This window comes from Manihot esculenta, chromosome 4 (genome assembly GCF_001659605.2).
Source record: "Manihot esculenta cultivar AM560-2 chromosome 4, M.esculenta_v8, whole genome shotgun sequence".
NCBI lineage: Eukaryota > Viridiplantae > Streptophyta > Magnoliopsida > Malpighiales > Euphorbiaceae > Manihot > Manihot esculenta.
This window is the reverse complement of record NC_035164.2, coordinates 10840298-10912386: the sequence shown is the minus strand read 5'-3', so window position 1 is coordinate 10912386 and position 72089 is coordinate 10840298. Positions and strand designations below refer to the sequence as shown.

Sequence of the window (72089 nt, the reverse complement as noted above, 5' to 3'; positions counted from 1 at the left end):
TGCTATGTAATGATGTTTATGGATGCTAGAAGTGTGCTTGACCATAGATTGTTGTTATCCCTTTTAATACATGATCTCTGATGTTTTATGATGTATATGTGAACCAACTCAACGCATGTTATGTAGCCCATTGGGGGCATTGATGAGATCCCACAGAGGGGTCAATGCTTATAGTTATGTTTATGTTCAGCGCATGCACAGGTTGAGTTTGGTATATGAGAGAACGTATGAAAGAAAAGTTTTAATTTTTATGTATGTTGTTGATCATGTATGGGATTAAACAAGTTTTCAGGTTATATGTTAGGCTTGCTACGGGTCCCGGCGGCCTTAAGTCGACCTGGATCCTAGCGCCAGTAGCGGTCCGATTTTCGGGTCGTTACAACAAGAACTACCTTCAAGATTAGACAACACATAAGTCGAATCATTAGTGAACAAGCTCTTATAAAACTGAACAACCAGATTTTCTAACGAAGCCTCATCAATCACCCACTACCCATTAGAGTCTTGAAGCGCCGAAATTAATTTTCTCTTCTTTTTAATTTTAGCAGCCAGATGGTAGAATTTAGTGTTTCGCTCACCATAGACAATCCATTCTTCCTTTGATCGTTGGAACCAATAGAGCTCTTCCTATTTTAAAACCTCCTCCATCTTCTGACATAAAAGAAAGTCCAACTTGATTAAATTAGAAGAGTACCCGTTCAAAGCAAGAGCACGCTGTACCCCTTCAATTCTCCTCAAAAGCTGACGTTTCTTAGCAAAAATATTTTCAAATTCCTCTCTATTCCATTTCATTAATCCTTGCTGTAGATTCTCAATATTGCTCCACAACTCATTAGAATGATTCCAAATAGTACGAACAGAATCAACAAAATCAGGATGAGCAAACCAAGCCGTTTGGCAATGGAAGAAATTACCATTTGGCTAAGGTTGCTCTCCCAAAGATAAAATAATAGGGGAATGATCCGAATGGAATTTAGGAGGATGAACAATCCTAGCCTCAGCAAACCTCCTCCGCCAAGCCGTTGTGCATACTCCTCTATCCAATCTAGCCATCTTAATACCATCTCCCCCATCACTCCTACTCCAAGTAAAAGACACCCCTTCATACCCCATTTCTACCAAAGCAGTATCAAAAAGCCAATCCTGAAACTCCCTAGAACCACGGCATTATAAGTACGATACCCATATTGTTCCTCCATAGAGACCACAGCATTAAAATCTCCCAATACCACCCACTCCTCATCCATATTCAAACAAGAAAGTCTAAGATCCTCCCATAACAAGCGTCTAAGGCCAGTGTTGGGACTCCCATATACAAAGCTAATCCAAGGAGAACCCTAAGTAGGCTTGACTCTGCAATTAATAAATTGAGAATGAGTGTTTAGCACTTCCAACTCAAATCCATTGTTGTTCCAACAAACCCAAATGCCTCCACTAAAACCAAAAGCCTCAACTCTGAGCCAATGTTCAAACCCCAAGTCTTTACAAATTTTATCAGCTTGGGATCCAGAAACACGAGTCTCCAATAAGGCTATCACATCAACTTTATAAAGCCTTCTATATTCATTAACAGCCTTTCTAAAATTTGGCGAAACCGCCCCTTGACAATTCCAAGAAGAAATAATCATTAAAAAAATAATAATAATAAAGGAAAAGGGTAAAAAGCACCATATACCCAAGAGATGTCTTAGTTTCAAAAGGAGAAAAACTAAGAGAAATCAAATACTCATAGGGTCATCCACAGGACCCTCCACATCTCCATTCCTTTTTGCCTGATCAATACCCATATTAACTGAGGTCGATGCTCTTAATAATGCAGTATCCATCTCCACAGTATTATGCTCTATTATACCAACATTATCCGGGGCAGAAGGATGAGGGAATTGAGGGTCTTTATGATTATCCACATACACGACAGGGTTCTCTAAATTTACAAGACCTACTCTACCATCCTTATGAGCAACCACCCATTTATGAACCTCATTCGACCATCTACTATCCCTGACCACTACATGTTCTTTCTCAGTAGCTGCCTGTCTCGACACAGTAGGCCTCACACTAGAAGACCCAGGTGTTGTCCCTGAAGCACAAGGGATCGCTTCCTTACCACTAATACTCACTGGTTTCGCTCCTGGAACAGGAGGGCTAGTTCCATTACCACTATGAGTTTTAAGCTTAGTAGTAGGAATATTCTTAGGCCCATAATTTCTTTCAACTTGTACCCCTTTCCCTTTCGACCTAGCAGTAGAAATGCGTTGTTCTGTAGTCCCATGCACTTGATCAGACCCTTTTTCATTAACCACCACATCTTCCTCTACAACCTCATTCAAAGTCTGAAACTGATTCCCATCCTTATCCGACATATCTTTATTCCTGGAATCTCGTTGTTTGCCATTATCTTGATTATTTTGTTGCCTTCTTTGCCCCCTAGGATTACGCTTTCTTTCCTTCTGGACCATCATCCATTCGCCAAAATCTTTCAAAATTTCCGGATTAACATCCTTGAATCTCGCGTCAACACCCTCATCGTCAACCACAGTCCCCATCGCTGGCACGTCAGGGTTGCTACTATGAGTCTTTGCCGGACAATGATCAGCAACATGACCAAATCTCCCACATTCAAAACAAATCATGTGCAAACCCTCATACTTAATCTTTCTAATACGTTTTTGCAGTTTGAATTTCGAAAGAAGAGGTTTAGAAAGATCAACTTCAACACACATTCTAGCGAACCGGCCTCTAGAAACCAAACTCGTCCTTGTATCCACCCTTATTGGTTTATCCACCTTAGCTCCCACTCTTATAAGGAAGTTCTAATCATAATATTCTATCAGGAGCTAAGGAAATTGAATCCATACTGTAAGCTTCTCAAAAGTTGCTTGAAAAGGATCAAATTTCGGGCACCATTTGCGAATAGTCAAATAATGGTCTGCGATAACCCAAGGTTCCTCTAGGAGTGCATGTTCATAATCATCAGCACCGTTGAATTTCACCAAGTAAAACCCATTCTCAATAGAGATAATATTTATTGGGGAAGTAGGTTTCCACAGCTCCTTGATCCTCCGCACCAAATAGGTATAACCTATTGTTTTCCCATTAACTTGATCAATAAGGAACGAGACTATGGCTTATACAACCTCTCTTTCTCTTCCCTAGACAACCGAATCTCAAGGCACAACTCATCTTTCTCCTCATCATCCTCCTTATCCGAGAGAATATCAGTTGCATTATCAGTATTATGAATATCAATATTCTCAGGAATCCTAGTGTCTCCGCCTCCATTAACCACCATATCACGGAAAGACGACGCTCCATCAGTTCTCCCCTTAGTACTGTCCTCCATATCCTCCTCAGTATCTTCCAACTTTGGCACACCATCCAATTCTTTCCTCCGTTTACGTGTGCTCCGGTGCATAGGACCATCCTCTTCCATCATGTTTTGATCTCTAATCAATCTGATTAAAACACTTCATTGATAAAAGAGAATATAGAATTTGAATTTCAAATTCAACACATTATTCTCGAAAGGACAATATAATCAAAACACATTTGAAAATTACTTAATTAATCCTATTGACCCGCATTAACGAGGATTAACTTAATCCCTCAATCAAGATCCAAAAAGTATTTCTTAATATGTATGAAAAAATAAAGTAAACAAAAATTACGGAAGGGAGAGTAATATAAATATATACATTAATAAATATGAAAGACTAAGTTAATATGAAATATATTAAATGCTCTCGTATTAATTGTTTGTTAGATGGTGATTAAATGAGAATGACAATAAAATTTAAATTTTAAAAAGTAAATGGTTTAAATGATTCATAACCCTTATAAAATGGTTTAAATGGCTCACAAGTCATTTAAATTTATTTAAATAATAGATAAAATTAATTTTTGCTAAAAATTTGACATGTGACCGTTTAATATTTTGATATGTGGAATATTTTAATTATAATTTATTTTTTATGCTTAATTTATTAGTTTTAATTAATGATAATTTAATTTCATCTAAGTAGTGGTAAATTCAATTATTAGTATTAATATTTATTTTTTAGATGATTAATAGAAAAAATAAAATTAAAATTATTATATTTTTATAATTACATTTGATAACATAAAAAATTCAATAAAAAGTACAAAAATATATAAATTATAATTTTATAACTATTTCTAATAGATAATTTTATAAACAATAGTTTATAAGATATTAATTATTTTCTTTTCTAAAAAATTAGAAAGAGAGAATAATTTCTAAAAGGCCTAATGTAAGGAAAAAAAATCAATAATTTACATCAATTTTCAATTATGTCTAGTGTTTTTTTTTTTTTAATTATAACCTAGATCATATGAAGATTGATGTCCAAACCTGACATTGTATTTGGGCAAACAAAAAAAAATAATTATGGATTCTACCGATTAAAACATGAACCTATCACGGTTAGAAAATTCCTCTTTGACTTTTTATATCCTCTTTATTAGGGGTAGTTTTAGTTTTAGTTTTAGGGTCTAACATTCATATACACAAAAGGTTGACCCATATTTTTTATAAAATTAAACTATTTAAATGTTTTATCAAAACATATGTTTCAACTCCGCAAAACTTGCTTAAATCCATAAATGGACCTTTCTAATTTGTATACCTTATTAGGTAATTTATTGGATTCAAAACCTTTAAGTTGTGTCATATACACATCCTCAAGAATATTATCATTTGAAATGTTGTTTTGACATCTATTTGCCAAATTTCATAATCATGGTATGCTGCTATCGCAAGTAAAATCGTTATGAATTTTTAAGTATAGCTACTGGTCAAAAGGTTTCTTCAAAGTCAACACCTTATCTTTGTCAGTAACCTTTAGCAACTAGCCTAGTTTTGTATATTTATACATTGTTGTCTATGTTAGTTTTTCTCTTAAAACACCAATTGCACCCGATGAGTTTTATCCCTTCAAGTGCATCACCCAATGAGTTTTTTTTCATAATGGACTTCAAGTGCATCAAAATCTGCAAAACTCATCATGGACCGTGCCATATCTAAAAAAGTATAATTTCTCCTTTTTGAAACTTCATTGTGTTGTGGTGTTCCAAATGGAGTCCATTGTGATAGAATCTCATTTTTAGTTAGATAATCACAAAACTCTTGACTCAATTATTCACCACCTCAATCGAATCTAAGTGATTTAATATTTTTACCAGTTTATTCTTTAACTTCAATTTTGAATTTTTGAATTTTTCAAAATTTTTCATATTTGTATTTCATTAAATATATATAACCATATCTATTATACTCATAAGTGAATGTAATGAAATTTGAGTATCCTCCTACGGCTTGGATAGTTATTGGTCCACATACATTTGTATGTATAAGGTCCAATAATTCTTATGACTTTTCACCTTTCCTTTGAAATATTTTTTTGCCATTTTTCCCTTTACCAACCTTCACAAGTTTCATATGATTCATAATAAAAAAGGATCAAGATATCATTTTTTATGTAATTTAGTGATTCTTGTCTCATTTATATGACCAAGTCTACAATACTAAAGATAAGATAAAAGTTGATTATCTAATTTAAGTCTCTTGTTATTTATATTGAGAATAGGTCTTTTAAAAGAAATATTATATAGACCATCTATATAAATTCTAGTTCCATAATAAGCTCCTTTATTATAAAAATGATAAGTTTCATTCTCAATAATAAATTTGAATCCATTATTTAAGGCTTAAATGAAACTGAAATATTGTTTCTGAAAAGTGTTAGAATATAATAACAATTATTCAATTCTAATACTAAGCTGAAAGGTAAAGGCAGATAATAAGTCTGTATAGCTAATGCAGCAACTCTTACTGTACTTGCCAATCGTAGGACCATCTCTCCTTTTCTCAATTATAAATAAATCTGAAGCAGAATCTTCTTCCTTCTTAAGGATTTTTTAGTAGCTACAAACATATTCACTAACTTAGGTAAGGTAGCATCCAGCTTGTTCATGTTAAAATTCATAATAAACTGAACAAAGCTAGATGGCAAGGACTGCAAGACCAAGTCAACACTTAACTCATGGTGTAATACCCGGCTAGACTCCGGTATCGGAATTCCTACCGTCCGGTGGAATCTCGGGTGTCGGAGACCTCTAGAAGGGTAAAATCATGTTTTCATAAAATGTTTTAATGTATTTTGTGTTTTTAATCAAGAAAGAAAAATGAGTTTTTGCATGAAAATGATCTTGGAGGAAGACCCAGGTTCGGCCGCCGAACCTCAAGTTCGGCCGCCGAACATGCATGCGCTTCGGGAGTGCTTTAGGCCTCCGAAAGCATAAGTGAGGGAAGTCCAGGTTCGGCCGCCGAACATGGCATGCATGCGGAGGCACGTTCGGCCCCCGAATGTGGCCTGGCCAGCCACCTATAAAAGGGTCCCTTAGCCGAAACGCGTGAGCTTTTCTCCCCATTTTCGGCCAAGGTGAGCTCTCCGCCGTCCCTCACCGATCCTGAGTTTCTTCCTTCCATTCTTCATGATTTTTATGAGTTTGCAACTTTGTTTTGAAGATTTTCAAGTATAAAGAAAGTTTTAAGGCTTTGAGGTTCAAGAAACCCAATCTCTCCCATCTCCGAGCTAGGGTCGTGTTCCTCTCGATCTACAAGAGGTAAGGGCCGATCTTGAGCTCACTATATGTTTTAAACAAGTTTCATGAAGATCTATGGGTAGAAATGCATGTTAGGTTTTTGTTATGTTTATGAGCTTAATGTGTGTTTTTGAGCAATGTGGGTTGCTTGATATGTTGTAGTTGGGGTTTAAGATAGTTTGAAGCCCCTAGGAGCTTATGTATGTGTCTATGCATGTTTTGGTTGAGTTATATGCATGATTGAAGATTTTGGGAGGCATATGTGCATGAGGAACCGAGTTTCTGCCCTTTTGGCAGAAACCAGGTTCGGCAGCCGAAGGACTTTCAGCCGCCGAACCTACCTGGGAGGCTAGCCTTTCGGCTGCCGAAGCCTGCCCCCGAAAGAAGACTTTCATCTCTGGAGGGCACTTTCGGCCGCCGAAAGTGCCGCCGAACATGCATGAGTTTCGTCTCTGTCTGGGAGTTTCGGCCGCCGAAGGTGCCGCCGAACCTGCTTGACTTTCGGCTCTGGAGGGACTTTCGGCCGCCGAACCTGCCGCCGAAAGTGCCCTGTTCAGCCTTCCTTTGCATGTTTTGCATGATTTTTTTAAGGTGTTTTAGGGGGTTTTTGGGGGATGTTTTTAGAGTTATGTTCTAGTTGTTTGGTCCCTCATTCGAGTCCACCTGTGTAGGTTCGGACCCGAGGAACCGAGGACCCCAGCAGTGAGTCAGCTGCTTCAGTCATTGTCAGAGCTAGCCAGAGGTGAGTAGAATTAAACTAAATCTTTATTTTATGAAATCAATTGCCTAAAGCATGCTCATGCATCATGATGATATGTATTAGGTTGATTGCACTAGTTCCACGAATATGACGCATTCCATAATATGATGACTATGATGATGTGGATGGACCTAGGCGACCCCAATAGTCCTAGAGCTGTTGTGAGACCCGGCTGGGCCGGGCATACAGATGATGTAAGACCTGGCCGGGCCAGGCATCCAGAGGTTGTAAGACCTGGCCGGCCCAGGCATACGAAGGTTGTAGGACCTGGCCGGGCCAGGCATACTGACTCTGGAGGAAATTTTGGTGGTCATGTCCATCCTTGATGTGAAATGTTTGTGTTGTGTTGCATTCCATGATAACATGTATTTTAAATGTTTTACTATTCTGCTCACTGGGCTCTAGTAGCTCACCCCTTTCCCTAATCCCCCAGGGTTGCAGGTACGGGCTAGACAGAGAAGACAAGAAGAGTAAAGTCATGCTTATGTAATAGATAGAAGTGTGGACATGATAAAATTGTGATGTAAAAGTATTGTAAAGTTATGAATAGTTATGTTATGTAAAATGATATTGAGGATTAGAGGTTGTGCTTGACCCTATGTGTATGGTATCCCTTTTAATACATGATCACTATCTTATTTGATGAGATGAGTAATCAGGCTTAATGTATGTTATTGTTACCCCATTGGAGCATTTGATGAGGGCTCCAGTGAGAGGTTTATGGTTATGTTAATGTGCATGCACAGGTTAAGCTTGATTTATGAAAAAAAAAAAGTTTATATGTTTATGTATGTTGTTGATTATATATGGGATTAATCAGGTTTACAGGATGCATGTCGGGCTTGCTTCGGATCCCGGCGGCCTTATGCCGATCTGGATCCTAGCGCCGGTAGCGGTCCGATTTTCGGGTCGTTACATAATGGTATCAGAGCCCTAGGTTCATATGGTCGGACCTAGAGTGTCGGGCTCATAGATGTTATAGAAGGTCAAGCACAATAGGAAAGATCATGTCCACTAGGATAGGATGTGGAGTCCTGTCTTGTATGATGATGTGAAATGCCATGATTATATACATGTGCATTAATGCTATGATATGAATGATATGTATGTGATGCGGGTTCATGTGTGCCCACATGAACCATATGATGCTAATGTTTATGTGATGTGTGCTGTTTTTTAGAAAACAGGATGAGAGGAACTCGTCAATCTGCATGGTTGACTGGAGTACCACCTGAGGATGAGGGCACGAGCGCCCGTCCTCCAGCATTGCCTAAGGAAATGTCTAGTAGGTCCAGCAGAGAAAGAGCAGTAAGAGACCCTAGAAGGTCTTTGGATCTGGGTAGAAGCGGATCAGTGAGGGGAACAGTTCAGGGAGGAATGTCAGAGGATATGGGGGATGAGATGGATGTAGAGCAGAGGAGGGATGGCAGCCTGGGAGTTAGCATGTCAGAAGAAGGAATGGGAGAGTCCCAAAGAGGCACTCAGGCCTCGGGATTTGTTCAGCCACCTTACTACCCACCCTTCTCACAAAACCCTGGGTATTCGATGGGAGGCACATCGGATTACCATAGCTTTAACCCTTATCCCACACAGATGCCATACCCACCTTACTATCCACCATACCAACAGTACCAAATGTATCCACCTCCATCCTACTATCCAAATCCAGCAAACCCTACCCCAGGGGATGCTGCACCTCCTCCTCCACCAGCAGAAACCACAGTTCCAGAAAACCCAGTACCTAAGCCTAGCTCATCTGGTGGGAGCAAGGTCAAGATGACCGACTACATGAAGTTGGATGCTCCTCAATATGAAAAAGGGGATGACCCGTTTGTGTATCTTGAAAGGGTCAAGGTGATCACAGATGAGATTGGGGCGGATGACAGTAGAGCCATTCAGATGGCTGGGTTCACACTCAAATGCAAGAAGGCCCGTGAGTGGTTTAAGAATTATGTGAACCCGAGGGTGGATAGTATGTCTTGGGAAGAGTTTGCAAACGAGTTTGCAGGATGGGCTTTCCCTTATAGCTCAAGGGAATTGAAGATGATAGAGTTTGAACAGTTGAGGCAGACTGATGATATGAGTGTGGATGAATTCACAGACAGATTCTTGGAGCTGTTGCCATTTGCAGGGCAAAATCTTGACTCAGACCAGAAAAAGTCAAGGAGGTATATCATGAAACTCCACTCCAGATATTCCTCCTTGATCCAGTCAGCAGATAGGGAGAGCTTCCATGCCATAGTGGATATGGCTCGGAAGATGGAGGCCAGTGCCATCATTCAAGGGACAGTTAAGCAGACAGTGGCACAACCTTCTGGTTCTAAGACCCCAGGCTCTTCTTCTCTGAGTGCAGCAGCTTCAGGTAGCAAAAAGTGGGGTAATCCCACTAAGAAGCCCAAGAAGAACAAGTTCTGGAACAAGATCAAGTCCAGTCTGGGACTAGGGAGTGGCTCAAGCTCTGGTGCGGATAATGCAATTTGTGCAAGGTGTGGTAAGCCACACAAGGGAGTTTGCCGGGCTGGGACAGCAGCCTGCTTCAAATGCGGGCAAGAGGGACACATGGCTCGGGAGTGTCCTAGGACAGTACCTATGGTTCAGTCCCCGCAGACAGCTTCAGGTAGTGTAGCGCAGCCAGCAGCTCCAGCCATGACTCAGGCCAGTGGCAGAGGCAGAGGGAGAGGGTCAGCCTCTTCTTCTGCGGGGTTCAGAGGTGAAGGTCCATCAGCTCCAGCACGGATCTTCACGATGACTCAGCAGGAGGCAGATGCATCTAACACTGTGGTGGCAGGTAACTTAGTCATTGGTTGTTCAGATGTGTATGCCTTGATGGACCCAGGTGCATCTCATTCTTTTGTTGCTCCGAGAGCCGTAGAGAGGTTGGGGTTGATGATCTCTGGGTTAGAGTGTCCTCTCTGGGTCAGTGGACCCAAGTGTGATCCATCAGTGGCAGAGTCAGTCTGCCAGTGCAGTCCAGTTTTTGTTGAGGGGAGATGCCTTTCCGCCGACCTTGTGGTTCTAGACTTGACAGATTTTGACGTCATTCTAGGGATGGACTGGTTATCTACCCATGGTGCTACCTTGGACTGCAGAGACAAGGTAGTCAGGTTCAGAGGTCAAGATGGGTCAGAGGTTGTCTTCAGGGGAGACAGGAGGGGTACACCTAGAGGTCTGATATCAGCTCTTCAGGCTCGTAGGTTGCTTAGGAAGGGATGTCAGGGGTATTTGGCTCATGTGAGAGAGCTTAGCAGTCAGGTTAGAGAGCCCGCCTCAGTACCAGTGGTCAGAGAGTTCTTAGATGTCTTCCCAGACGAGCTCCCAGGTTTACCACCTGCTAGGGAGATAGAGTTCGAGATAGAATTGATGCCTGGAACCTGACCGATCTCTATCCCTCCCTACAGGATGGCTCCAGCTGAGTTGAAGGAATTGAAAGAACAGTTGCAAGAGCTGGTAGAAAAAGACTTCATCCGATCGAGTACCTCACCTTGGGGCGCTCCAGTCTTGTTTGTGAGAAAGAAGGATGGATCCCTTAGACTTTGTATCGACTACAGGCAGTTGAACAAAGTCACTACCAAGAATAGGTACCCTCTGCCAAGGATCGATGATCTATTCGACCAGCTAGCAGGAGCGGGTTGTTTCTCCAAAATAGATCTGAGGTCCGGGTACCATCAGCTGAGGATCAGAAAAAAGGATGTGCCAAAGACGGCTTTCAGGACCAGATATGGGCATTTTGAGTTCCTTGTAATGCCGTTCGGGTTAACCAACGCCCCTGCAGCATTCATGGATCTCATGAACAGAGTGTTTAGCCAATACCTGGATCACTTTGTTATTGTCTTCATAGATGATATCTTAGTGTATTCCAGGAATGCAGAGGAGCATGCCCATCATCTGAGGTTGGTTTTGCAGACCTTGAGGGAACATGGCTTGTATGCCAAGTTCTCCAAATGTGAGTTCTGGCTGAGGAGCATTTCATTCTTGGGGCATGTGGTGTCAGAAAATGGAATAGAGGTGGACCCCAAGAAGGTAGAAGCTGTGGCTAACTGGCCTAGACCCACTTCAGTGACAGAAATCAGGAGTTTCTTGGGTTTGGCAGGTTACTACAGGAGGTTCGTTCAGGACTTCTCAAAGATTGCAGCTTCTCTGACCAGATTGACCAGGAAGAACCAGAGGTTTGTGTGGACCGACCAGTGCGAAGAGAGCTTTGAAGAGCTCAAGAAGAGGTTGACTTCAGCACCCGTGTTAGCTCTGCCATCTAGTAATGAAGACTTCTCAGTCTATTGTGATGCATCCCGGGTGGGACTGGGTTGTGTACTAATGCAGAATGAAAGGGTGATTGCTTATGCTTCTAGGCAGCTGAAGAAGCACAAGTTAAATTACCCTACACATGACCTTGAGATGGCAGCAGTAATCTTTGCACTCAAGATGTGGAGGCACTACCTTTATGGGGTTAAATGTGAGATCTTTACAGATCATAAGAGCCTGTAGTACATCCTGAGTCAAAGAGATTTGAACTTGAGGCAGAGAAGATGGGTAGAGCTGCTGAGTGATTATGATTGCAAGATTCAGTACCATCCGGGTAAGGCGAATGTTGTGGCGGACGCCTTAAGCCGGAAATCACTTGGCAGTTTGTCCCACATATCGGCAGAGAGGAGACCAGTGGTGAAGGAGGTTTACAAGCTCGTTGATGAAGGTCTTCAGTTGGAGTTGTCTGGTACAGGTGCTTTAGTTGCCCAGATGAGAGTGGCACCCGTATTTCTGGAGCAGGTGGCTCAGAAACAGCATGAGGACCCAGAGTTAGTGAAGATTGCCAGGACTGTTCAGTCAGGCAAGGATAGTGAGTTCAGATTTGACAGCAAGGGGATCTTCCGCTATGGGAGCAGACTTTGTGTACCAGATAACATAGGGCTCAAAGGAGACATTATGAGAGAGGCTCATAATGCAAGGTACAGCGTTCACCCCGGAGCCACCAAGATGTATCAAGATCTGAAGAAGGTTTATTGGTGGCCAGCTATGAAGAGAGAAGTGGCACAGTTTGTGTCAGCCTGTGAAGTGTGTTAGAGGGTGAAGCTGGAACATCAGAAGCTAACTGGGATGCTTAACCCGCTACCTATTCCAGAGTGGAAATGGGAGAATATAGCTATGGATTTCGTAGTGGGGTTACCGGCGGCGTCCAACAGATTGGACTCCATATGGGTGATTGTGGACAGACTCACCAAATCTGCTCACTTCATCCCTGTCAGGAGTGGCTATTCTGTGGACAAGTTGGCGCAGGTATATGTTGATGAGATCGTCAGGCTGCATGGGGTTCCTGTTTCAATAGTGTCCAATAGAGGACCCCCAGTTCACCTCCAGGTTTTGGCGGAGTCTGCAGAATGCCATGGGTACCAGGTTGGAGTTTAGCACTGCTTTCCATCCACAGACGGACGGACAATCAGAAAGGACCATCCAGACAATAGAGGATATGCTTAGAATGTGTGTGCTGGACTTTGGCGGTTCTTGGAGGCAGCATCTACCTTTGGTGGAGTTTGCCTACAATAACAGCCATCATGCTAGCATCGGGATGGCTCCATATGAAGCTTTGTATGGGAGGAAGTGCAGATCACCTGTTTGCTGGGAAGAGGTTGGAGAAAAGGCCTTGGCAGGGCCTGAGCTTGTAGAGATCACCAGCAGGGTGGTACCCATAATCAGAGAAAGAATCAAGACTGCTGCAAGCAGACAAAAGAGTTATGCAGACATCCGCAGAAGGCAAGTAGAGTTTCAGGAGGGGGATCTGGTATTGCTTAAGGTGTCTCCTATGAAAGGAGTGGTTCGCTTTGGAAAGAAAGGTAAATTAGCCCCACGATACATCGGACCCTTTGAAATCTTGCAAAAGATTGGGAATGTGTCGTACAAGCTGGATTTGCCTACTTCAATGGAGAGAATCCATCTGGTTTTCCATGTTTCCATGCTGAGAAAGTTTGTGTCAGATCCGGGCAAGGTTCTTAGTGAGCCTGATGTGGAGATCCAAGAAGATCTCACCTATGTTGAACAACCAGTACGGATCATAGACACCCAGATCAGGAAGTTGAGGAACAAGGAAATCCCGATGGTGAAAGTCCTTTGGAACCACCACAATTTGGAAGAATGCACTTGGGAGACACGGGAGTCCATGCTCCAGCAATACCCCTATCTTTTCTAAGGTTAGTTCCTTGTGAGTTCATGTGTTTTATGTGTATGTTAGGTTGTATGCTTTGCATGTGCTAGTTGAGGAACATTCGGGGACGAATGTTCTTAAGGGGGGGAGAATGTAATACCCGGCTAGACTCCGGTATCGGAATTCCTACCGTCCGGTGGAATCTCGGGTGTCGGAGACCTCTAGAAGGGTAAAATCATGTTTTCATAAAATGTTTTAATGTATTTTGTGTTTTTAATCAAGAAAGAAAAATGAGTTTTTGCATGAAAATGATCTTGGAGGAAGACCCAGGTTCGGCCGCCGAACCTCAAGTTCGGCCGCCGAACATGCATGCGCTTCGGGAGAGCTTTAGGCCCCCGAAAGCATAAGTGAGGGAAGTCCAGGTTCGGCCGGCGAACATGGCATGCATGCGGAGACACGTTCGGCCCCCGAATGTGGCCTGACCAGCCACCTATAAAAGGGTCCCTTAGCCGAAACGGGTGAGCTTTTCTCCCCATTTTCGGCCAAGGTGACCTCTCCGCTGTCCCTCACCGATCTTGAGTTTCTTCCTTCCATTCTTCATGATTTTTATGAGTTTGCAACTTTGTTTTGAAGATTTTCAAGTATAAAGCAAGTTTTGAGGCTTTGAGGTTCAAGAAACCCAATCTCTCCCATCTCCGAGCTAGGGTCGTGTTCCTCTCGATCTACAAGAGGTAAGGGTCGATCTTGAGCTCACTATATGTTTTAAACAAGTTTCATGAAGATCTATGGGGTAGAAATGCATGTTAGGTTTTTGTTATGTTTATGAGCTTAATGTGTGTTTTTGAGCAATGTGGGTTGCTTGATATGTTGTAGTTGGGGTTTAAGATAGTTTGAAGCCCCTAGGAGCTTATGTATGTGTCTATGCATGTTTTGGTTGAGTTATATGCATGATTGAAGGTTTTGGGAGGCATATGTGCATGAGGAACCGAGTTTCTGCCCTTTTGGCAGAAACCAGGTTCGATAGCCGAAGGACTTTCGGCCGCCGAAGGACTTTCGGCCGCCGAACTTGCCTAGGAGGCCAGCCTTTCGGCTGCCGAAGCTTGCCCCCGAAAGGAGACTTTCGTCTCTGGAGGGCACTTTCGGCCGCCGAACATGCATGAGTTTCGTCTCTATCTGGGAGTTTCGGCCGCCGAAGGTGCCGCCGAACCTGCCTGACTTTCGGCTCTGGAGGGACTTTCGGCCGCCAAACCTGCCGCCGAAAGTGCCCTGTTCAGCCTTCCTTTGCATGTTTTGCATGATTGTTTTGAGGTGTTTTAGGGGATTTTTGGGGGATATTTTTAGAGTTATGTTCTAGTTGTTTAGTCCCTCATTCGAGTCCACCTGTGTAGGTTCGGACCCGAGGAACCGAGGACCCCAGCAGTGAGTCAGCTGCTTCAGTCATTGTCAGAGCTAGCCAGAGGTGAGTAGAATTAAACTAAATCTTTATTTTATGAAATCAATTGCCTAAAGCATGCTCATGCATCATGATGATATGTATTAGGTTGATTGCACTAGTTCCACGAATATGACGCATTGTATAATATGATGACTATGATGAGGTGGATGGACCTAGGCGACTCCAATAGTCCTAGAGCTGTTGTGAGACCCGGCCGGGCCGGGCATACAGATGATGTAAGACCTGGCCGGGCCAGGCATCCAGAGGTTGTAAGACCTGGCCGGCCCAGGCATACGAAGGTTGTAGGACCTGGCCGGGCCAGGCATACTGACTCTGGAGGAAATTTTGGTGGTCATGTCCATCCTTGATGTGAAATTTTTGTGTTGTGTTGCATTCCATGATAACATGTATTTTAAATGTTTTACTATTCTGCTCACTGGGCTCTAGTAGCTCACCCCTTTCCCTAATCCCCCAGGGTTGCAGGTACGGGCTAGACAGAGAAGACAAGAAGAGTAAAGTCATGCTTATGTAATAGATAGAAGTGTGGACATAATAAAATTGTGATGTAAAAGTATTGTAAAGTTATGAATAGTTATGTTATGTAAAATGATATTGAGGATTAGAGGTTGTGCTTGACCCTATGTGTATGATATCCCTTTTAATACATGATCACTGTTTTATTTGATGAGATGAGTAATCAGGCTTAATGTATGTTATTGTTACCCCATTGGAGCATTTGATGAGGACTCCAGTGAGAGGTTTATGGTTATGTTAATGTGCATGCACAGGTTAAGCTTGATTTATGAAAAAAAAAAGTTTATATGTTTATGTATGTTGTTGATTATGTATGGGATTAATCAGGTTTACAGGATGCATGTCAGGCTTGCTACGGATCCCGACTGCCTTATGCCGATCTGGATCCTAGCGCCGGTAGCGGTCCGATTTTCGAGTCGTTACACATGGTCCATGACAAAACCTAATTGGATCAATTTCTCTATGTATCCAATCATCTCCAGACCATGAGCATGGACTGATGAGCCTTTTGTTATCTTGCAGCTGAACAGTTCCCTTGAGGTCTCATACCTCTATGTTCTAGAGTTAAAAAAGCTCTTTAAAGTGAAAGATAATAATGTGAGCATCCATGTTCTCATATTATTTTTGAAACTCAGAACTCTTACGAGCTAGCATCACACATGTAACTTGCTCATCGTCATCAATATGATGAATGTACTTATCCTTGACAACATCACTAGCATTCTCATTAGGAACACCAAGTGTGTCTTGGTCGAGAACACACAACCTCTTTTGAGAATAGACCTCAAACTGCGATATCAGTCCAAGAAGTTCGGTCCAGTTAGTATGCTACACAGGAATAGATTATTACTCATGGTGGAAAATGATCTATAAATGCAAATATATTAATTATTAGTCTCATATATTTTTCTAATTATTATATAAGATCTTTAGTCTTCCACTATTATATTCAAATTAATACTCATATCTATTAATTTGAGAAATCCAACGGTAGATTTCCTAGCAGGTTAGGATTCCATTTAATTTAAATAACCTTGGGTTTGCCCAATAAATTTAAAATAAATTAGGTAGATAACATATTTTATCAATTATATCTCCATGTGACTCCTAGATCTAAATTAGATAGATGATAACTCTTTGTTTGTATTATATCATATATGTTATGTCTAACTCTTATCCTAAACTTACATGATCAAGGGTTTTCCATCCAAATCAAGTAATTTAGTTAAGTAGAACCATTGTTTAAAAATATCAAATATTTCATAGTACTAAACTTATTCGGGTGAAATTAATCTTAGGTTTTGCTAACAAGTTAATAAAAACCAAACTCTAGTTTTATGCTATAACAATGGGTGGTAACTAACCATGTTTTTAAAATGTACTTAAAATTTAATTTAGAAATTTTAATACTAAGATTTCTTTTAAGATTTTATTCATAGGCATTATTATTGTATTGCATACATATAAACATATACCCCCAACATGTCATTCTAATTGGATGATTATGGATATTTTAAAACAGTTTTCTTGAGCCATAAAGGGAACTTGATGATTAAAAACATAGGTGACAACTTCTTTGATTTTCTAGAAGTTAAATGTGCTCTTTCATTACACCATGTCCAATGCTTCAGGTAATTTCTTGGATTAAATAATTAATTCTATCTACATATTCTAATTATATAATTATTATATAACTTGAATAACAAACTTTGAGTTATGTTCAAGGGAAGATAGATGAGAGTAATTTTTAACGCCTCTTTTACTTCTTGGATTAAGAAATTAATTCTATCTGTATATTCTAATTATATAATTATTACATGAACAACAAATTTTGAGTTATATTTAAAGGAAGATAGATGAGAAGAGAATTTTACAATCTAATAAATAATAATAAGAAAAGATAGGACACGCATGTCCTATTTAAAATTTATCAAATTGATCAAATCATTCACCCATACACATTGCAGTTTTAAAAGATATCCATAATCATTCATCATGTAAATTAATCATATTAAATGCATATAAATTAACCATTAATTTATATTATATTTATTATTGATTTTATATGCTAAAATTAAAAACTAAATAATTTAATATTTTAATTTTGATGTCAATAAAAGATAATTCATGAATAAAAATTTTAAATTAAATTAATGTGCTTAATTTTTAAAATTAATTTAATAAATAAAACAATTTTATTCATGTATTTAATTAAATTAAAAATTACATTAGAATTAATTTTTAATTATTGTTAAAATATTTAAATGGCTCAAATTAATAAAAAAATGTTTAAAATTAAATACAGATCCAAAATAAAAATTTCAGCCCAAAAAAGATCAACTTAAAGAATTTCAAAACGTGCAGGAACTAAATTCGTAATTTGATTAAGAGTTTCAATCTTCTACCTTGAGAATAGCTCTGGCCGTCGCATGCCATAGCCTGCACAGCTAACTGCCACCAGCCTAAGGTCCAGCGGTTCGTGCAACCATTACACTACCGCCAATGACCCAAACCTGCTCCAGTAGCTCCACCATCAACAGCATCGCGATTTACCCGTTTCTTCATCGGGAAACCCAATTCAGAGGCGTTGATGGACAATATGATTTTAGGTTTGGGGAGGAATTTTAATGTATGGAATAGTGATGGTAATTTTAATTCAATAGGCCGGTAATATTATTCATTATTATTAATTTAAAATAATATTTATTGTATTAGTTTATAAAAATAATTAATTTTTTTATTTTTTATAAAGTATTATTAATTTTTAATTTTATTCCTAACATTCTTTATAAAATACTTTTCTTATTAAAAATGTTAGTTCTTGCAAAAGACTATGTAAATTTTATTGTTTGATTTTTTTTAAAATTGATTTATTAAATAAACAATACTGGTTAATAATTTTTATTTATACCCCTCAACTTTAAATATATTTACAATTTAATTACTTAATTTCAATTTCTTTTTCAAAACTCATTTAATTTTTAATTTAATTATGATGGAACTTTCTCTTACTTGTTATTATAGATTTTTAGATTAAATCAAATAAAAGAAGAAACTATTACTCTCTCCTCCCGACTCACTATCAATTTTATTATCTTTTCCTCTTTGTTTTTATTACTTTCGAAAAAAATTACATATTTATATTTTTAAAGTCCTGTTTTATGTAAAAAAATTAATTCCAAATTTAAATATTTTTACTAAAAAAAATATATAATTTTCAAAAAACAGTTAATATATTTAATCAAATATAATTAAATAGTTTAAAGCCCTAAAATATAAAAAAATAAGAAAGTAAAATAAAAATAGTGAAACTGTTATTTTCCTGGCATTGTTTAAATATTAGGAGGAAAAAAAAAAGGAAAAGTAACTTTTTAAATACTATTTTACCTTTACAATTGTAATAAAAATAGATAATTATATGAATAGAAAAGTAATTGTATTCAATTTTCATTCTTTTTTCCAAGGAAAAAAAAAAGTGAACAGTGATTTTAATTTATTATTTTCCACATTTATTTTCCTTTCTCTTTATTTTCTTTTTATCTAAATAAAATAAAAAATATTTTATTTTTCTTCTCTCATTTTCCAATCATATAAATACATTATAAAATTTCTTTTCATAAAACGAAACATGATTACAAAAAGAGATATGACGTTTTGACTATTCTAATTATGTTGTCAATATCATTCAAAACTATTTCAATCTAGAAAAGATTTTCCAACTAAGCTAATCACTGATCCTAGTTAACAGCATGCAAATCAAAAAAGGGAATGATATTCTGAAATCCAGAAAATAAGGTTTTTCTATGTGTGTATAAGCTTGATCCTTCTAGGGGTACTCCTCTCTTTTTATTCTTTTCTTCTTGCTTCCCAGTGGCGCCTAACGGTCTCTCTGTTATAGTGACGTCTGTCTTTGTCAGGCGGGCCCATACCATCAGTTGCCATACCTATGTCATGCGGCCATTTAGTTTTCTTCGGTGCGCATGCGAATAGGGCTGCAAAAGGATGGGACTTGCTCATTTCTCCCCATGTTTCCTTCTTGGGCCAGCCTATTCCTTATTGGGCTTGGGCTCGCAGATGATCCTGCCTATCTTTCATGCAAGATCCTGGGTCGAAGCCACTGGGCAGGCCTGCCTAGGGGCGTTCCGAGCTCAAGGCCTGGTCTGCTTTTGTGGGCCCTGATTCAGCCCAAAAGGGGGTGTGAGGCCCGACGGTTATCAAATGCCCCTTTACCTCCTCAGCAGTTATTACATGAGTGGTGAGGGGGCAAATACCGAGAACCCATTATGATTGCGTGGCCCGAGGACAGCTCCCATCAAAACGTCTCTTCCCCACTTTACTATTCTCAAAATTCAAATCCTCTCCATCTTCACAGAACCCTTACTTTCCTTCTACTTTTTGCATGCTCCGTTTGTCCTGCCCTTCTGCCCCAATCATCTTTAAGGTACGCTTTTCGTATTGCCATGGATAGCCCAAAGCTTCCTGATGTAATGAACCTAGAGTCTAATGTTACCTCCTCTACTCTGAGAAATTTCTTTTCCCAAGAATACCTGGATACCCCTCTTTTCCGTATCCGGGCTCCCCTTCGTAATGAGAGGATCGTTCTTTCTGATCCTCCTCCTTCTAGTTTAATTGACCCTCAAAAAGACCATAGTTTGGTTTTCTTTGCCAAGCAGTGCGAGTGTGGCTTAACCTTCCCCTTTTCACCCTTCTTTATTGAGGTTTTCCGGTATTTTGGAATAACTCCTCAGATGCTTGCTCCCAATTTGATTCTTTTTATGTGTTCCTTTGAGTCTGTCACTTTGAGCTAGGGTATCTCGCCCACAGCTCGCTTGTTTGTCACCTTCTTCCGGCTGGTCCGGGAGGTTCAAGGTTTTTACTATTTTGCTCCCCGAGGAGGGCTGTCCATTTTCTCGAGTCATGAAGACTCAATCAAGGGCTGGGCGGAGGGGTTTGCTGTGGTGGAGCTAAAAGGGGGTCCTGAGTCGTCTTGGCAGGTGGACCTCCCTTGGAGGGAGGTTCCTCTGGGTTGTAATGATCTCCCCCAGCTGAGCCTCTCTGAACAGATCGGCTTTCTTTGACTGACTTCCGTTGAGCGGAAGTATGATGTTGAGAAATGCATGTTCGTGTCCAGTCTTTAAGACTGCAAGGACGCGGGTATTTTACTCTGTTTTAGTTGTCTTGTGTTTTTCTTTTGTAGTTTTCGTTAAATGCCTTTCTCACTTGTTTTGATACCTATTTCTTATAGCTTTTGAGATTCCCATGGACAAGATCAAGCCCCCGAAGAACTTTGTTTTGTCTTGGGAGAGCATGAGGGCCGCTCTGGATGCTTTCCGGGCTGGGCAGCTAGTTGTAGACGTGACTCGGGAGGTCGCCCAAATCATTTCTTCCAGGTCGGTGGACCGTACCATTCCTCCTGCCCCAGTCTCCTCTCGTGCTCCCAGACCGAGCTCCAAGGATTCTAGGGCTTCTAAGGCTTCCAGCCGCAGCAGGTCTAGCTCCTTTCCTCGATCTCCCAAAGTCTCTAAATCCAAACAGGCCCCCATCCCGTCTTCCCAGGGGCTGATGGCGATCGAAGAGTCAGCTGAGGACGCGCAGTTCGTGAGGACTGAGGCCTCTCTTACTTCCAAGGTCGCTCCAACCAAGAGGGGGCTCTTGAGGGTAAAGGTGAGGTTGTCTTGGCAAGCGAGGGCGCCCCAGCAGTTGGGGCTGAGGTTGTACCTATTGTCAAGGGCACCTCTAAGGAGGGGACCAAGTCCAAATCTGTTGCTGTTGTTCCTCATCGAAATAAGATCTCGGACGATAGTGATGTTATTGTTAAAGGGGCCATGGGCAAGCGAGCTCCCTCCTCAGAAGCTCCCGCGGTGGCTTCAGCTCCGAAGAGGGTTCGTACTTCCAAGCAGCCGGCTCCACCTCTGCCTCCCCTTGAGAAAGCGAAGACTTCTGTGGAGCCATTTTTTTCTGCCCCTGACAATGAGGTTTTGAACGCAGAGGACATCACTCACCAATCTCCAGCCAGCATTGTCGCAAAGTTATTGCGGGAGAGGATGTTCAATGGGGTCACTGAAGCTTCGAACCCGCGTCTGCTTGCTCTTACTGGCCATTTAGCTAGCTCTACACGGGAGCAAGTGGCATTCTGTTCTCGAACTCGGGAGGAGCTCGGAGATACAATCAGGGAGATGCTCCTTATGGTGAGTTATCACCTTCAGTTCTGAGTCGTACTTTATTCTCGTTGTTTTCTGTTTTGACAGTTTTTATTTTCTTGTTAGGTGATGGGTCTCTTTATGGAGATCGACGCTCGTGACCGGTCTCTTCAAAGCTCCATAGATTGCCAGATTGAGGAGGCCCGCCGCGAGGAAAATCTTATGGCTACTGGTGATGCTCGGAGCCAACTTGCTGCGGCTCAAGGTCGTTTGAAGGACCTCGAGGATGAATTGGTCTAGACTCGGGATGCTGTGAAGAGGGCAGACGAGAGGGCAGCTATAGCAGAGTCCCGTTGTGATGAGGTTTTGGTTCAGCTGTCCTCTCTAAAAGAAGCTCGGCGGGAGAGGGATGAAGCTATGGCCCAAAGGGATGAGGTCTGGCGCGAATGTGAGATAGCTAAGACAGATTGTGATTACGCCCAAGCCCATTTCGAGATGGTGAAATCCCAGCAGGGGGAGGTCTTAGCCCGGGTCATTATTCTCGAGCAGGAGCTGAGTAAACGTACCGAGGATCTGAAGAGCCTGACTTTGACTGCGGATGGACTGAAGCTTCAAAATCAGCAACTTTGTCAGGAGATTAGGGTCTTAGAGGGGAGGTGCTCTGATCTTCTCAAGGACGCTAAGTTAACTGAAGACAAGGTCCGATTGGCATGCGAGGAATGCCTGCGGGAGTACAAATAGTCTACTGAGCTGAAAGCAGAGATCGATCAGGCCTGCCAGAAGTGTTTGCAGGAATATAAGGACTCTTCGGAGTTGAAAGTTGAGATCGAGCAGGCCTGCGAAGATCGTCTCCAGGGCTATAAGGACTCCCCTGAGTTGAAGGCCAAGATTGAAGAGGCCTGTGAAGTGCGACTTGTGGCTTTCAAAGCTTCTGACGCGATGAAGAGTGAGATATGGAGCAAAGCCTTCTGCATATTCGCCACCGGATTCAACCAGGGTCTAAAGGAGGCCAGGGATGCCCCCTCCACCCCATTGGCTCACCTCCGAGCTCCTGAGGTAGATTCTGATGGTGAGAAAGTGCGCTATGGGGAGGATGACAACCTTGTACCTAAAGGAGCTCCTCGTACGGCAATTGGACCTCAAAAGGAAGACGTAGGAGAAGATATCGGGCCCTCGGGGGTGAAATTGTGCCCTTTGTGGGTACTGGGGGACAGGAGTCTGTGGGTGCTGGACTCCCTAGGGATGGTTCTGTATATGATGTAAATAGGAGTAGCGATGTAGTTACTGATGTTAGTCCTCTAAGGACAATCTTTCCTCCTGTAATCATAGATGACTGAATTAATAATAACTTGTTTCTTTTCATATTAATGTTGTGTTTTTGTCTTTTCGCGCTCAATGCTTGATTGTGTGCTGAGCTTCTGTGGCTGAGATCTTACCTTTGTCTGCCCTTATTACTTAGGCTATTCCTTGCTTTTTCTGTGATGTTGGTTTTATTGAGCTTATTAACTTCATTTCCTTCTTTCTAACTTGACTTAACTTGAGCGTTAGAGTTTTTAAGCTACATGTTTTCTCAGCAAATCTCAGCGAGCTCGGCTGTATTGGATCGCTTGACCAGGTTGGCTTTTGTTAGGCTTTCTCCCCTTGAGTCAATTTAGGGTAGGAATTTGGTGGCTAGTTAAACTTCTACTTGCAAGTTTTCATTTCACCGTTTTATCAATATCGCGAGCTCGGACGTATACAGAAGTGTCTCGTTGGTTTTAGGCATCTTATTTTTTCTAAGCATAACCTTATAACTATCGGAGTAGGTTGGACCGCGCGCCCCATTGAGAAAGTGAGCTTGGACTTTTGATGTCTTTTCTACTTTGCTTATTCTATTTAGTTTTCGTGTGTTGAGCCTGGGTCCGGTCCGGGAGCTCGTCTCTCTTGACTTTATTTATCTTTTTTGAGTGCTCTTTGTTTGTGAGCAGCCTTGTGCAGTTCAGCTCGGAACTCGGCCTTCTCAGGCATGCTTGGTCCCTTTTCAGTTTCTTAGACTTGTTCGGGGTTTGGGCTTCTTTTGGCCTTTCCATCGTTTTGTTCTCTAAGCCGGCTTCGTGGTGCCGAGGTCATTTTGGGAGCCCGGTCACCTACCTCACTGAGTTCTCGAACGAGATTCAGACTCTTTGGCCTTATTGTCGCTTTGTCATCTTAGCCGGTTCTTGAGGTGTCGAGTCATTTTTTGAGCTCGGTCACCTACCTCACTGAGGTCTTAGACAAGATTTAGGCTCTTTGGCCTTACTGTCGCTTCGTCATCCCAGCTGGTTTTGTGGTGCCGGGGTCATTTTCTGAGCCCGGTCACCTACCTCACTGAGGTCTTGCGCAAGATTCGAGCTCTTTGGCCTTACTGTCGCTTCGTCATCCCAGCCGGTTTTGTGGCGCCGGGGTCATTTTCTGAGCCCGATCACTGACTCGCGGTTGTCGAAGCCGGTCAAAAATAACCTTTCTGGTTATCAACAATTTACAACTGCAGATAGTGGTGAAAGGATCGAATCCACAGGGAATTGAGAACTTACCTATTTTCCTTATCAAGACCAATAAAATAAACTGAAACAAAAATAAACTGAAAAAGAAGAAAACTGAAAACCGAGATAAATTGAAACGAGATAAAACTGAAACGAGATAAAACTGGAAGAAAAATAAACGGAAAGCAAAATAAACTGAAACGAGATATAACGAGATAAAACTGAAAGAGAAATAAACGGAAAGTAAAATAAACTGAAAACGAGATAAACTGAAAGTGGAATAAAAATAAATTGCAGTAAAAGTAAAATGGGGGGGTTTGAGATTGATTTGATTAACAAACTACAATTAAAATAAGCGAATAATAAAATAAAAGAGAAATAAATAATAAGAAAGCTCTAGTTGAAGAATTGGATCCACTTCAGTTGTTGGGATTGATCATTGACACTTAGTTTCTTTTGATTGATTCAATAGATTAGTTATGGAGATGGAAGACGCTTCTCACCACCATGTCTCTCCTTATGATTAAATCAATTAGGGAACGTCCTCTAATTAATTACTAATTAACAAATTGCCAAGGAACGTCCTTGGGTCTTAGGCATCAAACAATTGTTAATTGCATGAAGAAAGAGAGAGATCTAATCCTAACTACTCAAACGCATGAGATGTTGCTAGATCATACAATTTCCTTGGTTTTTATACCAAGTGTTCTTATGTTCAAATAATCCAAGCAATTACAGACTTAAATCACCCAAACTAACATATTATTACCTTGCAATCAAGATTCAATTGGCCATATTGATCAAAACAACAAAGCAACAATGGAATTAAGCATGAGATTGTATGAATATTGAATAACAAAAGATAAACAATGTTTGATCAAGTCTCCCAATCCATAAAACAACTAAAGCATCACCTAATCTTCAACTAGAATAAAAGGTTTCAGCCTCTCATGGCTGAAACAAAAATAAAAAACAAAAGAAAAGAAGAAAGGTAGAAGAAGAGATGTGAATCCCGTAGGTGTCTCCAAGGTGGTGTGTAAAAGTTGTGTGGAGGCTCCTTATGTGTCTTTTTATAGTTGAAAGTGCTGCCCTAGGTCATACTTGCTTCCTAATTAGTGAAGAGGCTGCCCAAAGTATTGAAAAGGAAAGAATCGCGTTGCAAATTCTCCAGAAGGAAGGAGGCGCGCAGATCAAGCTTCAAAAGAGGAAGGATGCGCGCGGATTGCAGAAGAGGAAGGAGAGCGTGCAGTCATTAATGTGCAGAAGTGGAAAGAAATCTGTCCAGTCTTTCCTTTTTAGGTGGAGCTTTCGTTTGAATTTTGAATGCTGAATGAAGAAGAGGCAAGTGCATCTTCTTGAAATCTTGCTGCCTAAATAGGAAGATTTGATTGCTGCAGTGTGTGCATATCTTTGAATGAGGAAAGAAAGATCTGCGATTTGAATTTCAAATAATCTTCTGACTGAACTTTCCTTATTTGCTTTTGCTTTTGCACTTCCCTTATTTGAGGACTTTCCTTTTCTGAAAACTTTCCTTATTTGACACTTTCCATAATTGGCTTCACCTTCTGAATAAGAAAAGAAGAATCTGCAATTTGAATTTTAAAAAATCTGTTGATTGCGCTTTCCTTTTCTAGCACTTTCCTTATCAGAAAACTTTCCTTATTTAGCACTTTCCATATTTGAAGACTTTCTTTTTTGGTACTTTCCATATTTGGCACTTTTTGGCAGTTTTAAGAGCATTTTCTCTAGATTGTCTCTTTACACCTAATATCTGCAAAACATGATTAAAACCACAAAATTAGGTAGAAAAGGTGTAAATAAACATCAATAAGATCATGATAATATGGACTAAAATATGGTCTATCAGTCATCTACCTCATTGAGGTCTTGTGCAAGATTCGGGCTCTTTGGCCTTACTATCGCTTCGTCATCCCAGCTGGTTCTGTGGCACCGGGGTCATTTTCTGAGCCCGGTCACCTACCTCACTGAGGTCTTCTTTTTCCCTTTTTGATGTCTTTTTTCTTTTTAAGGGAAAATAAGGCAAGCCATAAAACAATATTTTTTGATTTGAACTGCATGGTCTATTTTATTCATATTGTTTCAGAATACAAGTGTTTGTATTTACATCATCTATATTTTTAGGGAAAGTACCTCTTTAGGTGCTGAATATTCCACGCATGAGGCTCTAGATTTCCTTGCATATCTTCAATTCGATACATGCCTGGTTTGACTACTTTGGTTATTCTTAAAGGGCCCTCCCAGGTGGGTGCTAACTTTCCTATTGCAGCTCTTTTCCCAGTGGCTTTCAGCTTTCTTAACGCCAGGTCTCCTACCTTCAAGCTCCTTTCTCTGACTCTTTGATTGTAGTAGTGAGCTGCCCTCTGTTGATAAGCGGCGGTGCAGAGTTGGGCTTCTTCTTTGACTTTCTCTAAGGCATCCAAGTTGCTCCTCATTTTATCATCATTGGTGTTTTCGCTATTAAACTGGACTCGATGAGTGGGGACTTGTAACTCGACGGGGACCACGGCTTCAGTGTCGAATGCTAATGCAAAAGGTGTCTCCTTTGTTGGCGTCCGAGGAGTGGTTCAGAATGCCCACAAGCTGCTATTGAGTTCATCTGCCCAATTCATGTTTGCTCCATCTAATCGCTTTTTCAATCCCTGGAGAATAGCTCGGTTTGTAACCTCTGTCTGGCCCCTGGTTTGAGGATGGGCCACCGAGGAGAATTTGTGCCAAATGTCCATGTTTCTCGTGAAGTCCTCAAAGGTTTTGCAGTCGAACTGCTTGCCGTTATCGGATATAAGCACTCTCGGTATCCCAAATCTGCAGATAATGTTGCCCCAGACGAAGTCTATCATTTTCCTTATTGTGATGGTGGGGACTGCCTCAGCTTCTAGCCACTTAGAAAAGTATTCCACAGCTACTATTACAAACTTTTTCTAGCCCATGGTTTTGGGAAAAGGTCCCAGGATATCTATGCCCCATTGTGAGAATGGCCAGGGGCTAGATATGTTGGATTGAAGGGTGGCCGGAATATTGATCGCGTTGGCATATCTCTGGCACACGTCGCATCTTCTGACAAATTCTTCTGTTTCTTTCTTGACTGTTGGCCAATAGTATCATTGCCTGAAAATTTTGTTCGCCAATGTCCCTGCTCCTTCATGAGCTCCTCATATTCCTTGATGAATCTCTTCCATAACCCTGGTTGCCTCTTCTAGGCCTATACACCAGAGCCATGGGCTAGATTTCCCCCTTCTATACAGTGTGCCTCTTATTGCTTGATAATTGGCAGCTCGGGCTGCTATTTTCTTTGCTTCGACTTTATCTTCTGGGAGCTTTCCTTTCTCTAAATATTTCAGATACGGGGTCATCCAACTTTGCCCTTCCTCGACCTGCATTATAGTGTTTGTTTTGTCAAAAGCAGGAATGTTAATGTGTTGTATGTATACCTCATTTGGGAGCTATTCCAATTCTTCTTCAGATAATTGGCTGAGCAGGTTTGCTTCCTTATTTTCTTCTCGAGATATTCTCTGATATTTTATGACGATTCCCTGCTCACCAAGCTCTGCTTCAACGGCCTTTGCCTTCGCTAAGTATTTCTGCATAGTGGGGTCCCTTGCTTGATAAGCCCCCATAACTTGGTTGATCACCATCTGGGAGTCACTGTTTAGTTCGAGGTCGGTTGCTCCTACTTCCATTGCTATTATCATCCCATTTATCAGGGCTTCATACTCTGCTACATTGTTAGTAGCATTGAACTCCAGCTGTAGGGCATAACAGACTTTGAACCCTCCTGGTCCTTTCAGCATTACTCCAGCTCCGTTGCCTTCAACACTGGATGCCCCATCCATGAACAGACTCCAGCTGAACTTCCGTGAGAGTGGTTCGTTATGTTCTCTTTCCATTGCCTTCGCTAGTTTTTCACTAAGCTCTGTTCGTTCTTCGTTGAAGGAACATTCCGCTATGAAGTCAGCCAGGGCTTGGGCTTTGATGGTTGTCCAAGGTCGATACTCTAGGCAGTAGGGACTAATTTCAACGGACCAAGCTAGCATTCGTCCCGACGTCTCTAGTCTGTGGAGGATCTTCTTCATGGGTTAATCTGTCAGTACCACCCCTTAATGGCCTTCCAGGTATACCCTAAACTTCCTTACTGCTAGCAAAAGGGCATATGCGAACTTTTCTATGTTTGAATATCTGATTTCGACGTCTTTAAGCACTTTACTGACGTAAAATACTGGTGTAAAATACTGGTTTTTGCTCCCCTTCCTCTTCCCTTACCAATACGACGCTTATAGCCTGTTCTGATGCTGCTAAGTAGATGAGGAGTTCTTCCCCCTGCTACGGGACTACTGAGCACGTGTGGCGAACTAAGGTACTACTTAAGGTTTTTGAAAGCTTGTTGGCAGTCCTCAGTTCATTCAAAGTTTCAAACTTTCCTCAGCTTCTTGAAGAATGGTAAGCACCTTTCTGCTGATTTTGACATGAATCGATTAAGTGCTACCACCTTTCCTGTGAGTCTCTGCACATCTCTCACACAAGTTGGCTCGGGCATTCTTAGTATGGCTTCTACCTTCTCCAGATTTGGCTCAATTCCCTTTCCACTGACCATGTATCCCAAGAATTTTCCCCCTCTGATGAAGAAAGCGCACTTGGCCGGGTTTAGTCTCATTCTGTACTACTCCAGCACCCCAAATACTTCTTTCAGGTCCGCCAAGTGTTGCTGAAAAGTCTGAATTTTTGCCACCATATCATTTACATATACTTCCATATTTCTCCCTATTTGCCCCTTGAAGATTTTATTCATTAGCCTTTGATATGTTGCTCCTGCATTTTTTAATACGAAAGGCATGCCCTTGTAACAATAAGTCCCATCCTCTGTTATGAACGAGGTCTTCTCTTCATCCGACCTGTCCATTGGTATTTGGTGATAACCAGACATTGCATCTAGAGATGACATATACTTGAAACTGGTCATAGAATCGACCATTATATTAATATCGGGGAGAAGGTAACAATCCTTGTGGCATGCCTGATTCAGGTCAATAAAATCTATATGCATCCTATACTTGCCATTGGCTTTTTTCACTAGTACAAGATTTGCTAACCACTGTGGATACATTACTTTCCTGATAAACCCTGCTTCCTCTAGCTTTTGTACCTCCTCCCTGGTGGCCTGCTGTTTCTCTTTCCCTATCACTCTCTTCTTCTACTTCACTGGTTTAGCCTCGGGAAGGACGTTCAGTTTGTGGGTCATCACTTCAGGGTCTATCCCAGACATGTCCAATGGCTTCCAAGCGAAGCTCGACACGTGGCCTCGGATCAGAGCTATTGCTTCTATCTTTTGTTCTTCAGTTAGGTTGGTGTTGAGACTGAAAACCTTATCTGTTTCTGTTTCCGATAAGGGGAAGGTTTCCAACTCTTCCACTGGTTTTGTCCTAGCCTCTCTTTTTTCATCTCTGACTTCCATGACTTCTGAGTTGACTTTCTCGTCAGTTGAGCTTGGTTCTGCCACTGTGGCCATGTATACCGCCCATGCTTCCTCTTGCCGACTGTGAACTATCCCCACCCCTGCTTCTGTAGGGAACTTCAGAGTCAGATATCTAATGCTAGTTATTGCTTCAAAGTCATACAGCGTAGGTCTTCCCAGTATTGCATTGTAGCTTAAGGGGAGCTTTACTACTAGAAACACAGCATAGTGAGTTCGGCACTAGGGCGGCTCTCCCAAAGTCAGTGCTACCTTTACTTTTCCCTCCACAGCTACTGGAGCTCCTCCGATTCCTTTCACCGGGGTTTGATCCCCTACTAGCTGATCTTCTGGGATCCCTATCTACTGGAAAATCCTATATGGTAATAAATTCACCTTACTTCCATCGTTAACCAGGATCTTCCTGACTCGGTAGTTGTGGATGACAGTCTCGATGATAAGGGCATCATCATGGGGCATTTGGATATTGCGAGCGTCTTCAGGGGAGAAGGAGATGACTATGGGAGAGTTCTCCACCACCTGCATTACTTCAATGTCGTTCCCTTCCTCATTTCGGCTTCTCTTCTTCCCTCTCATGCTCATCCGACCTCCAGTTCCTCATACAATCATGTTGATGGTCTCGCTGGAGCCATCATTAACTGGTCCTGCCCCCGACCTTCGGGGCCTCTTTACTGCAGGGTTCTGTTGAGGCCTTTCTCCCTCAGGTTTCTTTATGAAGTTTCGGAGGTGACCCCTCTTTATCAATCTTTCAATTTCACTAATCAACTGGCAGCAATCATTGGTATAGTGGCCATGAGTGCGGTGGTATTGGCAATACTTGTTAGGATCTCTCAGGTTTGCCTCCGCTTTCATGGGCTTGGGCCACTGAAGGAATTCTTTATCCTAACTGCTACGAGCACCTCGGCTCTGGAGGCATTGAGAGGTGTGATTGCTTCTAGGACCCGAGGTAGCGGCGGTCTCTGCTCCTTTCTATCCCAATGCTGTCTGTATGCCTCGGATCCCCTATTTGATCTCCTCTCGTGCCTGTCCGACCTCCTTTCGTGTCTGTCCGACCTCCTTTCTTCCGATGCTTTTCTCCTATCCGTTGCTTCTTCGGCAAACCTGCTGGTTGTTAAGGCATCATCTTGCCTTATGTACTTTTCTGCTCTCTTCATTAATTCTGCCAAAGAAGTGGGCGGTTTCCCACACAACGAGCCGAAGAACTCGGGGGAGGTGGTCCCTTTCTGCATTGCTTCTACCGCTCTCCCTTCATCCAGCTCAAGTATCTGTAAGGCCTCCGTATTGAAACGGGCTACGTATTCTCTTAGAGACTCGTTCTTCCTTTGCCTGATCGTTTCCAGATAACTGGTTTTTCTGTCAGCTGGTACTCCGGCTATGAACCGGCTGATGAAGATGTTGGCCATGTCATCAAAACTTCTGATACTCCTTGCCTCCAAGCTGTTGAACTAAGCCCTAGCTGGGCTAGTGAGTGTCGTAGGGAATACCTTGCATATCAAGGCATCTGATAGGGTCTGTAGTTCCATAAAGGTTTTGTAGTTGAGGATGTGCTCTCTTGGGTTCCCCGCTCCATTATACGTCACCATTGGTGGCATCATGAATTTTTTAGGAATGGTCTCTTGCTGAATCCATCCTGAAAAGGGTGATGATGCAGGTAAAAGGGTTTGGCTGTGATCTTTTGCCCCCAGCTCAATCAGCAGCTGTTCTTTTATCCTCTGCAACTTTTGGTCTACACCTTCCTCCTCCTGCCTAGGCCTCTTCTCCGGGCGATATTCTTCCCTCCATTCTTCACTTCCTGTCTTTCCATCTGTTCCCATAAAATAGCTCTCCGCTTCGTTGTTCTCTATAAGCTCTCTCACCCTTCTTCCGTGAACTCTGGCCATCGGTTCTTCTTCCCTATCGGTTCTCCTATCTCTTACTCCTGTCTCCTTGCTACTTTGCTGAGGGATTGGTTGGTTGAAAGTTGGCTGGGGTTCATTAGCTTGAATTCCTTCAGCTATAGGTGGTATGTTTGATGGAGTATTGAGACCCTTTACTGCATTATTTGCCCTAGCAATTGAGCAGTGTTTTGTAACTGAAGGGCGATGGTTTGCAGGTCTTGGTTGGACATGGTGGCTACAGGTGCATGCCCTGCCAAGCTCGGTGAGGGATTAAACATTATCAATGGTTGATTTGTAGGACTAGAGAAAGAGAACTGCTGCCCTTCTTGAGCAGAGTTCAGGTCATTTGGGGAGTTGGTAGTGTGGTTTTTATTGTGGTTAGCCATTGTGGATCTCAGTGGGTGTGGTGAAAGTGGAGCTCCGGTGACAGAAAGATCTCTTTCGTTTTTCCACAGACGGCGCCAATTGATATTCTGAGATCTAGAAAATAGGGTTTTTCTATGTGTATGTAAGCTTGATCCTTCTAGGGGGTACTCTCCTTTTATTCTTTTCTTCTTTCTTCCTAGTGGCGCCTAATGGCCTCTCTGCTACAGTGATGTCTGTCTCTGTCAGGCGGGCCCGTAACATCAGTTGCGATACCTATGTCAGGTGGCCATTTAATTTTCTCCAGTGCACATGCGAATAAGGCTGCAAAAGGACGAGGTTTGCTCATTTCTCCCCTTGTTTCCTTCTTGGGCCAGCCTCTTCCTTATTGAGCTTGGGCTCGCAGATGATCCGGCCTATCTTTCATGCTAGATCCTGGGTCGAAGCTACTGGGCAGGCCTGCCTAGGGGCGTTCTGAGCTCAAGGCCTGGTCTGCTTTTATGGGCTCTGATTCAGCCTAAAAGGGGGTGTGAAGCCCGACGGTTATCAGAGAAGAAAAAACCGAGGAACCATAACTTGTTCCTTTCATATTATTTATTTATTACACTTATTTTATTATTTATTTCATTGTTAGATATTAATATTAAATAATATTCTGATGAGATAAAATATTTAAATCATTTTTAATGATAACAACTTTGTAATAATATTTATACGATTAAATTAAAATTCATAATATTTGATGTAGTCGAAAATAAATCAGTGTAGTAATTATCAATTTTATAACAAATAAAATGTGAGGTGGTCGATGCCTATAATAACTATTCTGATACTCAAGTCAATGACCTATAGAAATAGGGTGTATAAAAGAAATTGCTTAAAATTAAAAAATAATGTTAGAATTGTATATTTTTATTTCTGTGATTAGTAATTTTTATATTGTAAGCAAATAGAGTTAATTATGATATTTCTTAGAAATCTAGCTAGAGTCGACTAACTCATAAAAAATTCTATTGGCTAAGTGATCGGTGATTTTATAATTATACGTATGATGAAAATTTATTGGATTGTTGCTAACGATAATTTTATATAAAAATTCGACTTATTTAAGAGAGGGTGAGTTTTGATAAAAGTTCGGATGCTATAATGTTGGGTCTTTCTTTTTGTTGGTGGAACTCCACATCCACTTATCTAACTTTTTGCCATGTTATTTTATTTTACACTCACGATTTACAATTTATTTTAAAAGATTTTCGTATTATATTAATATTTAAAAATTTAAAATTATTATAATTTAATTAATATTGAATATTTATTTTGTTTATTTATAATATTCAATTAATTTAAAAAAAATAAATGAATGAGAAGAGTAACAATTTTCAATGCTATTTAAAGTGTTACATCTATATTCAATAATTGAAAATAATGAAAAGGAATTTATTTATACATGATGTGGTTAGTTTAATATATTATTATTAGTGTAATATTTAATATTTATAAATTTTAATTAGAAAAGAGAAAATTATGAAATATATAAGGAGGGATAAATAACTTTTTTATTTATATGAACTTACAGTGAAATTTAATGGGATTCAAATTAAAACAAAAGAAATTTTAAAGAAAAAAAAATTGAAGTTGATAGATTAAATTGAAAATGCTCTCAAAATTAGTGACTACATGTGAAAATTAGCCAACTACACTCTATAGAAGCCGGTTTAACATGTGAAATTGGACAGACGATTGCCAACGTACTCTCATCATTTTCGTTTTCAATTTTCATTTTAGCTCCTCTTTTTCTTTTCTAGGGTTTCATCAACGTCTTTCCCAATTTAATCTGACCCAACAATTCCCACCATGGCTGAAGTCATCAACATGCCCGTTGATTCTCTGGACCGCCGCAGCCGCGAACGCAAGGACAAGTCATCTGCCGACGACCCCCAATCGTCCTCTCCGCCACCACCTCCTCCGCCGCAGAATATCTCTCGACGACGCGACAGAGACTCCAGAGATAGAGAGCTCGACAGGCCGCCAAATCGACGCGGCGTTGATTATTATGATAGGAATCGGTCTCCCCCGCCAAGAGAGAGGGAGCGAGACTACAAGAGGAGGAACAGTTTAAGTCCTCCTCCCGTACCATACAGGGACAGGAGGCATTCCCCGCCACCGAGGAGGTCACCCCCGTATAAGAGGTCGAGGAGGGAAGATGGAGGGTATGAAGGGAGGAGAGGGAGCCCTAGAGGTGGATTTGGACCCGGCGATAGAAGGTGGGTGAGCTACTGATTGACTAATTACTTAATTGATACGGAATTTCTTTCCTCCTTTAATGTTTATGAGGAAACATGATGTTTATGTAGCATATGATTATTCACTTCCTTTTTTTGGTTCATTACTGAAACATGAGAAGTTTCATGTAAATTTCGAGTTCCCATATAATTTCGTCTGGCTTTTTGGGTGTTGATTTTGAGGCTAATTTGCTTTCACAGTTTCGTTCTTGGAGACTCTGTAAGAGTTGGAGGAAACTTTTTTGTTTTGTTTTGGCTCAGGGTTTTCTTTAGGTTTTAATCTTTAGATTAGTGACCACAGGAAAGTTGTGGTTGCTGAAAGAACCTAGTTGCGTGAAGTCCTGTAAGATTTTGATTACTTAGGTTGGTAACTGTTAGCTTGTTTATATGACAACTGAGATAACCTGAAGACGAGGGACATGGATCTCCTTTTCCTTTCCTTTTATCAAATCGGGTCTTTGGGATTGTTTGAAACGTGGATTGGTGGAGCCAAATAGATGAGTTATACAACTGATTGATCTAGTAGCGCATAACAGTCCCTTCATTGATTATCAACTAAGAGAGTTGCTTATAGGTAAACCTTGAAGTTAAAGCAGACTGCCAGTATATGGATGACAGATGCAAGAGTTTATAAAGCATCCTATTAATCTTAAATGTTGCCAAATTTGCCAAATTTACAAGTTAGTCTTACTATGAGTTGAAAAAGGTGTCATTGCAATTTCTAGGGCTGAATAATGTAGATATCGATTCATACATCTGAAGTATCCCTGTTGAGCTTAGATGTCATATTACCACCAAGTTTACATGCTATCTTTACCATATGGTGTGCAATAGAGATAGATCCCTTGACAAATCCCAGCTTATCCACATGTATGTAAAATAGGAAGGTCCTGCATAGGACTCCTAAGGTTTTTTTGAGCATTTTATTTCTCTTTATCCTGTCAGTCTAACACCAATTATTAGCCATGAAGTGTGTTCATGTTATTTAAGAGGAACATTTCATTGCTTGGTCTACCAAATTTACATTTTAATTTTTAAAGTCTGCACTTTAGTTGTGAACTTTTGTGTTGTAAGCTTGACTTTGTCGGTCCTCTAGGATTCTGATATTAAGATGAAATAGGTTTGCTTTGTTGTTGGATGACAATGTAAAACATGCTGGAGTTATCATAAGTGATAGTACAGGAATCTTGTCTCATGTGGTTTGATTTGGTCAGCTTATTGCTATTGGTCAAGCTTAGCAAAGAAGTCTTTCATTTAGTTGCTTGTTTCAAAGATAAAGTTATTGTTTCTCTTTCTAGTTCTTTCAATGTATTTTATGATCAGATCATCAATGGTATTGTTGGTTGATTGCTGTGCTAGGTGTTAAGCAGGGTTGCATAATCATAAATTTGATTAAAAAGGACTGTCATTGGAATGCTAGTGGATTTTATCACTATCAAATATCTTTTGTCCTTCCTTCCTTCCTTAGTGCAATATTTATTCACCTTTATATATTTGGTTTCAGATTTGTTTCCAATCAGATTATTTTATAAAATTTCTAGTTAAGAAGGGTTTGATTGCAATGGATTATGGAATTTAACCTTAACATCACATATTTGAATATATTAATTTATTTTGTAATTGAAATACTCATTATAGACTTTATAGTTTGAACAGTGTAAACTTTAAATTACATTCGTTTTCATAGAGCTGCTGCTGCTGCTGCTGCTGCTCTCTCTGTTTCTCTCTCTGTCCTGCCCTTTTTGTTTGTAGGTATTGTTCATGATTGTTCTGTTCTCTTTACATATTTCATGATATTTTAATGATTTCAGAATGCAGTGGTGAATATATTTTTTTTTCCTTTTTGCATGTGTTCACCGTCTCATTGTACTGCATAACTACTTATGGTTTTTTCTTTGGACCCTATGGTGTCATTTTTTGTGTTTTCTCAGTCTATAAATATGTCAACTGATGTGTAGGTTTGGATATGACTATGCTGGTGGGTATGAACGTGAGATGGGGGGTAGGCCTGGATTTCCTGAAGAGCGGCCTCATGGCCGGTACATGGGTCGTGCAGGTGGATATCAAAGTGGTCCCTCTGGTACATGCTTAATTGCTTTGAGATTGTTGCATTTCACATATGAGATGATTCGGTTAATCCTCAAATATTTAATATTCCCTCGTCCCACTTTCAATGATGTTTAGAAAAAAAAATTCTTTCATCCCACTTTAAATGATGTTTTAAAAAATTAAGCATTACTGATTTTTTTCAACTTCACCCCAAGTTTTTAAGACACATAAGAACTAGTTTTGTGGTAAAATCAGGATTCGCTGTTCATCCTTTAATGTTATCTGGCTTGTTATTGAGTATTCAACAAAGGCAAACTGGTTTCGAGTTTGATATAATAATCTGTGCATGTGGGCTACATATGCTTGTAGGAATGCATTGCTCATATTTCTATTGTTCTGCATTTATATTTCATAGAGCCTTTTCACAGAGTTATATTGTTCCACACTACAGAGGGAGGTAAAGAAACCTTATCTTCTTGATGTGAGAATCCTTTGCAAATTTGTGCATTGAAGGGATGTTTGTTTGACTTGCCTGTTATTGCTCGTTGAGCTGTAAGCCAAACAGAAACCAGGGGTGACATGGGTTCAAGGAGCTTATCACCTCTAACTGTTTGGGATGCCAGTTTTATCTGATTTGTTGACACTCTGCTTACCTTGGATAATTTTGTTGACCTTTATTCTGTACTGTTTATATTATCTTATTAAAAGACTGTTGGCAGTGTTGAGAGAGTGGGAGGTAATGTTGGTGATAACTTATGCTGAGTTTTGTCATGTGGCTACAGCTTCTTTCTTCTTTTAATCTCCATTGGATCATTTTCTGAGGTAGAACTTACTGGGTCTATTGATGTTGTAGACTGGGATTCTGGACGTGGTGGTTATGTTGATTCTTCCAACACAGTGAGTACTCAAAGGTTTGTACATATCTTCTTTATGGATTCTAGCGCAGTACCATGGGTGGGTTTGATTTTACCCTTTGTTTCTTTAACAAATTCTAACATTTACATGCTAACATTTGGAGTCTATTTGTTTAAAAGGTGGTTTCTGTTCACTTAATTGTTTTCAAATGATGGAAACTTTTTTACTTATAAATGAGCCAGCGGTTGTTAGTCTACACCTTTGCTTGGCTCTGTCATATTTTGTCGTTGAGTAAACATTAACTTACTAAGTTTCTAAATCTACATGGTGCTTCGTCTTATCTCTGGTCTATCCACTGAATGAATCAGTGTTAATTTCAATAGCAGATAATTATTGATACATGTGATTTGGAAGACACTTGTATGTTAGTGCTTGGCTTGATCCACTTGTTTTGATCATCTGCCTGGTTCACCATGATTTCCAGAAAGTTATAAGATCCCAAAGTATGAGCTTAGTCTTTGTTACATCGAGATATTGCTTAAAAACCTGAAAGTCATATCTGCATAGTTAATAACTAGGAAAAGTATCCTAGTAAAACTTTTAATACTTCAATGGGTTGGTATTTGAATTCTCTCTCTCTCTCTCTCTCTCTCTCTCTCTCTTTCATATGGACGTGAACATGCGCATGCACATGCCCACCAGTTATCATTTTCAATTAAGCACTCCTTTTGGATTTTTTATTCATTTCACTCATCAATATGACATGGAGAGCAACTGTCTTGCAGAGAAGGCTTGATGTCATACAAGCAATTCATTCAGGAGCTTGAAGATGATATTCTACCAGCTGAGGCGGAGCGCAGGTGAAGTGTAGACTATTTTGTCCTCATAGAAGTTGAGACATTACTCTCTGTTCACTATTTGAAAAATGTCAAACTGATTCTGGGCATTGATTAAGCAGATATCAAGAATACAAGTCAGAGTACATTTCTACTCAGAAACGAGTTTTCTTTGAGGCTCATAAAGATGAAGAATGGTACCCATTTCTCATGTACAATATATGCTTTCCATTTCTTTCTTTTGTCTAACTAACTTTGTTTGCATGTAGGTTGAGAGACAAATATCATCCAACCAATTTGGTTTCAGTCGTAGAAAGGTGTGGTTTACTTACATAATTCTTTTATTTTTATATCTATTTGGATTTTCATTTTTAAATAGTTTGGGTGCAATGTTGATCCTAATTTTTTATTCATCATAATTTGGTGACTGATTATTCCTTGGGATATTTGTAGGAGAAATGAATTGGCACGGAAGGTTGCAAAAGACTTTTTGCTTGACTTGCAAAGTGGAACCTTGGACTTGTAAGTTCGAAAATTTTCTTCTGTACTCATGTTACTGATTTGAACCTGCTTGCAAGCTTTTGATTCTTTTGACATTCAATGTAAATTCATTCTTAATGCCAGAGGTCCTGGTATCAATGTCCCATCTGCAAATAAATCAGGACAGACAAGTGATCCAAATTCTGATGATGAAGTAGACAGTGGAGGTAAAAGAAGACGGCATGGCCGTACACAAGCTAAAGAAACTGATATTCTCTCAGCTGCTCCTAAGGCTCATCCAGTAAGCTCAGAACCCAGAAGAATTCAAATTGATGTTGAACAAGCTCAGGCCCTTGTGCGTAAGCTTGACTCTGAAAAAGGAATTGAAGAAAATATTTTAGGTGGATCTGATAATGACAAAATCAATAGAGAGAAATCTCATAGCAGCTCCACCGGCCCTGTTATCATTATACGAGGCTTAACCTCTGTCAAAGGCCTGGAGGGCGTTGAACTATTGGATACACTTATCACTTATCTTTGGCGGGTCCACAGTTTGGATTATTATGGATTGGTCGAAACCAATGAAGCTAAGGGTCTTAGGCATGTGAGAGCAGAGGGGAAAAATGCTGATGCAACTGATAGTGGGAATGAGTGGGAAAAGAAACTGGACTCACATTGGCAAGAAAGGTTGAGGAGTCAAGATCCTTTTGAATTAATGACTGCAAAGGAAAAGATAGATGCTGCTGCTGTTGAATCCTTGGATCCTTATGTCCGAAAGATTAGGGACGAAAAATATGGTTGGAAGTATGGCTGTGGAGCCAAGGGTTGCACAAAGCTCTTTCATGCTGCTGAATTTGTGCACAAGCATCTTAAACTGAAACACCCTGAACTTGTGATGGAGCTGACATCCAAAGTGCGGGAAGAGTTGTATTTCCAGAACTATATGAGGTACTGACGTTTGACATAATTGCTTTTCCCCTTTTATTTATCAATTTTCTAAGTCCTCTAACAAATGCTTACTTTCATGTGCAGTGATCCAGATGCACCTGGTGGCACACCTGTTATGCAACAGCCTTTACAGGTATTCTTTCAATTAGTATGAGTCTATGAAATACATGGCAATGCATGTGCTATCTATGGTTTCTATCTAATATAAAATGTCAATGATTCACTTTGATTTACGTGAAATGGTGTCCTTTCTTGCTGTTCCTCTTTCGAATTGAAGTTAACTGGATGAGAAAAGCAGTCTGGCTACAATGGTTTTGTATACCTTTTCATATAGTTCTCAAATGCATAACTACTTGCATCTAACATTTTATTCACAGGATAGCACTCCCTTTTACTATGTCCAATTACTTAGGCAGCATTACATTTTTTATAGTGCTCAAGATTCAGTGGCATTCAAAAGGCTGCATCTATCGAATTAGTTTTCCTTTATACTTAATTTTTGAATCCATATTTTGGGCTAGAATGCTTGATCTGATGGATGAAAACTAGATGATCCTTGAAGATATAAACATCATTACAGTTTCTTTGGATGCATGCTTCTCATTTTATGGAGTTCTGGTGCTGATTTGTTAAGTAGTTGAATGTGAATGTCTCAAATGCATCAAACTTGCTTATCTTTTTTGTTCTGTGAATGGGAAGGGATGAATGCAGTGTAAATTTTAGTTCTGTATTGTATTCCCGAATTGCGTCTGGTGTGTATACACTGAACTTTGATGTGTACAGCACCTATCCCGCCCCGCTCCCTCCCCCTCACACCCCCACAAAAAGAACTCCTCTTCCTTTCCTTTTTCTTTTGTATATCATGAATGCTAAATAATCAATGTTTTCTACTTTCTTTGTTGAATAAAGAAAGTGGTAGAAGTATTTAAAATTCTATATGCAATGTTCAGCTTCTTATGCGGTACTGAAGTATCTAGAATTCTATGTGCAACTCAGCCCCTTTATTTCTCTCATTCACCCATTTTCCAGCTTTCTTCCATAGTTGTTTTTTCTCTTTTTTAAGCCCCTCAAATCAAGGGTAATTTTGCAAAGTTCATGCATAAATATGCTTTGAAATGTCGAGGACGATCATATTGGCATACCCATAGATTGGAAGTTAGAGAAAATATTGGATAGAGGATATATATTGGTTGCTTATTATCCTATCCTTGTTCAGAACTCTTCCTCTTTTTATCCCCTTTCCACATTGGAAATTTATTGGTGTTCATTTATGTTTTGACTTGTCTCCCTCTAGACACATTGCATGATGGTTACATTGCAGACATCAAAGATATGTTCCATCAGACTACAACTTATGTTAACTTCTAGTACTGTCAGTCTCTGAATGACAGTGAAAATGCTGCTTGCTATTGTTGTTTGCTTTTTGTATTAATTCTATTTTTTTTTGCTTGCAGAAAGAGAAGCCACAGAGACGCAAGCTAGGTCCAGAAAATCGCTTGAAGGATGAACGAGGTGGCCGCAGAGACCGTGACAGTAGAGCAAATGGCAGTGAAAGATTCGATAGGTCTGAAAACCAACAGTCAGGTGACTTTCAGTCCAACAATGATGTTCCTGAAGGAGGGAATCATGATGATCCAATGTATGATAATTTTGGTGCACAAGGCATGCGAGTGCCTCCTTTCCCATCAGATATACCTCCACCACCAGTATTGATGCCTGTACCTGGTGCTGGGTAGGTTAAAGAGTTCCTGCTAAAAATCTTTTAGTAATGGCACTGCTAGTTTTTTGGGTTTCTCTTCTTATTCTGATGGCGGCAATATGTTGTGCTTACAGCCCATTAGGTCCTTTTGTTCCTGCTCCACCTGAAGTTGCAATGCGGATGTTCAGAGAGCAGGGTGGCCCCCCTCCATTTGAAGGTGGTGGCAGAAGTGGAAGGCCTGGGCCTCAGTTAAGTGGACCAGCACCTATTCTTCTATCTCCAGCTTTTCGACAGGATCCTCGGCGAATACGCAGGTAATTTTTATTGGAAACCTCTGTCAGCCAAAGTTCATGTTTTTTATTTGCATGTGTGTGAGCTTTTCATATGGCATGTCTTTGGATTGAGGACATATTTGTGTTCTTTGGATTAAAAATGAAGTATTTCAGTTGTGTAGGAAAGGAAGGGGAAAAAGGAGACGACCTTAGTTTCTTGGGGATTGGAAAAAAGAAATAAATACTATTATTATTCGGATGCATTATAGTATTAATTAGCTGAAAAGGTTTTAGCTACACATGTTTACACAAACATTCATAGCTTGTTCTCAAGGCATGGCATAATGGGGTGGCAATTTGGATGTGTTTGTGTCCAAATTCGACATGAACGCGACACAATTAATGAATCGTTTTAGAATTCTAAACACTAACATGATACTTTTATTATGTGTTACACAACATTTCATGTTATTAATTTGAATTGATTGGGTTAAGACTGGTACGACACATCTAATATGATTTGACATAAATAAATTCATTTGACACAATTTGGCACGTTTAACACGTTGTGACATGCACATTTTGATTGTATTTAGTATTTTTTAATAGTTATAAAGTAATACATTATTCATCTGTGTAGAAGGATAATATTTGTTGTATTTCACAATAGAGATTACAACCTATTTATACATGAGAGACGGTATCTAAATAGGAAGGAAAATCAAGCCTATGATTATACAATCCCTAAGATTAAGCAATTGACCCATCTATTAATATTTACTTCCTATATTAACATATTTTCTTTCTATAACTTATAACACTCCCCCTTAAGTTGGATAATAAATGTTAATCATGCCCAACTTGTTACATATATAATTAACTCGAGTCCCATTTAGAGCTTTAGTAAAAATATCTCCTAATTGTTCTCCAGTTCGGATATGTCCTGTTGATATTATCATTTGTTGGACCTTTTCACGAATAAAATGACAATCAATCTCGATGTGTTTAGTCCTCTCGTGAAATACTGGATTGGAGGGAATGTGGATAGCTGCTTGATTATCACACCACAACTTAGCAGGCATCGAATTTGTGAACCCAACTTCTTCCAACAGTTGACGTACCCACAAGATTTCACAAACGGCTTGTGCCATGGCTCGATATTCAGATTCAGCACTAGAACGGGAGACCACATTTTGCTTCTTACTTTTCCATGAGACCAAGTTACCTCCCACAAAAACACAATACCCAGTAGTTGACCTTTTATCAACTTTCGAGCCTATCCAATCAGCATTAGAAAAGCATTTAATATTTGAGTGCCCATGGTTACCATAGAATAGGCCTTACCCTGGGGCCCCTTTAAGGTAACAAAGAATCTGTCCCAGAGCATCTCACTGGGCAATAGTAGGAGAAGACATAAACTGACTTTACCACCCTCACTGAATATGCGATATCAGGACGAGTCACCGTCAAATAATTCAGCTTGCCAACTAATCTTCTATACCTTCCAGGATCTGCAAATGACTCATTGTCTTCTGTGGTAAGTTGAAGGTTAGGGGTCATTGGGGCACTACAAGGCTTAGCACTCAATTTTCCTGTTTCTGCCAACAAATCAAGAACATATTTTCTTTGAGATAAGAAGATGCCTTTCTTACATCGCATGACTTCGATTCCAAGAAATATTTCAAGGAACCCAAATCCTTTGTATGAAACTGTGTTTTAAGAAATTCTTTTAGGGATGTGATGCCAACAATGTCACTTCCTGTAATAACGATATCATCCACATATACTACAAGCAGAATTACTCCACTATCATAATTTCTATAAAACACTGAGTGATCACACTTACTCATCTTCATTCCAAACTGTTGGACCACCTCACTAAACCTGCAAAACCATGCCCGATGACTCTGTTTCAAGCCATAAAGGGATTTTCGAAGTCTACAAACCTTACCTGACTCCCCTGAGCAACAAAACCAGGTGGTTGCTCAATATAAACCTCCTCCTGAAGATCACCATGAAGAAAAACATTTTTAATATCTAGTTGATGCAAAAGCCAATCATGAGTAGCCACCAAGGAAATAAACAATCGAACAGATGCGAGCTTGGCAACTGGGGAGAATGTATCAGAATAGTCAACTCCATAAGTTTGTGCATAATCTTTGGCCACTAAATGGGCCTTGAGGCGAGCAATAGATCCATCAGGGTTTACTTTCACTGCAAATACCCATTTGCACCCAATATCCTGCTTTCTTGGGGGCAAGGACATCAACTCCCAAGTACCATTAGTGTCAAGGGCTATTATTTCCTCTTCCATTGCAGCACGCCAACCAGGATGGGACAAAGCCTCAATAACAGTTTTGGGAATTGAAATAGAATCTAATAGAGTAGCCAAGGAGTACATTTGAGTGATTTGGGATCCAATTTAGTAACCTGTGGACAAACATCATGAACAAAACAAATACAACCAAAGATACGTGGCTCAATATGAAACAAAGATTTAGTGGGAAACAAAATGTTATAAGGGATATCACCATGAAGGATGGAGGAAGGCATGCGATTGATCAAAAAACAAGCAGTGGATACAGCATCAGCCCAAAAACATTTAGGTACCTTCATTTGGAATAAGAGGGCTCTGGCTACTTCAAGAAGATGTCGATTTTTTCTTTCAGCAATTCCATTTTGTGAAGGAGTGGCAACACAAGAGGACTGATGAAGAATCCCTTTTTGTAACAAATAAGATTGAAATTCCCCAGAGAGATACTCTTTAGTATTATCACTTTGTAATATACGGATGGAAGTATTGAATTGGGTTTGGATTTCAGCATAAAATGCACTAAAAATAGAAAATAATTCTGAACGACTCTTCATTAAAAATAACAAAGTAGTACGAGAGAAATCATCAACAAAAGTAACAAAATACTTAAAGCCAGACTTAGACACAACAGGACAAGGACCCCAAACATCTTAATGGACTAACTCAAAGGGGGGACGAAGCCCGTTTATTGGCTCGAGATAGTGTAGGTAAACGATGATGTTTGGCAAATCGACAAGACTCACAGTCTAGAATAGACAAAGAATGAAACTGTGGATATAACTTCTTCAAAGCCGAGAGAGAAGGATGCCCCAAACGACAATGAACATCAAAAGGTGTTAAACGCGTGGAGCATACCAGAGATCGAGGAGATCGAGGTAGTTGCTGATCCAAGACGTAAAGACCTTCTGACTCACTCACTCTACCAATAATCTGCTTCGTCGAAAGATCCTGAAAAACACAGTGATCAGAAAAGAATGAGACACAACAATTCAATGCACGAGTGAGTTTACTCACGGAAAGCAAATTAAATGCGAACTTAGGGAGACATAACAAAGAAGATACAGAAAGAGAAGGGTTAAGTTGACATGACCAGAACCCATGACAGAAGATTTAGTGCCATCAGCAAGAGTAACATAAGAAGGCGATGTATGAGACTCAAGATTGGACAAAAGGGTAGAATTACCTGACATATGATCGGTAGCACCAGAATCAATAACCCATTTATAGGATGAAGACACAAGACATGCATAGGATGAAGACACAAGACATGCAGTAGAATTACCTGACTCGGCAATTGCAGTGATAGGGGAGGAATTAGAGGATTTTAGAGATGCCTGGTATTGGATGAATTGTGCATACTCATCTGGTTTTAACTTCAGCCATAAGGACAACCAACCCAAAACGATAGCAACAAAAGAAACACAGAATCAGAAAACAGTACCTGGCATGAACAGTACCACGATGAACAGTACCTCCGTGAACAGTATTGATGAACAGTACCGTGAACAGTGCCGATGAACAGTATCCCCGAATATGAATAGTACCTAAAACACCTCCACTCAACACCCGAACGGCAAACAAACCTCAAATCTGACAAGGGAATGGTGTGGCGACTCCGGCGATGGTGAGATCCAAATGTTACCCTTTATGGGTAACCCAAATGAACAGAGCCCCAAGTCTCTAAAAAAAATTTTAAAACTTGACGAGAGAAAAAAATTAAATCTCTACGAGAATGGCTCTGATACCATGTAGAAGGATAATATTTGTTGTATTTCACAATAGAGATTACAACCTATTTATACATGAGAGACGGTATCTAATCAGGAAGGAAAATAAAGCCTATGATTATACAATCCCTAAGATTAAGCAACTGACCCATCTATCAATATTTACTTCCTATATTAACATATTTACTTTCTATAACTTATAACAATCTGTTTGGAATCAGTAATTTCATTAGCATTCAATTCATTTGATTTCTTTTCTTACAATTATCTTGTTTAGAGGAAAAGAATTTAATTCTTTTTAACTTAAAATTTTTTCATAATGTATGAAGATGAGATCATGCATGATTTTGTAAGAATCATTTGAATTCTTTTCTTGTAAATCCATTTATGCCAAACGAAGGATATATGAAATTTATATATTAATTTTAACAAGTATAAATTTAATAATATAGAGAAGCGTGGAACTTAACTATTTAACTTTAGTCCCTTGTTTGGAATCAAATATTGCAGAAGAATTCAATTCAATATATTTCTTTTAAATTTTTTGTTTGGAATGGAAGAATTCTTTGTTAAACTTACAAAATTTGAAAATGAAATGATGTTTGATTTTCCAAGAATTCATTTGAATTCCTTTTTTATAAAATGAATCATACCAAACGGAGGGTAAGTGATATTTTAATATTTAACTAATTAATATTTTAGCAAAAAATATTTACAAAAATAATATAATATTTAACTTATTATATAAATATATAAATTAAATAATTTTTAATAAAGAAAATAGAATCCAAGTATAATTATCATCTTGTGGGTTGGCGGGTCAAAATGGGTTAATGGGTCATGGGTTGACATGTGCCACGAAAACTGAAGCGTACTATATAAATGTGTCAAATTGGATTAGTGAGTCAACATGTGACATGACATGATTTTTAGCGTTTCATAAACGAGTTGACGCAATTTGACACGAATACAAATGAGGTTAATCATTTCTTGTTTCGTTTCATATTGTGTTTGCTGGTCAAGTCTAAAATTGCCATCCCTATGGCCTACTGTAGGTTTGTTTGGTTTTTGAACTTGTTTGGGTCAATCTTAATATGTCATAAATAACACTGGCATTATATGCTATTAATGGCAAGGACATTAGTTATATATATATATATATATATATATATATATATATATATATATATATATATATTAAAGAAAGTAACTTCTATGTTCACAATCATTTTCTCTCCAAATTGGAGGGAAGTTGGTGGGGGAGGGTTTTAAAATAAGAAATTTACTATTTAACTCATTAGTTAGTTCTTCAATTTTAAAAATATATTAAAACGTTTCTAAGATATTAAAAATCTACTAATAGTTTTAGCTGCTAAGTGCTTTACCATTTACTCTCTGTGATATGAGAAAATTTATTAGTTAATTCATCAGTTTTGTAAAAATATCTACTAATTACTCTCTCCATATCTAGGGTATTTTAGGGTCTGTTTATTTATAGAAAACATGCATGTTTCCTAAAAAAGTTTTCCTTGTTTTTCAGAAAATTAGAAAATGTGTTCATTTTAACTTTTTTACTCTAATTGGAAAACAGAAAACAAATTTTTTGTTTTCTAGATTTTATAAAGGAAATAAAAAACACTAAAATGATCGTTTTTCATGTTTTCTTCATTATATTAGAAAATTGAAAAACACGGTTTTCCGAAGTGAAGAACATGGAACTCCATGTATGAATAATTTTATATAAATAAAACATGATTTTCAATAATTATATTTATATATTAAAGTATGCATAAATTTTTCTTTTTATTTTAAATTAATATAAGATGCATGAATTTTTCTCCTCCTTTTAAATTAATATAAAAATTAAGGTGAGGAGTATTATAAAAAAGATAAACATATTTTTTACAAAAAAAATAATGATAATGTGAATATATTTTCTAGTTTTTTCAGTAGAAAATAATTATCAACATTCCATGAAATAAATAGGTTTTCCCAATTTTCCCTAGAGAACAAAGCAAAGAAAATGAAAACAAAATTGGAGTTAGAAAACAGAAGATTGTTTTCTGTAACTAAATACATCTGTAAACTTTTCTGTAACACTTAATGGTCAAAATTGATGGAGAGATTAATTAGTTGACTTTTTAAAATGTTAGAGATATCTTAATATATTTTTTAAAAATCAAGAGCTAACTAGTGAGTTTTTCTATAACATATGAATTAAATAGTAATTTTCTCTTAAAATTATAATTATAGGCCTATGTTTGCTAGGTGGTTTTTGAAATTTATGGATAAATTTGCAGTATTATCAATTAAAGAATAACTTTCCTTTCAATATTTTCTTATGTGTCCAAACATAATAAAAAGTTATTCTCTCCTAATCAGTATTTATATTATTTATTTTCCTTCCTCCTATTCAAACATATGCTTAATGTCCAGTCTATGTATTTTGATTATTATCCTGATCAAGATGTGAACCCTTCCAAGCATTGAACATTTTTTGCAGCTATCAAGATCTAGATGCACCAGAGGATGAAGTCACTGTTATAGATTACAGGAGTTTGTAGGTGTCACTGTTAGAAAGATGGTGAAGCATTCAGATCTGGAGATTTATTTTTCATTTTATCCAGCAAAGGCAACTCCTGCTAGTTCAGAGTCAACTTCGGTTGTTATGAGCACATCCAGCTGAAGAAGAAATCGTCTTTACTTAGATCTTTGGGGATTGGACAGCCAGCGTCTTAGTGGTAATGTGACATGGCCTGCTGTGATATCACTGCAGATTGTGTGTTAGAGATGCAAAAGTCTTTTTTTTTTTTTTTTCCAAAAAAAGAAAAAAAATTCCCCTCATGTTACATTTGATACGAATCCTTATATGTATTTAGGGGGTGGGAATATATAGAATGCTAGAGAAAACTTTTTGTGTAAAACGGCCTAGTGCGGACAACATATTTCAGCTGGCTGTCCATTCATTTACTCTAGACTGCTTACTGTTGAGTTAGCTTTTGAATTGTCCTTTTGACAATAAAAGAGGTGGAAACCTTTGTGGATGATGAACAAGCATTTGATGATAGATTGACACTAGCAGCTATATTAGGGTGTGGATGTATTATATTTTAACATTTTCCATGAACTTGTGATTAGAATTGCCAGTTTTAGTCTTTTTGGTTTATTTATATAAATCGCATTCTTGAGATTGGGGTGCTAAGGTCATGGAAAAAGGCACCACGCAGAAAGCAGAACATATGTAACGGAGAGTTTCCTCAATTCCGGAGGTCGCTTTTTTGAAACTGAATTATCATCAAGCTTTGATCCTTTTATGATTCAATCTCTACCAAGTTGCCGGGAAATCTGCTGTTTAGATTCTTTTCTATATATGTATTGAACTAGATAAATACATGTGCTATGCACATACCAGTATATATTTTTATTTATTAAAATAATATTTTATAATATAATTTAAATTTTATTTTTAAATTTATTATAATTAAATTAACCTCTATCTAATTTTTTAAATTAGTTTAATTTAAAATTTATTTTAAATAATTTTTATTAATTAAACTAAATAATTTAAAATTATTGATAAATCTAGTGTAAATTTAAATTAAAAATTGAGTAATTTTAGAAATGATTTACTCTCTAATTTTTTAGAAATAAATAATTAATGTATTAATAAATCAATTTTATAGAATTATCTTTTAAAAAGAATTATAAAATTATGAATTTTATATATCATTGTCATTGTTTTTATTGTACTTTTACGTTATAAAAAATAATTATAAAAAATAAAAAATAAAAAATTTTATTTTCCCAATTAATCATCTAAAATAAATATTAGTACTAATAATTTGATTTAACACTAATTAAATAAAATAAATGATCATTAATTAAAACAAATAAATAAGACATTAAAAAAAAATTAAGGAGTTACATATATCAAAATGTTAAGCTACATTTTTATTATAAGATGCCATAAAGTGCTATATGTCATTTTCTTGGGAAGGATTAGCTTGCTATATAATAGATTTTAATCAACAACCCTTTGAGAATTTCTGCTAGCCAAAACAAATGTAACTAAGATTGACAGTATCCCCAGCCCAATGTACTTGATTGGGTCAATTACAGTATAGAAATTATTTTCTTTTTAAGTTACGAAACTGAGGGGGGTAAACTGAAGATGGTATAATTGTCATCTCATATGAAGAGAAAAATCCTTAATGCGAAGCAAAGAAAAACTAAAATGTGTGGGTTTTAACCATGAACTATGTCTCCTAAGATTTCCTTATTTCACTTAGCCATTAACCTCGATCATGTAAAGTACAAATGAAATCTATAATATTACAGTTTAAAAGTGCACTTTATTTGGAGAAAAGTTATTATACTAAATTTGTAATCACTGAATTGTTATAAAATTAGTTTAGATTTCAAAAAATTTTATGGTTATTAAAGATTTTATATTCGTTGAAAATTTTATGGTCATTGAAAATTTTATTTATGAGATTTTTTGCTATTACAGTTTTAATATTTAAATATAATATTAAATCTGACCGTTATGATTTTATTATATTATCTCAATACTTTTATAACGGCCTTTTTTTCCACTATGAATAGTCTCCACCTTTATAAAGAAAAGCACTCCCATTTTTCTACTGTATTCTTTTTCTTCTGTATATTTTCTGCTGGGTTATAAATTAAAGATAAATTTTTGTTGTTATGATCTTGCAAATTAAATTTTAAAAAAATATGTTTAATTCTGGGAGATTACAAAATAAATTTTTAAGGACAGTGTCCAACACGACTCATATTTTATTATTTTATCCTATTTTTTCAACAATTTTAAGGATTTAGGAACTTTACACAAATAGAACCAAACTTTGTCACTGTTTCTGCTTCTCCACTGTCTGCTTCCAATGACATTGTTCCTGCCTCTACTTCTGCTGTACTTCCTGCCACCGCACTTTCTGCTACTGTAAATGGTGGGCCTCTTTTGTCTGCTGTTTCATATGCTAAACCTTTTCTTGATATATAGAATATTGAAGATACAAACAGGAGGAAACTTAAAACTGCAAAAGGTAAAGAGCTGGCTACAAGAGCAAACCTTATACAAGAAAAAGTGCACAAATCAAATAACAGGTACGAAAATAAAAAATCTTATTAGAAACCTAAGTTTAATAATCCACCTTTAAAAAAAAAGGACATTATTTTCTACGTGGTAAGCCGGGTCATCATGCACCTCAGTGCAGGAAAAGAGTGATAAATGACAATCCTCCTAAACTAAAAGTGAATTTAGTTGAAGGAGATGACATTATTGCTGCGGTCATTTCTCAAACTTTTCTTGTAACTAATGTACAAGAATGGGTAGTAGACTTTGGTGCTACTAGACATATCTGTACAAACAAAAATACGTTTATCTCCTATACTACAGTGGGAAAAGAGAAGAAGATATGTATTTAGGTGATTCTAGGACTTCAAGTGTCCTTGGTAAAGGGAAAGTTCTTTTCAAACTCACATCTGGAAAGACCTTGGCACTTAATGAAGTATTTTATGTACCTAATATGAGAGCTAATTTAATTTTTATAACTCTATTAGAAAAAGCTGGGATTAAGGTGTCTTTTGAGTCAGACAAAATTGTACTGACTAAAAATTATATTTTTGTTGAAAAAGGTTATTGTAATTAGGGATTCTTTGTTCTCAATATTTCTGCAATAATAAATAAAATGCCTCTTCTTCAGCTTGCTTGATTCTTTTGATTTATGACATGCTAGATTAGGACATGTTAGTGTTTCTTATATTAAAAAAATGCAATATCTTGGTATAATATCTGGCACTGGTAATATATATTTAAATAAATGTGAGATTTGTGCAGAATCTAAGTCACCCAAAAAATCATGTTCAACTACACACAGATAATCTGAATTGCTTAGTTTAATACACACAGACTTGGGGATTTAAAACAAACTATGACTAGAGGTGGTAAAAAATATTATATAATTTTTATTGATGACTATTCTAGATATACTAAAGTATATTTGCTTAGAAACAAAGATGAAACATTTGATATGTTTCAATTATATAAAGTTGAAATAGAAAATCAATTAAATAGGAAAATAAAAAGGATTAGATAAGATAGAGCTGAAGAATATATCTTTAATAACTTTTGTAAAAAAGAATGAATAATTCATGAATTTACTCCACCTTATTCACCTGAATCCAATAGAGTAGCGGAAAAAAAAAGAACATTAAAAGAAATGATGAATGCTTTATTAATAAGTTCTTTCTTACCTAATAACCTTTGGAGAAAGCTTTATTATCTGCTTGTCATTTACAAAATAAGATATCCTATAAGAAAACTAATAAAACACCCTATGAACTTTAGAAAGGTTATACACCTAACTTAAAATATTTAAAAGTGTGGGAGTGTCTTGTTAAAGTAATGCTTCTTTATCCTAAGAAACGAAAAATAGGTTCAAAAACTTCTGATTGCATATTTATAGGTTATGCTGAACATAGAGTTGCATATAGATTTCTTGTTTTGAAAAGTAATGTGCTTGATTGTAATACTATAATTGAGACAAAAAATGCCGAATTTTTTTAACATATTTTTTCTTTAAAAGTTGAGAAAATTTCTCATGAACCTAATGAAGATATTTATGAAAATGATTTTAGAAATAATAATGCAGATTTAAGAAGAAGTAAAAGACAAAGAAAAGAGACTTCTTTTGGAAATGACTTTTACACTTATCTTGTTGAAAATGAACTTTTAAGTTTTTCTGAAGCTATTAAATCTTTTGAAACTCCTTTTTGGAAAGAAACAATTAAAGCTGAAATTGATTCTATTACTCAAAATGGTACCTGGACTTTAGTAGACTTGCCTTCAGAAGCTAAACCTATTGGTTGTAAATGAATTTTCAAAAGGAAATATAACTCAGATGGGTCAATTGAAAAGTATAAAGTAAGACTAGTAGTAAAAGGTTTTTCTCAAAAATAAAATATAGATTATTTTGACACCTTTATTCCTATAGTTAGAATTTCTTCTATTAGAGTATTAATTGTTTTAGCTTCTATATATAAACTTATTATTCATCAAATGGATGTTAAAATAACTTTTCTAAATGGAGACTTGGAAGAAGAAATTTATATGGTACAACCTGATGGTTGTATTATTTCTGGTCAAGAAAATAAAGTTTGCATACTTCTTAAATCCTTATATGGTTTAAAACAAGTTCCAAACAGTGGCATGAGAAATTTGACCAAGTTTTGTTGAATGATGGTTTTACCTTTGTTGAAGTTGATAAATGTGTATATACAAAACGTATAAATGATGAATTTGTGATTATTTGTTTATATGTGGATGAAATGCTTATTTTTTGTACGAGTTACGATATAGTTTATAAATCAAAAGCTTTTTTTGCCTCTAAATTTGATATGAAAGATATAAGAGAGGCAAATGTGATTTTGGGAGTTAGAATCATAAGGAAGAATGATAGTCTAATGCTATCACAAGAGCATTACGTTGAGAAGTTTCTAAGGAAGTTTGGACATTTCGATGTCAAACCAGTGAGTACCCATTATGATCCTAACTATCAATCAAAGAAAAATAGAGGTGACTGTTGCATTTAATGAATTTTTCACGATCTAGATTGAGTAGGTATACACATAATCCTAATAACGATCATTGGGTTGCATTAGTCAGACTAATGAAATATTTGAGAGGTATCATGAACTATGGTATCTTATATAGTGGATTTCCTGCTATATTAGAAGGATACAATGATGTTAACTGGATTTCATATTCAGATGAGATAAAATCCATTAGTGGTTATGTATTCACTCTAGAAGGTAGTGCAATTACATGGAAATCAACCAAACAAAATATCATTGCTAAATCCACTATGGAGTCAGAGTTTATTGCTCTGGAATTAGTTGGAACTGAAGCTGAGTGGCTAAGAAATTTCTTAGCAAATATTCCGTTAGGAATAAAACCAACACCATCTATATCAATGCGTTGTGATTGCCAAGCGACAATAGCCATTGCAAAGAATAAAACTTTAAATGGTAAGAATAGACATATTCAACTGAGACATAATGTTATTAAGCAGCTGCTGAAAGATAGAACTATTTCCATTGACTATGTGAAGTCAGAAGTGAATTTGGCCGATCCTCTTACTAAACCTTTGAGGAGAAAACTAATAGATGAAACATCAAGAGGAATGAGACTTGAGCTAATTTGAAATTAACAGTGATAGAAACCCAACCTTTGTGATTGGAGATCCCATGAAAAATGTTCATTTGGGTAATAACAAGTCACTTGTTAGTTCTGCTAGCAGTATTTGTCGTTGTCCCTTCCTATGGTGTGAAAAGTGCTAGACTGCTTTATTGAGAGGATGAGATGAAAGATCTTAATGATATTCATATCCCTTGTGGATGGTGTATAAATTGCAGTATACACTTGATGATATCACCTATATAAGTGTGGAGTGGGGCCGCTTTTATGAGATTGTGGCATAATCTCTATAGAACGTATGAACTACCAGGCGCGCGCATGGCCTATTAGCACAAAACAGCGTTGACAACAAGATCTGTGGAGCGTTATGAGATTGATGGGATATTAGCATACAAAAAAGAGTTTTTGGTTCATAGAAATAAAAGTTTCACTGATTGCTCTATACGTTAAGTCTTATTAATCTAGGTCTAGTTTCATAGTCCAAAAGACACTAGATATGAAACATATACACTAAATTTTTAAACCTAGCAATGAAAAATCTTTTGAAATATGTGGGAGATTGTTGTAAAATTAGTTTAGATTTTAAAAAATTTTGTGGTCGTTGAAGATTTTATGATTATTGAAAATTTTATTTATAAGATTTTTTTACTGTTATAGATTTAATCTTTAAATTTAATATTAAATCTGACCGTTATAATTTTATTATATTATTTCAAGATTTTTATAACCGCTTACGACGACCATTTTTTCCACTATAAATAGGCTCATTTTTTACAAAAAAGTGCAATTCCATTTTTCTACTTTATTCTCTTTTCTTTATGTTTTCTGCTGGATTATAAATTAAAGATAAATTCTTATTGTTCTGATCCTGAAAATTAAATCTTAGAAGAACCTGTTTAATCTTGGGGGATTACAAAATAAATCCTTAAGAATAGTGTCAAACATGACTAAGATTTTATTATTTCATCCTATTTTTCCAACAATTAATTCTCCATCACCTAATGCTTGTCTTAGGCAAATAATGCCCGGAACCACAAGAGTAATGTACTCCAAGAACCAATCAAATTTTGTGGAATTACACTTGCCCTCAATCTGATCCCAAGTTGAATAATAACAATTTGATGTCAACAATGATGAAGACATCGAGCCACATTGATTGGAATTCGTTCTCTTCTCCATTCACACTGCACAATTCTTGGAAATCAAGATTTTGTGCTTTTGCTTTTGCTGCTGCTACTGTTGCTTTCACATCGTTGGAGAAATAAAAATTCAGTTCTCAATATAGGCTCGTGCAATCGAAATCCCATCAGACCATGACATTGTATGAAACCTATGAACAATCCGAAGAGAGCGATGACGCTGAAGAAAAAAACAAGGATGCAAGCCTTTCAGTTTTTTCGTTGGGGTATGTTTTGGAGTGTTGTATTTATTGAATGTTATAGGTTATAGGAAGTAAATATGTTAATATAGGAAGTAAATATTGATAGATCGATCAGTTGCTTAATCTTATGATTGTATAATCATAGATTTGATTTTCCTTCCTGTTTAGATACCGTCTCTCATGTATAAATAGGCTGTAATCTCTATTGTGAAATACAACAAACAAAATATTATATTTCTACATGGTATCAGAGCCACTCTGGGTCAGACAAATTGTGCGAAACTAGTGGGCCTGTGAGGAAAGGGCTACCGTGTGAGACGAGATAGAGCCGCCCAAGGTACTAGCAAACCACAATACGCGAAGGTTCGGTCTTAGTTTAGCAATTGTATTCAATTCAGTTGCGACGAGAAAGTTGCAAATTAATTTAGCAGGGGAGAGTGTGATGTCCACCTGCTAGCTTGTGGATTTCATCCAACATTTGAATTATCAATAAAGGGTAACATTTGGAGACTTAGGGCTCTGTTCATTTATGTTACCCATAAAGGGTAACATTTGGAGACTTAGGACTCTGTTCATTTGGGTTATCCATAAAGGGTAACATTTGAAGACTTAGGGTTCTGTTCATCGGGTTACCCATAAAGGGTAATATTTAGAGACTTAGGGCTCTGTTCATTTGGGTTACCCATAAAGGGTAATATTTGGAGACTTAGGACTCTGTTCATCGGGGTTACCCATAAAGGGTAGAGTTTGGAGATTTAGAGCTCTGTTCATTTGGGTTACCCATAAAGGGTAACATTTGGAGACTTAGAACTACGTTCATTTTGGGTTACCCGTAAAGGGTAACATTTGGAGACTTAGGGCTATGTTCATTTGGGTTACCCATAAAGGGTAACATTTGGAGACTTAGAGCTCTGTTCATTTAGGTTACCCACAAAGGGTAACATTTGGAGACTTAGGGCTCTGTTCATTTTGGTTACTCACAAAGGGTAACATTTGGAGACTCATGGCTCGCTCTGTTCATTTTGATTACCCATAAAGGATAACATTTGAAGACTTAGGGCTATGTTCATTTTGGGTTACCCCTAAAGGGTAACATTTGGAAACTTAAGATTATGTTCATTTGGGTTACCCATAAAGGGTAATATTTGGAGACTTAGGGCTCTGTTCATTTGGGTTACCCATAAAGGATAATATTTGGAGACATCGGGCACGGTTCATCGGGTACTGTTCATCGATTACTGTTCATGAGTACTGTTCACGGGTTCTTCTGTTCTTCTGATCTTTTGTTTATTTTGATTGTTTTGGGTTAGTTGTCCTTATAACTGAAATTGATTATATATGTAACAAGTTGGGTATGATTAACATTTATGCTCCAACTTGAGATGGAGTGTTATAGGTTATAGGAAATAAATATGTTAATATAAGAAGTAAATATTGATAGATGGATGAGTTGCTTAATCTTAGGATTGTATAATCATAAATTTGATTTCCTTCTTGTTTAGATATTATCTCTTATGTATAAATAGGTTGTAATCTCTATTGTGAAATACAACAAACAAAATATTATATTTCTACATTGAAAAATAATGATTTTTTTGTTAAAAAAAAATCTCTATCTTCTCTGTGTTTTTATGGGTATATCTCCACGGGGCAAGCAAGAATAAGAGTAGGCATGAGAGACACTGGTGCTTTTTTTTTTTTTTTTTTGCTTTTCTTTTCTTTTATTTTTTTTAATAATTAAAATACCTTTTTAATCCTCCAACCTTTTTCATGCTTCCACTTTAGCCCTTCAAATGGTTCAAACTTTTATCTTCACCCAAAACTCTAAGATATTAACTTTTAAAATCCAAATTTAATTTAAATTTCATCCTCAAAATTTTAAAACTTTATTCTATCTCTAATAATAATCATAAATATTATTTATCTAAAAATTACGGTTTCAAATGGTTCAAACTTTTATCTTCACCCAAAACTCTAAGATATTAACTTTTAAAATTCAAATTTAATTTAAATTTCATCCTCAAATTTTTAAAACTTTATTCTATCTCTAATAATAATCATAAATATTATTTATCTAAAAATTACGGTGTTATACTTTATAGGATAATACTACCAACTATCAAGTATGCAAACTTTTTGTACAATTATTCTTGAAACTTATAAAATGAGCCTATAGTATAAATCTCAGCAACATTTATCTCATATGACTTAAGATAACATGAACATTCGAGGATGGTATTTGATGATAAATTATTAGTTTCCAATTCATTATAACGAATTATTTCTAAAACCCTATCAAATAAGCATTAAAAAATGAGTCATACTTTTGCATTTTGATGTGGTTCTAATGGCTCCAAAGAAGAGCCCTTTTATATAAGCTTCAGCCCACATTTTATGATTTATATGTTGAATCTAATTTGTTGTTTTGAATATTATTTTTTTGGATTAATGATACTTCAAACACTTCAATTTCCATGGAAGTAAGCATGCATTTAACTAAATCGTGAGAAACCCTATAATTTTTAATCTCTTGAGTAGCATTTTTCTCAATACGCAACATATATAAATAGTGAATTGCATCAAGAATAACCTCTTCAATTACAATATTTGTAGATAAATCACTATTCAAGATAACATATACGAGTCTCTTAGTAGCCATACAATCTATAATATATTTAATAATATAATGCATGTATTTGTACGCTCATCTTCTAATAATGCACAATTAAAAATTATTTATTGTTAATGATAGTTGATGCCTATAAATATAACAATTTGGTTATTATAAAAATTTCTCTTGTAACATGAGCCAAATGCTGTAACTTCATCAAAATATGAATAATATGGAAATTTTACTGTTTCAGGTGAAAAAAAAATCTCAAACCCTGATTCAAGAAAAAAAAATTTCGAATCAGGATGACACTGGATGCTATTATGCTTTAAAAGTACGGTAATGATCACTTTTTATTATAAAAAAAATAATTATAAATGTTACTTGATATTTATAATAGTGCGTGTAAATGGTCCACGCTTTAAAAATGCAGTAATATGTAGCGTGGCTATTAATTTAAAATTTATTTATATAATTTTTATATTTTATTATATTAATTTAATTTATTTAATTATATATTAAATTTATATAAATATAATTATAAAAATTATATTAATATTAATTATTTTAATTTAGTTGCAATATAACATTATATTTATCATATATATTCATTTATTTTATTAATTTATATAATTCATATAATTATATATTAAATTTATATAAATATAGTTATAAAAATTATATTAATGATGACCGTTGGGTTTCACTACCCTGATAAGAGGCCGAACCCATAATGACAGAGCCGGTCCAGGACCCGCGGAGTCCCATGAGTGAGAAGGTCCAACCCATTCGTCCTTGAGGTCGGACTTTGCTCAAGACCCAACCTTCTCTTCCCGAGCCCGGCTCGGAGGCTTAGCAAATAAGGATCACTGGCCCAGCCCCAAACTGCTTGGTTCACACGCGTGCTAAAAGGGAGAATTAAATGGTCGTTTAGCATGGCGCAGAGACCTGATTCTTCTGTATATACGGATCTGCATAGCAGGGACAGGTGGGCCAATAAGGAGAAGGTTGTTATACGTCACTGACAGACCAAGAAAAAGAATAAAAAGGAGAGGAGCACCCTCCTCTCGGACCAAACTTGCAAACCCCTTGTAAAACCCTATTTTCTAGATCTCAAATCATCAATTGGCGACGTCTGTGGGAAACGAAGGAGATCTTTTCATCGCCGGAGTTCCACTCTTACAAAACCCACTGAGATCCACAATGGCTAACCATAACGAAAACAACATCGTCAACACCCCCAATGACCTGAGCTCTGCCCAAGAGGGGCATCAGTTCTCTTTCTCCAGCCCCACAACTCCCAACAACCAACCACCAATCCCTTTCAATCCCTCGCCGAGCTTGGCAGAGAATATGCCTGAAAACACCCTATCCAACCAAGACCTCCAAGCCATGGCCCTCCAACTACAAAACACTGTCTATTGGTTGGGGCAGATTATGCAGCAGAGGGGCCTCAATACCCCGGTGAATATGTCGCCTGTGGTAGAAGAACCCCGCACCAATGAACCCCAGCCTACCTTTAACCACCCTCAAACAAACAGCAGAGAAACCGGAGAAAGGGGGAGGAGGCCAGGCGAAGAGGAAGAGCCGGAGGCTAGAATCCGGGGAAGAAGGGTAAGGGAATTGATAGAACATGATGAGGCAGAAAGTTACTTTGCCAGGAAAACTAGGAGGACAGAAGATGAAGAGCAAGAAGAAGAATATCGCCTGGAGAAGCGACCCAGGCAAGAAGAAGAGGGTGTGGATCAAAAGCTGCAGAAAATGAAGGAGCAGCTCCTGGCTGAGTTGGGGGCGAAAGATCACAACTAGGCTCTCTTGCCCACCTCTTCACCTTTTTCGAAATAGGTGCAGCAGGAGACCATCCCTAAGAAGTTTATGATGCCACCCATAGCAGCCTATGACGAAACGAGAAACCCAAGGGAGCACGTCCTCAACTATGAGACCTTCATGGAGCTGCAGACTCTGTCGGATGCCTTGATGTGCAAGGTATTCCCTACAACACACACAGGTCCGGCACGGGCTTGGTTCAAAAGTCTAGAGGCTGGAAGTATTAGGAGTTTCGGGGACCTAGCCAGCATCTTCATTAGCCGGTTCATAGCGGGAGTGCCAGCGGACAGAAAAATGAGTTATCTGGAGACGGTCAGGCAGAGGAGGAACGAGTCATTAAGGGAGTATGTCGCCCGTTTCAATACGGAGGCCCTGCAAATCCCCGAGCTGGACGAGGGTAGAGCAGTGGAGGCCATGCAGAAGGGGACGACCTCCTCTGAATTTTTTTGGCTCATTAAGTAGAAAGCCCTCCACCACGCTGGCAGAACTGATGAAGAGGGCAGAGAAGTACATAAGGCAGGATGATGCCTTGGTAACGAGCAGATTTGCTAAGGAGTCAGCAGACAGGGGAAAAGCCCCGAAAGAAATGAGGCCAGAAAGGCATGAGAAGAAGCAAAGCAAGAAGCCGGAGGCATGCAGACAGCTCTAGGACCGAAGGGACCAGAGAGCATTCCCCCCTCGAGTTCCAGAACAAAGATCATTTCCCCCGCGGGCTCCAGAAAACCTGACTCCACTCAGCGCCTCTAGAGCCGAAGTGCTCATGGCAATCCAGAACAAGGAGTTCCTCCAATGGCCGAAACCAATGAGGGCCGAGGCAAGCCAGTGAGATCCTGACAAATACTGCCAGTATCATCGCACACACGGCCACGACACCAACAACTGCTATCAGCTGATCAGCGAAATTGAGAGGTTGATAAAGATGGGACACCTCAGGAATTTCGTGAAAAAACCAGAGGGAGAAAGGCCTCAGCCGAACCCTACAGCAGAGAGACCCCGGAGGGTGGGAGCAGGACCGGTGAATGATGGTTCTAGCGGAACCATCAACATGATTGTGGGGAGAACTGAAGGTCGGATGAGCCGAAGAGGAAAAAAGAAAGGCCGAGATGGGGAGGGTAGCAGTGCCAAGGTCATGCAGGTAGTTGAGCACTCTCCAGTGACCATCTCCTTCTCTCTGGAGGATGCCCAGGGCGTTCAGATGCCTCACGATGATGCTCTTGTTATCGAGGCCGTCATCCATAACTACTGGGTCAGAAAGGTCCTTGTCGATAATGGAAGCAAGGTAAACTTGCTGCCATACAGGGTCTTCCAACAAATGAGGATTCCTGAAGAGCAGCTGGTTCGAGATCAGGCCTCGGTTAAGGGGATCGGAGGAGTCCCCGTGCCAGTGGAGGGAAAGGTGAAGCTGGCGTTAACCCTCGGAGAGGCACCATTAGCTCGTACTCATTACGCGGTGTTTCTAGTGGCAAAACTCCCCCTGAACTACAACGCAATACTGGGAAGGCCGGTGCTGTATGACTTTGAGGTTGTAACCAGCATAAGGTACTTGGCCATGAAGTTCCCGACAGAAGCAGGAGTGGGAGTAGTCAGAGGAAGTTAGGAAGAGGCGAGAGCAGTGTACCTGGCTACAGTATCAGAACCGAGCTCGACAGGGGAAAAATTTGACTCGAAAGTTCTGAAAGTCCGAGATGAGAAGGAGGCCAGAACAGAGCCGGTTGGAGAGCTGGAAACCTTCCCCTTATCAGAAGCAGAGGCAAACAAGGTTTTCAGCCTTAATGCTGGCCTAACTAAGGAATAGAAAACTGAAGTAATGGCCCTGATCCGAGGTCATGCGTCAAGCTTCGCTTGGAAGCCGTCTGACATGCCTGGGATAAACCCGGAGGTGATGACTCACAAGCTGAACGTCCTTCCAGAAGCCAGGCCAGTGAAGCAGAAGAAGAGGGTGGTGGGAAGAGAGAAGCAGCAGGCCACCAGGGAGGAGGTCCAAAAGCTAGAGGAGGCAGGGTTTATCAGGAAAGTGATGTACCCCCAATGGTTAGCAAATTCTGTATTAGTCAAAAAAGCCAATGGCAAATATAGGATGTGTATAGACTTTACTGACCTGCAGGCATGTCCCAAAGATTGTTATCCCCTCCCTGATATTAATAAAGTGGTCGACTCCATGGCCGGTTTTGATTACATGTCATCTTTGGATGCAATGTCTGGTTACCACCAAATTCCAATGGACAGGTCGGATGAAGAAAAGACCTCGTTCATAACAGAAGATGGGACCTACTGCTATAGGGCCATGCCTTTCCGGCTGAAGAATGTCGAGGCAACATATCAAAGATTGATGAATAAAATATTCAAAGATCAGATCGGCAGGAATGTCAAAGTATATGTAGATGATATGGTGGTGAAGAGTCCAACCTTTCAACAACACTTAACAGACTTGAGGGAGGTGTTTGAAGTACTGGAGCAATATAGAATGAGGCTGAACCCGGCTAAATATGCTTTCTTCATCAGGGGAGGGAAGTTCTTGGGATACATGGTGAGTGGAAAAGGCATTGAGCCCAATCCAGAGAAGGTAGAAGCTATCTTGAAAATGCCTGAGCCGACCTGCGTGAGGGATGTCCAAAGACTTAACCGAAGGGTAGTAGCGCTCAATCGCTTTATGTCGAGGTCGGCTGAAAGATGCCTGCCGTTCTTTAAGAAGTTGAGAAAAGTTCCGAACTTCGAATGGACCAAGGACTATTGAAAAGCCTTCGAAGAACTCAAACGTATCTTAGCTCGCCACATGTGCTCAGTAGTCCGCTGGAAGGGGAAGAGCTCTTGATCTACTTATCAGCCTCAGAGCAAGTTGTTAGTGCCGTACTAGTGAGAGTGGAAGGAGGAGAACAAAAGCCTGTTTTCTATGTCAGCGAAGTGCTAAAAGACGCCGAAGTGAGATACCTGAACATTGAGAAAATAGCGTACGCTTTGTTATTGGCGGTCAGAAAATTCAGAGTTTATCTAGAAAGCCATCAAGGAGTAGTGATGACAGACCAGCCGCTAAAGAAGATTTTCCACAGACCGAAAACCTCAGGTCGGATGCTTGCTTGGTCCGTTGAGATCAGCCATATTGTCTGGAATACCGACCTCGCACTACCATAAAGTCTCAAGCCCTTACTAACTTCATAGCAGAGTGCTCTTTCAATGAAGAACAGGCAGAACCGGGTGAGTCATCTTCGAAAGCATTGAAGAACGAGAGAGGGAGGCAGCCCTCACTAGAGTTCAGCTGGAGGCTGTATGTGGATGGGGCATCCGGGGCTGAGGGCAGTGGCGCAGGAATAATGTTGAAGGGACCTGAAGGGTTTAAAATCTGTTATGCCCTGCGCTTGGAATTCAACGCTTCCAATAACGTAGTGGAATATGAGGCCCTGATAAACTGGATGCTGGTAGCAATGGAGATAGGGGCAACCGATCTCAAGGTGAATAGTGATTCCCAATTAGTGGTCAACCAGATAACAAGAGCGTATCAGGCCAGAGACCCTACTATGCAGAACTACCTGGCGAAGGTAAAGACCATAGAAGCCGAGCTCAAAAGTCGGGGGATCATGATAAAATACCAGAGAATACCTCCAGAACAAAAAGAAGAGGCAGATCTGCTCAGTCAATTGTCCAGAGAAGAGTTAGAGCAGCTCACCGATGAGGTATACATACAGCATGTCCACACTCCTGCCATTCAAAAAACAAACACTGTGATGGAGATTGAAGTAGGATAGAATTGGATGACCCCGTACCTGAAATATTTGGAGAAAGGGAAACTCCCTGAGGATAAGGCCGAGGCAAGGAAAATTGCAGCTCGGGTTACCAATTACCAGGCAGTGAGAGGTACCCTATACCGAAGAGGGAAATCTAGCCCGTGGCTCCGATGCGTAAGCCCGGAGGAGGCTATGAGGGTGATGGAAGAGATACACCGAGGGATATGTGGAGCCCATGAGGGAGCAGGGACACTGGCAAATAAGATATTCAGGCAAGGGTATTACTGGCCCACCGTTAAAAAGGAGGCTGAAGAGTTTGTCCGACGATGCGATATATGCCAGAGATTTGCCAACGCCATCAACGTGCCGGCCACACCTCAATCCAGCATATCCAGCCCATGGCCGTTCTCTCAGTGGGGCATAGATATCCTGGGACCTTTTCCCAAGACCACTGGGCTGAAGAAGTTTGTGATAGTGGCTGTGGAATACTTCTCAAAATGGCCAGAGGCAGAGGCAGTCCCCACTATTACGGCGAGAAAAATAATAGACTTCGTCTGGGGCAACATTATCTGCAGGTTTGGTATACCAAGGGTGCTCATATTAGACAATGGCAGATAATTTGACTGCAACGCCTTCAGGGAATTGACAAGAAATATGGGCATCTGGCATAAATTCTCCTCGGTGGCTCATCCCCAAACCAACGGCCAAACAGAGGTCACCAACAGAGCTATCCTCCAGAGGCTGAAGAAGAAACTGGACGAAGCAAAAGGAAATTGGGCGGACGAGCTCAACAATATCTTGTGGGCATTCCGAACTACACCTAGGACGCCCACCAAAGAGACGCCTTTTGCACTTGCGTTTGGCACCGAAGCTGTGGTTCCCATCGAGCTGCAGGTCCCTACCCATCGAGTTCAATTCAATAGCGAGAGCACCAACAATGACAAGTTGAGAAGTAACTTAGACGCTGATAGAGCATATTTTAGTCCATATTTTCATGATCTTATTGATGTTTATTTACACCTATTCTACCTAATTTTGTGGTTTTAATCATGTTTTGCAAATATTAGGTGTGAAGAAACAATTTGAAGAAAATGCTCTTAAAAGTGCCAAAGAATGCCCAAAAACAGCCACTTTCGGAAGCACCTTCGGAAGTACTTTCGGAAGCCAAAACTCAACCACTTTCGGGGGCACCTTCGGAAGCACTTTTGGAAGCCGAAAGTCACCCACTTTCGGGGGCACCTTCGGAAGCACTTTTGGAAGCCGAAAGTCACCCACTTTCGGGGGCACTTTCGGCGGCCTAAAGTCCAGTCCAGAGGCGAAAGTCACCCACCTTCGGGGGCACCTTCGGCCGCCGAACCTTGGCTCCAGAGACGAAAGTCCTGCCCCCGAAACTTTACTTAGGCGGCCGAACTTGCCCCCGAACATGCTCTTCCCTATTTAATGAGCCAAATCTTGAAGATCACATGTTTCCTACATAGTGCTATGCACATTTAAAATTCAAATCAAGGCTCCACCTTCCTCTTTAGTACATGAATCTTCTTGGACACACCTTGGACATCAATCAAAAGACCAAAAAGGGCTTGCAACTCCACACATGCACAAAGAAAACTCAAGGGCACTATGGGGCAATCACTCAAAGATACATGGACACTAAAAAGGAAAAATGCAGTCTCTCAAGATCTATTTAAAGGCCTCAAGAAGACCAAGAATCAACAATCTTCCATCAAAGGATTGATCAAGAGCAGCCTCTCTTCCTCCACACTTTGGTTCTTCATCTTTTTGCTTTCTTTTCTTTTATTTTCTGTTTTGGTTCAGCCATGAGTGGATGAAACCCTTCTTTCTAGTTGAAGTTTGGTTGAAACTAAGGTTGTTTAATGGGTTGTGAGATCTGAACATAAAGTGTTTGCTTTTGATTTATTCAATATTCATGCAATTGATGCTTTAATTCCATGATTGCTTTGTTGTTTTGATCAAATTGGCCACTTGATTCTTGATTGCAAAGTTAATTGATTGTTGATTAGGATATTTGTTAGTCCGTAATTGCTGGAAATATTCTGATCTAAGAACACTTGGTGTAAAAACCAAGGAATTGCATGATCTAACATCATCTCATGCGTTTGAGTAGTTAGGGTTTGGATCTTTCTTGTTCTTCATGCAATTGGCAATTGTTTTGATGCCTATGGCCCAAGGACGTTCCTTGGCAATTTGTTGATTAGTAATTGGTTAGAGGACGTTCCCTAATCAATTTGTTCATAAGGAAAGACATGGTGGTGAGAAGCGTCTTCCACCCCCATAACCAACCTATTGAGTTAATCAAGATTACCATGTTTCAATGATCAACCCAAACAACCAAAGTGGATCCATATCTTCAACTAGACCTTTCTCTTACTGATTTCCTCTCTTATTTTAGATTACTTGCTGTTTCAATTACTTTCATTAGTTGTTAATCAAATCATCTCAAAACCCCCCTTTTTACTTTCCTTGCACTTTACTTTTGTTCTATTTGCAATCACTTGCTTTCACTTGTGCTTTCAATTGGTTTGATTGGTCTTGATTAAGATAAATAAATAGGTAATCAATTCTCTGTGGATACGATCCTTCACCACTATCTACAGTTGTATTTGTAGGTAACCAAGAAGGTTATTTTTGACCGGCATCGACAACCGCTCCTGTCAAAAATTGGCGCCGTTGCCGGGGAATTGATTTTACTTGTTTGTTTATTTTTCTTTCATGACCAGGTCTGAACATAAGGACACTCTGCCCTTTGATCCAGAAATTGAACGCACCATCCGAAGGCTAGGAAAGCAAGCCTCAACCGCAGAACCTTCTGCCCAACATTCGGCCGCCGAAACTCATCAACCTTCGGCCGCCGAACTTCCTTCACTCCAGCAACCAGATTGTGCACCAATGGCAGAACCTCAAGCACCAGCTGCTGCCCATGATGGACATGCTGTCCAAGGCCAAATAATCCAAGAAAATCCAGTAAATAGGCCACAAGCACAAAGGGAAAGAACCATAAGGGAGTTAGCAACTCCTATAGGTGATTATGCTCCACTTTGCATCACCTATCCACCTCTTACAGTTCCCTTTGAACTGAAATCAGGTTTGATTCATCATCTCCCTAAATTTAGAGGTTTGCAAAATGAAAATCCCCATAAGCACTTAAAAGAATTTAAAATTATTTGCTCATCCATGAGACCTCAAGGGATCTCTGAAGATCATGTTAAACTAAGAGCCTTCCCTTTTTCATTAGATGACCATGCTAAGGATTGGTTATTTTATTTGCCACCTGGATCTATAACTTCTTGGGATGATATGGTCCAAGCCTTTTTGGACAAATACTTCCCACCATCTAAATCAATTGGCATAATAAGAGAAATAACTAGCATAAGACAAAGAAAAAATGAGGACTTATATGATTATTGGGAAAGGTTTGAAAGACTATGCACAGGTTGTCCACAACATGATATGTCAGACAAAGCCCTCATTCAGTTCTTCTATGGAGGATTGATTTCATCAGAAAGGAAACTCATAAATATAGCCTGTGGAGGATCTATCCTAGACAAGACACCTAGAGAGATGAAGGAACTGATATCCAATCTCGCAGCTTCGTCTAAGCAATATGATGAAGAGGAGCAAACACAAAGAGGAATCTATGAGGTAAGTACATCCTCTGTTGAATCTCAAATTTCTAAACTAACTTCTCTTGTGGAAAAGATCGCCCTAGGCCAAGTCCAACAGACTCAAGCACCCCAGCCTCCTGTGCCATGTGGAATCTGCTTATATGTAGGACACCCCACTGATCAGTGTCCCACCCTCCAAGAAGATAATCAGCAAGTCAATGCAATTGGGAGATACAACAACCAACCTAGATATGACCCATACTCCAATACATACAATCCAGGTTGGAGAGATCACCCCAATTTGAGCTATGGAAAGCCCAACAATGATCAAAATTACCAAAGCTACCAAAGAAATCAAGCCCAACCAGCACCTTCAAATCCAAATCAGAACCTTGAGAAGATCATGCAAACAATGATGGAAACAATGGTGAACACCATGCAAGGCGTGCGACAAGACCTAAGCCAAATGGCCACCTCTTTAGGCCAACTGCAAACCCAAGATAAGCTCCCTTCTCAAACTGAAACTAATCCAAGACAAAATGTTAGTGCTATTACTTTGAGAAGTGGCAAAGAGCTTCAAGAGAATAATCATGAGCAAGAGGTAGAACCAAGGCCACCTGAAGCCTCCCCATCTCAGTCAGAACCACCTCCTGCACACAAGACCGATCCAAAGACAAGCTTTCACATCCCACCTCCTTTCCCAAAAAGATTTGAAAGAACACAAAAAGAAAAGGAAGAAAAGGAGATTCTTGAGACTTTCAGAAAAGTGGAGATCAACATACCACTACTAGACGCTGTCAAGCAAATTCCTAGGTATGCCAAATTTCTGAAGGAGCTTTGCACCAATAGAAGGAAGCTTGCTGAAAGAGAAAGAGTAAGTGTAGGTGAGGTAGTTACTGCTGTTATTAAAAGAGAACTCCCTACCAAATGCAAGGACAAAGGTATGTTTGCTATCTCTTGCAAAATTGGGAATGTTGGTATCAAGAAAGCCATGTGTGATCTTGGTGCATCTATTAATGTCATGCCTCTCTCCATCTATAAATCTCTCAATGCATGTGCACTAAAAGAAACAAGAGTAGTGATACAATTGGCTGATAGATCTGTGGTATATCCCATAGGTGTTTTAGAAGATGTCTTAGTCCAAGTAGGTGAACTTGTCTTCCCTGCTGATTTTTATGTGATTGATACTAAGGAAGATAATTGCAATACTAGTTCTGACATTCTTCTTGGACGTCCCTTCCTGAGTACTGCTAGAACTAAAATTGATGTGCATGATGGCACTCTTACTATGGAATTTGAAGGGGAAGTCATAAAGTACAATATCTATGATGCCATGAAATATCCACATGATATGTCCCCAGTTTATGGTCTTGATATTATTGATTGTTTGAGCCAAGATGTGTTTAATGAAAATCAAGATTCTGTTCTAGATGATGATCTTTGCAGGATTGAAAATCTGAAACTCAAGGAAACAATTTGCAGCATTCAGCAAGTTGAGATCAAGCAGACAGAAGACATTCGGCCGCCGAACATAGCCCACTTTCGGCCGCCGAACCCTGTTGCTCCGCAGGAACCATATTCTGTCGCAACACTTCAGGAAAACATTGTGCAGAAAGAAGACATTCTTCAGCCGCCGAACATCTTTCGGCCGCCAAACCTCACTTACTTGCGGAAGCCGAATCCTGCGCCAAAGCTCACTCCGCAAACTGAAGAGATTCGGCCGCCGAACCCAGAACCTTTTTGGCCGCCGAACCTCGCTCAGCAGGCTCCATCGCAAGCAAGCTCTTCTAATCCATCTTTGCAACAGCCTTCAGATCTAAAGCCTCTTCCAGACCATCTGAAATACATGTATTTGGGAGCTAACAAGACACTACCAGTAATAGTGTCCAATGAATTGAGCCAACAAGAAGAAGCAAGCCTCTTGAAAGTACTACAGAAACACAAAGGAGCCATAGGATGGACTATTGATGACATCAAAGGTATTTCCCCATCCACCTGCATGCATAGAATTCACATGGAGGATGAGTGCAAGCCAGTCAGAGATGCTCAAAGAAGACTAAATCCACCTATGATGGAGGTAGTGAAAAAAGAGATAGTCAAGCTCCTTGATGCAGGCATCATATACCCAATCTCTGATAGCAAATGGGTGAGCCCTGTACATGTAGTTCCAAAGAAAACTGGAATTACCATTGTTCCAAACGCTGAAGGGGAACTTGTCCCCACTAGAGTCCAGAATGGATGGAGGGTATGGATGGACTATAGGAAGCTCAATACTGCAACAAGGAAGGACCACTTCCCACTGCCTTTCATTGATCAGATGCTAGAAAGGCTTGCAGGTAAATCTCACTATTGTTGTCTTGATGGTTATTCAGGTTTCTACCAAATCCCAGTTGCTCCAGAAGACCAAGAGAAGACTACCTTCACTTGTCCTTTTGGCACTTTTGCCTTTAGAAGAATGCCATTTGGACTATGCAATGCACCTGCCACCTTTCAGCGATGCATGATGAGCATATTTTCTGACTATGTGGGTAAGACAATTGAGGTATTTATGGATGACTTCACAGTTCATGGAAATTCTTTTGATGAATGCCTAACCAATTTAGAAAAGATCTTGCAAAGATGCCTTGAAACTAACCTTGTGCTTAATTATGAAAAATGTCATTTTATGGTTAATCAAGGTATGGTCTCAGGTCATGTTGTTTCAGCTAAAGGCATTGAAGTGGACAAAGCTAAGGTGGATACCATCAAAAATCTGCCCTACCCTTCCAATGTTAGAGACATCCGTTCCTTCCTTGGACATGCAGGGTTCTACAGAAGATTCATCAAAGATTTCTCAAAAATTACTTTGCCATTATGCAGATTGCTCCAACAAGATGTAACATTTGATTTTGATGCAGATTGCAAAAAGGCGTTTGATTTGATTAAAGAATTGCTTGTGACTGCCCCAATTATTCAAGGGCCTGATTGGAACTTACCATTTGAAATCATGTGTGATGCAAGCAATTATGCAGTAGGCGCAGTCTTGGGGCAACGTGTGGGCAATTCGCCCCATGTCATTCATTATGCCTCTCGCACACTAGACGCTACACAAAGCAACTACACAACAACTGAAAAAGAACTCTTGGCAGTTGTATTTGCTTTGGAGAAGTTCAGACCATATCTATTGGGAACCAAGGTCATTGTCTATTCTGACCATGCAGCCTTGCGATACTTAATCAAGAAAAAAGAAGCAAAACCAAGGCTCATAAGGTGGATCCTACTTCTACAAGAATTTGATCTTGAGATAAGAGACAAAAAAGGCAAAGAAAACCTTGTGGCAGACCACCTCAGCCGACTTCCATCCAACACTGCACCATGCCCAGTCAAGGAAGAGTTCCCAGACGAACATCTGTTCATCACTCATTCTGCCTAGAGGATCATGTCATGCACACCACACCCCAGGGGAGTATTCAGATTCCTTTGTTCTCCTTTTTCTTTCTTTTACATTGAGGACAATGCATAATTTAAGTGTGGGGGTGCATATAGCTTCTCTCTTTCTTCTTCATTCTTCTCTCTTTCTTCCTTCTTCCTTTTCTCTTCTTCTACGATTTCTCATGCTTTCAGATTGCAAAATTTTTTTTTCTTTGTCCTTTCAGTATTAAGTTAATTAGCCACAGTTGAATTTTAATTTATTTATGCTTTCAATAAAACACGCACAACCACAACCTTCTTCTTCTTTTTGTTTTGCTCTACTCAAACTGATGAACTATGTTGAATGAGTCTTTCTTTCCATGACCCCATTGATGTGATAACTCTTTAAACTTATGTTGAATCACCTGCAGTGAGTTATATTCATGTTTGAGAATTGCCTTTTGAATTGAATCTTTGAGTTTGCCATGGTGAAAAATATATTGATGACCCTCAATCGATTGAGAATAAATTAAAATTGTGTGAATGAACTTAACATGACTTGCTTTAGCAATTGGTGTTGATTTGCCCAAATCATTGAGAGAAAGAAAATTCAGCAAAGGCAAAGACCTCAAAAGCACAAATTGAAAATTGTTCTAATGGTCAAAAGACTATGAACAAGGCTAGTAGCCACTTGGATAGGTGACCAACTGAAAATCTAAACCTTCAAATCAAAAATAGGTTGGTGACCTTTCCAAGCAAAATCTAAAGTGCAAAAGCCTGAATAAAGTACTTCAAGGTAAGGGCAAGTCAATCCAAAAGCTAGAAAAAGTCTTAACAAATTAATGTGCATGTCTCTCTTGAGGAAAACAAATCCTAGCCATGGTAAGCAAAGGGAAACAAGGAAAAGAGGTAAGTAATCTTCATGCATATATTCTTCACTGCAATGCTTCAAAATAGGTGTCTAGAGTATGAGCTTAAGTGGAAATAAGGATCTAGAGCAAAGAAAGCTTATTTGACTATGTTTATTTGCTTGAGGACAAGCAAAAGCTTAAGTGTGGGGGTATTTGATAGAGCATATTTTAGTCCATATTTTCATGATCTTATTGATGTTTATTTACACCTATTCTACCTAATTTTGTGGTTTTAATCATGTTTTGCAAATATTAGGTGTGAAGAAACAATTTGAAGAAAATGCTCTTAAAAGTGCCAAAGAATGCCCAAAAACAGCCACTTTCGGAAGCACTTTCGGAAGCACTTTCGGAAGCCAAAACTCAACCACTTTCGGGGGCACCTTCGGAAGCACTTTCGGAAGCCGAAAGTCACCCACTTTCGGGGGCACTTTCGGCGGCCTAAAGTCTAGTCCAGAGGCGAAAGTCACCCACCTTCGGGGGCACCTTCGGCCGCCGAACCTTGGCTCCAGAGACGAAAGTCCTGCCCCCGAAACTTAACTTAGGCGGCCGAACTTGCCCCCGAACATGCTCTTCCCTATTTAATGAGCCAAATCTTGAAGATCACATGTTTCCTACATAGTGCTATGCACATTTAAAATTCAAATCAAGGCTCCACCTTCCTCTTTAGTGCATGAATCTTCTTGGACACACCTTGGACATCAATCAAAAGACCAAAAAGGGCTTGCAACTCCACACATGCACAAAGAAAACTCAAGGGCACTATGGGGCAATCACTCAAAGATACATGGACACTAAAAAGGAAAAATGCAGCCTCTCAAGATCTATTTAAAGGCCTCAAGAAGACCAAGAATCAACAATCTTCCATCAAAGGATTGATCAAGAGCAGCCTCTCTTCCTCCACACTTTGGTTCTTCATCTTTTTGCTTTCTTTTCTTTTATTTTCTGTTTTGGTTCAGCCATGAGTGGCTGAAACCCTTCTTTCTAGTTGAAGTTTGGTTGAAACTAAGGTTGTTTAAAGGGTTGTGAGATCTGAACATAAAGTGTTTGCTTTTGATTTATTCAATATTCATGCAATTGATGCTTTAATTCCATGATTGC

General features: G+C 39.0%; 2 protein-coding genes across 3 annotated transcripts; one reads left to right on the top strand and one right to left on the bottom strand.

Annotated features, from left to right (window-relative positions):
• Nucleotides 1-28799: 28799 nt before the first annotated feature.
• On the bottom strand, nt 28800-29243 carry LOC122723442. The gene is made up of 2 exons (XM_043955588.1): nt 29057-29243; nt 28800-28948 (listed from the first exon to the last, which is right to left on the bottom strand). The coding sequence occupies exons 1-2, from the start codon at nt 29241-29243 to the stop codon at nt 28800-28802; spliced, it is 336 nt and encodes a 111-aa protein (XP_043811523.1).
• Nucleotides 29244-33529: 4286 nt separating this feature from the next.
• On the top strand, nt 33530-48457 carry LOC110607434 (serrate RNA effector molecule). 2 transcript variants are annotated; one of them, XM_021746536.2, is made up of 12 exons: nt 33530-34113; nt 36090-36187; nt 37034-37091; nt 37821-37895; nt 37994-38068; nt 38141-38188; nt 38325-38393; nt 38496-39299; nt 39384-39432; nt 40754-41031; nt 41133-41312; nt 47815-48457. In XM_021746536.2, the coding sequence occupies exons 1-12, from the start codon at nt 33704-33706 to the stop codon at nt 47873-47875; spliced, it is 2205 nt and encodes a 734-aa protein (XP_021602228.1). In that variant the 5' UTR covers nt 33530-33703; the 3' UTR covers nt 47876-48457. The 2 variants fall into 2 exon arrangements, with proteins under 2 accessions (XP_021602228.1, XP_021602227.1); XM_021746535.2 differs by having other exon boundaries at nt 36090-36211.
• The last annotated feature ends 23632 nt before the right edge of the window (nt 48458-72089 follow it).

What these genes read in the sequence shown, in the direction of transcription:
- LOC110607434 (XM_021746535.2), top strand. Translation starts at nt 33,704, where the DNA reads ATGGCTGAAGTCATCAACATGCCCGTTGATTCTCTGGACCGCCGCAGC. An exon ending in ATATCAAAGTGGTCCCTCTG is followed by an intron (nt 36,212 to 37,033) that starts GTACATGCTTAA and finishes TTGATGTTGTAG; the next exon opens with ACTGGGATTCTGGACGTGGT. An exon ending in TTGGTTTCAGTCGTAGAAAG is followed by an intron (nt 38,189 to 38,324) that starts GTGTGGTTTACT and finishes GGATATTTGTAG; the next exon opens with GAGAAATGAATTGGCACGGA.
- LOC122723442 (XM_043955588.1), bottom strand. Translation starts at nt 29,243, where the DNA reads ATGTATCCACAGTGGTTAGCAAATCTTGTACTAGTGAAAAAAGCCAAT. An exon ending in ATCTCTAGATGCAATGTCTG is followed by an intron (nt 28,949 to 29,056) that starts GTTATCACCAAA and finishes TAAAAAATGCAG; the next exon opens with GAGCAACATATCAAAGGCTA.